Source organism: Trifolium pratense, linkage group LG3 (genome assembly GCF_020283565.1).
Source record: "Trifolium pratense cultivar HEN17-A07 linkage group LG3, ARS_RC_1.1, whole genome shotgun sequence".
NCBI classification, from domain to species: Eukaryota; Viridiplantae; Streptophyta; class Magnoliopsida; order Fabales; family Fabaceae; genus Trifolium; species Trifolium pratense.
The window spans coordinates 29,897,623-29,969,711 of NC_060061.1; the positions used below are offsets into that span (position 1 = coordinate 29,897,623).

Below are 72,089 nucleotides of genomic sequence, written 5' to 3' on the forward strand. Positions count from 1 at the left end.
CTATGTCAGGATTAAAGGTCAATTTTAACAAAAGTATGCTTGTTGGGGTGAATATTCCTGAATCCTGGTTATGCGAAGCTTCGTCTGCTTTATGTTGTAAAGTGGGAAAAATTCCTTTCATTTATCTGGGCCTTCCTATTGGGGGTGATTCGAGGCGTTTGGGCTTCTGGAAACCGGTGATGGATCGTTTAAAGAATAGATTATCTGGGTGGAAGAGTCGCTTTCTATCTTTTGGTGGTCGTCTGGTTTTGATAAAGTCTGTCTTGACATCTCTACCTGTCTATGCACTGTCCTTCTTCAAAGCTCCTTCAGGTATCATTTCCTCTATTGAATCTCTTTTAATTAAATTTTTTTGGGGGGGATGTGAGGACTTTAGGAAAACAGCTTGGGTTAATTGGAAAACTATTTGTTTACGGAGAGAGTATGGAGGTTTGGGGGTACGGCAATTGCGGGAGTTTAATTTGGCACTTTTAGGTAAATGGTGTTGGAGGATGTTAGTGGATCGAGAGGGGTTGTGGTTTCGTGTGTTGGCAGCTCGTTATGGGGTGGAGGGAGGGAGATTGCGAGATGGAGGGCGGCGAGGGTCATTGTGGTGGCGAGAGATAGTGAGCATTAGGGATGGTGTTGGTGAGCCAGGGGGTGGTTGATTCGGGGAGCATGTTGTTAGGAGGGTGGGGAACGGTCTAGATACCCTTTTTTGGACTGACCCCTGGGTGGATGAGACTCCTTTATGTGAGCGATTTGGCCGTCTGTTCGCTTTATCAGAGACCAAATTGCGTACGGTGGCTGAGATGTTCTCGTTAGGGTGGGGGTTGGATGGGGCAGCTTGGGTTTGGCGGAGGCAGTTGCGGGCGTGGGAGGAGGACATGTTGAGGGAGTGTCAGTCTTTACTTTCTAACATTTCTTTACAGGCACAGTACTCAGATAGGTGGCGGTGGCAGCCAGATCCTAACACAGGTTACACTGTTCGAGGAGCTTACCAGCTCTTGACTACTCTTGATTCGGTTACTTTGGATGATGCAGAACATCTTATTTGGCATCCTCAGGTTCCTTTGAAGGTATCCCATCTTTGCGTGGCGTCTACTTCGCGACAGGTTACCTACGAAGTCCAACCTGATTACTCGTGGCATCTTAAGTTCTTCAGCACAGTTGTGCGTAGCAGGTTGTGGGGAGGTGGAGTCGGCTCATCATTTATTCATCTCTTGCAGTTTCTTTGGTTCTCTTTGGGCTTTAGTGTGCACGTGGATTGACATTCCTTTGACGGACTTTAGTACTATCCGGGATCATTTCGTTCATTTTACATCATCAGCTAGTGGATCTCGAGCACGCCGGTCTTTTTTGCAGCTCGTTTGGCTTGTCAGCGTTTGGGTTATATGGACGGAAAGAAACCACAGATTGTTCAGAGGCTCAACTAGCACTTCACATCAGTTATTGGACAAGATCAAGTTATTTTCTTATAGGTGGTTAAAGTCGAAGAATATTACTTTGGCTTTAAACTACCATAGTTGGTGGTCTAGTCATTTGTTATGTTTGGGCCTTGTATGATTTTGATCTTTATATTTTTCTTTTATGTCTATCTTTGTAAACTCATTTTAGCTTCTTCAAAAAAAAAATCCAGAGACGCCCCTGGCTGAAATGACATCATTTTGCTGTGAAGATTTGTTAAATAATACCGGAAACAAATTGCGTAAAGATGTTGATTCTAACCATTTTTCTTTCCAAAAGCATATCTCCATCCCATTGTCGAGAACATTACAAATATTATTACGGAACCAGCCCCCTTCGTCGTCACTGCCTATACTCCATGAATACTTTAACCTTTTGATTTGTATTGCCTAAACCATTGAATTTTGTTGGAACAAATAGCACATTATGTGTGAATTGAAAATAAAAAGTTTGAGTCCCACATCTGGCAATAGAACATATATACTAATGTATATTTTGAGTATAAAAATATGTTGTTTTCGGATTTAAAAAACCTTTTAAAAAATAATTTTTAGCCACCGAAGAGATTACTGGGTTGAGTCGCGGACTAGGTCGCTCTCTTTAAGACGTTTCGTGGCACTGCCCAAATTGTGCAAGCAGACTATCAACTACGCCGTCCACAGGATAAAACAACCCAGTTACAACTGTATACCGATATGCTACTGCACGGTAGAAATCGGTCAAAGAATACACCTTCTTGAATTGTACTACAATACCACTCAAATTGATGCTACGACATCATTCTATGTTTCATCGGTGATTCAGTGGTACTACGATACCACTCAAATTGATGCTACAACATCAATCTATGAATCAACGGTACTATGATACCACATGTGGTACTACAATACCACATGTATTGATGATACTACAATATCTATCAATATAATGACACTGAGGTCATTCCAATATGGTACTAAGACCATTCTCAAATCAAAGGGATAATGGTAATAAAATCATTCTTTATTTGAAGGAACTAGTGATATTTTGATCACTCTCAAACCAATTAACACTAATAATAATAATATTAGTATCACGTATAATACATAGAATAAACATTGTTTTTCTATAAACAATTAGGAACAAAACATGATGCAAATCTTTCTAATTTTGTATAATCAAATAAAGAAAATAAAGAAACAATTGAGATGCCTAATTCTTTATTTCAATAATTACATAAAAACAGTTTTAATCACAAGAAAATAATTTACATTCGGTGATGCAACAACATTGTACCGAACCAAATATATATCCACATAAAAAGTTATACTAACAATTTGACATATAGTTAAACAAGCTATATATGCTGAAAATGCTATTCATAGATCAATATATATATGTATTAATCAACACACCCAACATATATAGAAAAGAGTCTACTAAATTGTCTTAGCAAGAGTAAACAAATTTATCAGTTTAGCTAAAACACCAAATCAACAAAGTTGAAACAATGAAGATATTAAAGAGTCACATACCAGAGGCAAGTCAAAAAACGTAAAGGCTTCCAATGGTTTTTCTCTTGTTAGCAATTAGCAACCTAATTCAAAACATAGATTAAATTATATCTCTATACTTGACGGCAACCAATAGACCATATATTCAAGGAATCTACTCCTTCTTCAATGATATATTGGTATCGACTAAAAAAGAACATAGAAAACTATGGTAGGTAGTGTTAGTGTAGCCATAAAATAGAGTTATTCTCCCATCAACTCAACCGTTACAAATTAATGGAAAATAAATCACAATAAATTAAATAAATAATTGTGAGACTTAATAAATTTATTTTCTCAAAATACACACTAATATGCTACAACACACTAGTATGTTCTAGTACCCGATATGAGACTCAATTTTATTTTCAATTCACACCCCAATGTGAACTTTGTTCCAACAATCCCCCACTTGAATTTAAAAGAAAATTTCAAAATATCGTAGGACGCTTCTAAAAGATTCTGCATAAGCAAAGATGTCTATGACTTGAACCCTTACATAGCAAGTAAGAGCCCGATTTAGTAAGAGTGACACTTGTCTTGAACTCTATCTCGGATTTTTCTCAAACCCGCCCACAACCTTTTCTTAAGGTGTATCTTTATAGCCCGTGCTTTAATGGCCCTGCACGTGTATCCCAGTTTCATGAACGCTCTAGGAATTCGCTCTAAATTCCATAGGAACCGGCCTTAGTTCCACATTCATATAGGTGAGTCTATCAAGAGTACTCCTGAAGCTTCGATACTCCACTCATACAGAGTATAGATCTCATTAAGAGTTTTATTATCTCATCCTTTCGCTTTCAGGAATCATGCTTCTCTTATTTTTACTTGCATGATCATCTTTAACTCCTCACAACTTGTTATTACCCATTGAACCTATTTCTTGGGATCTCCAGTCATTTAGGTTGGGTTTCCATCATGAGAAATTCATTTAGGCATTATTCCCATCTTTACAGATGTATTATGGACTTCCACTTTAGCTATTCCTTTCGTCAAAGGATATGCTAAATTTTTTCATCAGTGTGTTCATGACCCATTCTTACAACACCTTTAGAGACTATCTATCTCACTGTGTTGTGCTTTCTTTTTATTCGACGTCTTTTACCATTATAATAACGGTTCTCAATTTATGCAATAGCCGCGGTACTATCACAATGGATCAACACATCTGGCATAGATTATTCCATAAAGGAATCTCAAATAGCAAGCAACCAACTTGCTTCTTCACTAGTTGTGGCTAATGGTATCATTTCAGACTCCATATTGGATTAAGCCAATATATATAGTTTGTTTCTCTGATTTTCAAGATACAGTTTCTCTACTATATATTTCAAATATATAGTCACTAATTGTTTTGGAATCATATAATAATGTATTCCAATCTACATCACTGAATCTTTCAAGAACATCAGAAAATCTATAATAATGTAATATGAGATTCATGGTCATTTTTATCTCATGAATCTCTCAATAGCATACCAATGCTAGTTCTTCGGTTTACTAACAAACAGGCACAACAGTACCACGACATATGCAATGCTACGACATATAATGTCGGGTCAAGTACAATTAGTGACATACCGAATGCCAATAATGCTTTCATATTTTGATTGTATTACACTTTCAACAGTGCTCCTCCATAGTTTTTAAACTAGGATCATATAGTATGCAAACAAGTTTGCTTCCGTAAATATATTTCTTTAAAACTTTCTCATCATAGTGAGATTGATTTAAGGAAATTTGCATTCATGGATCAATAATCTCAATATCCAAGATTACATTTACTTCGAAATTCATTTGACAATCATCAAATAGTCAAACTTTTCATGTCATTTCATATGGCTTGTTTAAGACTCTACAAAGTCTTATCCAACTTATCGACTTTAGTTTTCATGCCCATGAGTTAAAAAAAATATTTAGGTTGTTCCATAAAAAATTCTTCTTCCAATTCACTATTTAAAAAAGTAGTTATAACATCCATTTGGCCTTATGGATATTATTCTTGTAATTGGAGAAAACATGTTGAAAAGATATATATTTGTTTTCCTTTCTAAAATTTATTTATAATCATTCAATTTGTACTCATGAGGCAAGTCTACTAAATGTCAAGTCTTATTAGACAATAGATAATTCATCTCATCATTTACGGCTACCACCATAAATCAACATAGAGAATCTATCTCATCATTTACGGCTACAACCATAAATCAGCATCCAAGAAAGACAGTTTCTTGGAGGTTCGTTGGATCATTTTCTAATTTATAAACCATGTAATCAGGTTCATACTTTTTAGCAACTTTTGCTATCTTACCTCTTCGAGGTTCTATTACATCTTGTTCGATGTTCTCATTATAGCTTCTGATCACTGGAATGTGACCAGGTACAATGCCCCCACTAGAACCCCCACTAGAGCCCCCACTATTTCTCAATTTTAAAGAGAAATTCATTTTCATAGAAATCATCTTTTGATTCTATGACCATTTTAGCATTTAGGCAATAACCTATAAGCTTTGATGTTAATTGTGTATCAACAAATACACATTCATAGGCTCTACGAGTGAGTTAAACTCTCTTGGAGTTGAGAATTTGAACCTACATCAAATTACTCCAAGTTCAAAAAATAAGACAAGTTAAATTGTCTTTTCTACAAAATTTCACAAGTGAATTTTGTTCTTGCACTTAGGCACTCTATTTAGCACAAAACAACCAGTTAATTGAATTCCCCCACTAATGAGATGCAATGCCGAAATTAAACATGACTGTAACAACTAGCTCGGTAAAAGGTTCTTTATTTTTATTTTATTTTTCTTTACCGTTTATCTCAAAAGAGTAAGTTGTAGTTGTTTCATGTATAATTTCATTCTCATTAAAAAATGTGGGAATCATATTTTGTGCCTTAACAAAATGAAGTTACTTGACTTTCTTATTGAACTAATTTTCAATTTCAATTCCAAAGAATTGAACATGTCAAGAACATCATTTATCACTTTTATTTTCCATAAGATTTATGAAAAATAATCTCAACATTCATCAACAAAAGTGATGAGTATCTTTTTCTGTTTCTAGTGTTGTTGTTCGAGACAACAAGCACTTCGTTATTTTTCTGATCTTGCTTTACAACTTTTTCTTTCAAAAGAAGACAAGTTATCAGACTTTCAAGTGCATCTTCTTTAGACTTTTTATCATTTTTAAACTTGTTCAATTATTTCAAATACAATTGAAATATAATCCTTCAACACGTTAGCAACTCTTTTATTGTTCTAAAAATATGATTTATTTTGTTGCTAATGTTTGAAGTGATTCCCTTTAAACCAAAATGGTTTGCCATAGTCAGCGACATAATAATATGAACCAGTAATTTCTTTGGTAGTCATGGCAGAACGAAACGTCTTAAAATTGTTGTTTTCGGATTTAAAAAACCTTTTAAAAAATAATTTTTAGCCACCGAAGAGATTACTGGGTTGAGTCGCGGACTAGGTCGCTCTCTTTAAGACGTTTCGTGGCACTGCCCAAATTGTGCAAGCAGACTATCAACTACGCTGTCCCCAGGATAAAACAGCTCAGTTACAACTGTATACCGATATGCTACTGCACGGTAGAAATCGGTCAAAGAATACACCTTCTTGAATGGTACTACAATACCACTCGAATTGATGCTACAACATCATTGTATGTTTCATCGGTGATTCAGTGGTACTACGATACCACTCAAATTGATGCTACAACATCAATCTATGAATCAACGGTACTACGATACCACATGTGGTACTACAATACCACATGTATTGATGATACTACAATATCTATCAATATAATGACACTGAGGTCATTCCAATATGGTACTAAGACCATTCTCAAATCAAAGGGACAATGATAATAAAACCATTCTTTATTTGAAGGAACTAGTGATATTTTGATCACTCTCAAACCAATTAACACTAATAATAATAATATTAGTATCACGTATAATACATAGAATAAACATTGTTTTTCTATAAACAATTAGGAACAAAACATGATGCAAATCTTTCTAATTTTGTATAATCAAATAAAGAAAATAAAGAAACAATTGACATGCCTAATTCTTTATTTCAATAATTACATAAAAACAGTTTTAATCACAAGAAAATAATTTACATTCGGTGATGCAACAACATTGTACCGAACCAAATATATATCCACATAAAAAGTTATACTAACAATTTGACATATAGTTAAACAAGCTATATGTGCTGAAAATGCTATTCATAGATCAATATATATATGTATTAATTAACACACCCAACATATATTGAAAAGAGTCTACTAAATTGTCTTAGCAAGAGTAAACAAATTTAACTAAAACACCAAATCAACAAAGTTGAAACAATGAAGATATTGATGACGGATCGTCACACTCATTAATCCGTGCCTATTTTAGCAACATTAGATACATTTTATCAGTTTTTAATCAATAAATGTAAGAGAAATCAATTCTTATGCATGATTACTTGTGTTGCAAGAAAACAGGATTTTGTGCAGGAATGTGCTGAATTGAACTACGCTGGGGGCGTGGAAAGGTCACGCGCCGCGTGATCATGCCCTGAGGAGAGCTGAGTTTTCATTGAAGCTACGCGCGGCGTGAAGCAAGGCCACGCACTGGGTAATTCACCTTCCAGAGAGGGGTTTTTCAGCATTTACACTACGCGCGGCGTAATGGGAACTTTTGTACCACGCTGGGGGCGTGGGATGCATCACGCGCGGCGTCGCGGATCCAGTGTTGAAGACCTGAAGCTTCAGATGCAGCCACACGCGGCGTAGGAAGTTACACGCGCGGCGTGGTTGCGATGTTATATAAGGAATTCTGTTTTTCTGAAAAAGGGTTGGAAAATTTGGGAATCTGATCTTGATTTTGGGAGTTCCAGGCACGATTTGAAGACTGATCCTGTGTTCCAGAGGCTGAGGGTGGCTAGATTGGAAGCATTCAACATCATGGGAGCTGATTCCTTGAAGTTGGAGCAAGATTTGAGCTACTTCACCATGAGAGGTTAGATCTCCATTAAGGTTGGATCATGATGAGGAACTAAACTAATGTATTCCATGTAATCAATTGTATCTGTATTGAATCTCTCTTATGAATGTTATTCAATGAAATTCTGTCCTTAATGCTTTACAATTTCTGATCAATCTTGCAATGAACTTAGATTTTAATTATGTATGAGAGTATGAGTTAAAATCAGAACTGAATTCATTGTGCATTTGAGTGTTTCCGGTCGAGAGATTGAAACATAGAATGTAGCATACGATCAACGCGTTTTCAAATACTCCCCTACCGGTAGCTTCCATCCAAGAGATTGGAGAAGTATCGGGAGAGGATAGGGTGGATTTTGACAAGAGATTGCGATTCACCATATTGTTGATCTAGTTGTAACATTCGAGTGATTCATTACGATACAATTAAATTGCATGTGAATACTATTGTTTAGGGAATTGTCGACGATCCAACCTCATTCTTAATCAATTGATTTCTCAACGTTTTCGTACAAACAACATCACTCAACATACCCCCAATTTATGTGTATTCTTTGCATCATGTTTATGAACACTATTAGACTTGTTTAATCACACAATCCCTGTGGATCGATATTTTTATTACTACGTGGTAATTCGTTCACTTGCGAAAATTATCCATCAAATTTTTGGAGCCGTTGCCGGGGATTGTGATTGATTCGACAAGGCAATAGTGTTCATATTTTCTGTGTTTTCTTTGATTTTTCTGTTTTTACATTTTTCTGTCGAGAGCATTCTACTTGTTTGTTTTCTTGTGCATGCGGAGAACAGGTCCAATTGAGCTGGAATTCGATTCTGAGATTGAGAAAACAGCACGAGCAAATCGTAAAGCGGAAGGAAGACATGTTTGAATCATACAATGAAGAGGCACTCTTAACTAGTTGCAAGTTCAATAATGTCTTTCTACAAATCATTACCAAACAGCTAGAAGCTCAATGTATGGTGCAAGCAACCTTTCAAAATAATCCTCATTTCAACACCTACAATCTTGGAGTGAAAAATCACATGAATTGTTGTTATGGAGCTAATCCAAATCAAGCATTTCCTCAAGATCAACATTTTGAAGGTCACCTTGAATCTTTTGAAGACACTCTTATCTTAGCCATGAAGATGACTCAAGACAATTTTGAGGAGATGAAGGCAAACCAAGAAGTGTCAAGCGAACGTCATCAAGCCTCCATCAAAAATCTCGAAAACCAAATGGGTCAACTAGCGAGGCAAGTGTCTTCTCTACAAACTCAAAGTGGTTTTTGTGGAAACACCACAGATCATCGTAATGAAAGTTGTAATTCCATTAATTTGAGGAGTAGAGAAGTTTCATCACAAAAAGTAGTGGAGAATCCTAAGAAGGATGAGAGTAAAAATGGTGTAGTTGAAAAGATGAGGGATGGTGTAGTTGAAAATAGAAGAGAAAATAAGAAAGAAGAAAAGAATAAGGAAGAAAAAGCTTATGAGGGTGAAGTTGAAAAGAGATTGGAGAATGAGTCTAGTGCCAAGAAAGGCAAGAAACCTCTTGTGAAGGACCCCAAGTTTCAAGTTCCTTCACCATATGCTAGAATGCCTTATCCTAGGTTGAAGAAGGTCAAGAACCAAGACCTTGAATTTTGTGGAGTGGTATCCGAATGTTTCAAAGTGGAAGTGCTAGAGGAAGTGGTAAAAGATGGGAAAGAAGAAGAGTGGGATCATGAGGTTGAAATTTTTCTTCAAAACTTGGATAACCCCCTAGAAGAGGAGAAAGAGCCAAAGGCGAAAAAAAAGCCACCGGAATTGAAAGAACTTCCTCCTAAATGGAAGTATGTGTTTTTGGGTGGCGACTCTAGGAAACCCGTGATCATAAGTGATTTGCTCACTCCACTAGAAGAGAATGACTTGTTAAAAGAAGCGGAGAAAGTGAATGACGACCTAAGATGGGTCTTGGATGGTGTGGTTCCTATCTATTGTTTGCACAAGGTGGCCAAAGAAGAAGAGCCCGATCCGGTTGTTAATCCTCAAAAGTCTTCCACTTCAACATGGAAAGCTTCGGTGAAGAAAAGTTCTAAGAAATCTCCATCACGGTCTAGTAAGAAGGAAAGAACCAATTTGAAGGCCAAATGGGAAGGTCTCAAGAGTGATTCAGGAAGCGTGAAATCATTACTATTTGATATTAATATGGCTCCTTTGAAGGAAGAGAACAAGAGGAGCCGGGTTGAATCAAAGTTGAAGTATCCTCCCTAACTTGTGATGATGAAGCGTCAAGCTAATGACGAGAAAGAAGCGCTTCATGGGAGGCAACCCATGAGTTTACGGTCCTTTCTTCCCTTTCACTCTTATGCTACTTTTTGAATAATAATTTGATGTTGCTTGGATTTGACTGGATTGTATTATTTTAACCTTTGAATTTGAACTTTGACTTGTTTGATTGTGGAATGGTTTTTACTTTTAGAGTTTGTTTCAATACGTTGGCATGTTCCTTCTAGTTACTTGAGTATCAATTGCATGATTTTCTCCGTGTGTAATGTGTGAAACCTGCAGTGCAATAGCTTGTTGCACTCATGTGATCAAGAGGCAAAGGAAGGGAACGCACACTTTTGACCGGTTCTTTGATTCGACCCAACCGAGAGGTATTGAGCCAAACACTCCTTTTTCTTCTATGTGTGATATCCACTCATGTATTGTCTCTCGATTTTGCTTGTCGTCTTTTTATTTGATTGGTACTTTTGTAGCACACACGAGGCATGTTTATTGGTACCTTGAGCCCTTTCTATCCACCCTTACATATAATTATCCTTTGCTTAACCAATTTGAGCTGAAAAAGAAAATGTTATTTTGCACAACCTTAAGAAAATTTTGATGAAAAAAAGGAATGACTTTCTTGGAGGTTAGGCACCTAATTAGTGGTTGATGCGCATTGCTCACCACTAAGTTGGGGTTGCTCTTTGGAATTAGCAAACAATAAAGTTTGGGGTGAGGGTACTAGAGAACTTACAAATGTTTGATTTGAAAAACTGAGAAAAAATTTCAAAAGTTACAAGGCTTTTTGTGGAAGAGAAAGAAAACAAAAAAAAAAAAAGAAATGAATGTTGAAAAAGGGAAAAAGAAATGCAAAAAGAAGTGATAGCCTTGAGTTAAGTTACAAAAAGAATTGCAAACTTGTGTGTTGAAATGAATATGTTCTCTAGTCCACTATGTTTCAAAAGGAATAAGGGTTGGTTTATGAAAATTTTCTTTGACTAATAGGGGGATCTAACTCCAAGTTTTTCTACTACTTATCCAAAATGTCACCATCCACCCTAGCCAAGCCACGTTATAACCCTAAAAGACCTCTAAAGTGTGTGCACAAAGTGAACCGAATGAATTCTTAGACTACTTGCAAAATTATTGTTGACTTGCATTGATGTGTTGATTTGAGTGAATTACCAAAACTGTAGAGTGTAGGTGAGTAGTGTGATGAAATCATAGAGCCTTGGTTGAAAAGTGTGAACTACTTGAGAATGTCTTGCGGGAACGATTGTGCAATTGAGCATTGTTTGCAGGTGGATCATTGATCATCAGGTGATTCTCACGTATGTATGATTCGAGTGAATTTAAGGAAAATGCCAAGGTCTTGACACAAAAGCTTGAGGTAAAAGTTGTTTCCTTGAGGACAAGGAAAGGTTTAAGTTTGGGGTTGTGATGACGGATCGTCACACTCATTAATCCGTGCCTATTTTAGTAACATTAGATACATTTTATCAGTTTTTAATCAATAAATGTAAGAGAAATCAATTCTTATGCATGATTACTTGTGTTGCAAGAAAACAGGATTTTGTGCAGGAATGTGCTGAATTGAACTACGCTGGGGGCGTGGAAAGGTCACGCGCCGCGTGATCATGCCCTGAGGAGAGCTGAGTTTTCATTGAAGCTACGCGCGGCATGAAGCAAGGCCACGCGCTGCGTAATTCACCTTCCAGAGAGGGGTTTTTCAGCATTTACACTATGCGCGGCGTGAAGGCAGGACCACGCGCGGCTTAATGGGAACTTTTGTACCACGCTGGGGGCGTGGGATGCATCACGCGCGGCGTCGCGGATCCAGTGTTGAAGACCTGAAGCTTCAGATGCAGCCACGTGCGGCGTAGGAAGTTACACGAGCGGCGTGGTTGCGATGTTATATAAGGAATTCTGTTTTTCTGAAAAAGGGTTGGAAAATTTGGGAATCTGATCTTGATTTTGGGAGTTCCAGGCACGATTTGAAGACTGATCCTGTGTTCCAGAGGCTGAGGGTGGCTAGATTGGAAGCATTCAACATCATGGGAGCTGATTCCTTGAAGTTGGAGCAAGATTTGAGCTACTTCACCATGAGAGGTTAGATCTCCATTGAGGTTGGATCATGATGAGGAACTAAACTAATGTATTCCATGTAATCAATTGTATCTGTATTGAATCTCTCTTATGAATGTTATTCAATGAAATTCTGTCCTTAATGCTTTACAATTTCTGATCAATCTTGCAATGAACTTAGATTTTAATTATGTATGAGAGTATGAGTTAAAATCAGAACTGAATTCATTGTGCATTTGAGTGTTTCCGGTCGAGAGATTGAAACATAGAATGTAGCATACGATCAACGCGTTTTCAAATACTCCCCTACCGGTAGCTTCCATCCAAGAGATTGGAGAAGTATCGGGAGAGGATAGGGTGGATTTTGACAAGAGATTGCGATTCACCATATTGTTGATCTAGTTGTAACATTCGAGTGATTCATTACGATACAATTAAATTGCATGTGAATACTATTGTTTAGGGAATTGTCGACGATCCAACCTCATTCTTAATCAATTGATTTCTCAACGTTTTCGTACAAACAACATCACTCAACATACCCCCAATTTATGTGTATTATTTGCATCATGTTTATGAACACTATTAGACTCGTTTAATCACACAATCCCTGTGGATCGATATTTTTATTACTACGTGGTAATTCGTTCACTTGCGAAAATTATCCATCAGATATTAAAGAGTCACATACCAGAGGCAAGTCAAAAAACGTAAAGGCTTCCAATGGTTTTTCTCTTGTTAGCAATTAGCAACCCAATTCAAAACATAGATTAAATTATATCTCTATACTTGACAGCAACCAATAGACCATATATTCCGTAGCCATGCTTGTATCTCATTTTCTATATATTCAAGGAATCTACTCATTCTTCAATGATATATTGGTATCGACTAAAAAAGAACATAGAAAACTATGGTAGGTAGTCTTAGTGTAGCCATAAAATAGAGTTATTCTCCCATCAACTCAACCGTTACAAATTAATGGAAAATAAATCACAATAAATTAAATAAATAATTGTGAGACTTAATAAATTTATTTTCTCAAAATACACACTAATATGCTACAACACATTAGTATGTTCTAGTACCCGATATGAGACTCAATTTTATTTTCAATTTACACACCAATGTGAATTTTGTTCCAACAAAATAATAATAGGAAGGGTAGTAAAAAAAAGTCAAAACATGTGTTCCTATTAAGAAGCATTTGTTATTTTCTTTTAATATATAAGTGTTAAGTGTGTTGAGAAAAAAAAAACCTAATTAACTATTAGGAAATTTGTGACGGCTGAAAAATTGGAACCTCACGTTCGTAAAATATTTAGAACAGCCGCAACCCTTTTTTGATAATTGTTAATCACATACTATATGCTAAGAATTGAGTGATGGAGATATGATCATTATTAGCATGCCATGGATTGGTGACAACATGGGTTATGGTTTCTTTCATGTGAGTGTACCATGCTCTTCTGTTGAATGTTTAATGTTGTACGTGATTGTCCGAAATCTTTCCTACAGGTATGCTACCTTTTATTTTGTTTTGAAACAAATGGTGGTCAAGTTTAGTGGCAAGATAGAGGCTAACAACCTCACACTAGTAGATTCATTTCTTGGTGTAATTAGTAATAATTAGTAATTACTAAGGAAACACAGATATGTTGTTAAATGTATATCCAATGTCATATGTTGAATGTTTGGTGAATCCTCTCATTATCCGTATTCAATTCAGTTGCGGACATAAGAATGATATTAGTGTTGAATTGTGCCGTATTAAAAATTAGAGTCAACAAGTTAGGCACATGAATTAGTCTCTTTATTCGGTTAAGCTAATCGAAAGATTTATATTATCACTAGTACATAAAACACTTTTTACATCTGGCCAAAACCCCCTTTTACATCTGGCCCAAGTCAGAGGTAGACGTACGAGAAGTAGTAAGTTTATGCTTTTTACATCTGACATTCGCCAGATGTAAAAGTATCCCCTTTTACCTCTGTTCTCGTGTTTCAGCTGACCAATTTTTTTTTTAATTAAATTGGACCTTTTACATCTGACCAAGTCACCAGATGTGAAATAGTAACTTTATTTAATTTTTTTTTTTTCAAAATCCTGCGTTTTTTTTTTTTTTTTTTTTTTTTATATTTTTAAATCCTATTTTGTAATTAAAAAAAACCAAAATAGCATTACAATTCAACATTCAACCAAAATACAATTACATTCAACCAAAGTGTTACAATTCAAATAAAATACCAAGTCTTACAAGTCAAGCAAAATACCAAAACAATCCAAAATGTTATAACATTCAAGCAAAATACAAGTCATTACAATTCAAAACATCCTAATTAATGTGAATCCATTGTAACTAGCTAGCTCCTAAACCTCATCATCGGAAACAACATAATCTACCTCGGGATTGTACAGGTCAAGAAAACAAGTAGCCCAGTTGTTTCGCAATTCATACATCTCCTCCTCGGTTAATGACGTGGGATCATCGAACACCTACAATACATATACATGATCAAGAATGAAGCATATGAGAAGTGAGAAGGCTAGGATTAAAATGATGCCATTATAATTCCAAATACAAAACACAGCTAGGAAACTACAACAGCTAATGCAGCTAGGAAACAGGACAGGAAACACTGCTAACTACAACAGGAAACACAGCTAGGAAACTACAAGAATTTCTAATTGTGGAAGGAAGTCCTACACAGCTAGGAAACTACACAGAATGCAGGAAACTGCATCCAATTTGCCAATCAAGAAGAAAAAAAAAATACCTCCATCCAATTCTTTGTAATACTAGCGGTGACAATGTCAAGCATGTTCTTCATTACATAATATCCACAGTCATTACCGTTAGGTTGTCGCCTTGTCTACATATAAACGACATATAGTTAATACATAAAAAAATATCAATCATGTGTTATCAATCATGCCTTTCTGGCGCTTTACTCCACCTTGACCGCTAAAATTTGCAATTCTTCCTATCCCCTTAGAAAGTGAGGTAAAAAAAGTTTTTCCATTTCCTGCCTTATCAATCATGCCTTGTTTTGTTAATGCTGTATGGGCCTGAACAGAGGGAAAAAGGAGATGCATTGTTAACGTGAAGTAGGAAAAGTTAATAACAAACATAATTGACTGATTAGTTTTGCAAGTGTAACTGTTTCATGATTGAGAATGTGTTTTGCATATGCAGTGCCTAAATATTGGAATTAGAAAACAATCTTCTCTATAAGACTATAACCAAAAGCAAATTTACCTTCAAATAAATGTCGACGGCTCTATAAAGGCCATCATCGATGACACGAGCATAATCAGGAAGTATCTCAATCAAAGCAATGAATTTCTGTAGACTTAAGCAAGGATCAGGTGCAATTTCTGCTAAAAAAGCATCAATAAGCTGTCCTACTTTTAGCAGGGAACCATGTCCATTAGAACCAATTCCGTCGGATTCATATCCGTAGTCTTCCGTCTCTTCCTCTTCAATTCGCTGCAAGAAATTCACCAGTAACCTATGAACTGTATCCACATCAAACAAGGAGTCTCCACTCTGAAGAGATGGTATAAGAAGATCATCTAGTGAAACCATTTCCAACCTTAATGATATCCTTCTTTCAAGCTCAAGCCTACATGGAATTGTGGCACCCAACATTATAGCCATCTTTAACATGCCAAACAAGAAAGTCAAGGGAATGAGGACAAACAGAACTTCATGGCAAGTTCAAATGTCTAGTGTCCTCCTGGAAAATTGAGGAGCTCCAAATTTGAAACATTTGAACCCTTGTTAGCTTCAGCAACCATCTTTCGGATCTTCCCACTTAGGGTAACCAAGGGAAAATATATGAACCACAACATCAAACCAGCTTTTAGTTGAAATCCAAAGCCATAATATATTACTAAGTTTACCATATAAAACTTACAATTCAATATGACTAATACAAAAAGCTTAGGAATGTTGAAATATTTACCTTATGCAGCAGAAATGACTCCCCATCAACCACAATTGTAATGTCACCAGCAACATTAGCAAAAATCCTGCCATGAAGAAGAAAAATCTGATTTCACAATAGACACAAAAGCCCTTCATGAAAACCACATAGTACATTCAAAAATCTCCTGTATCCTCTTAGTCCTTCTACCCAAACAAAAACACCTTAATTCGTTACACAAAGAAAGATGTGAAAGAATTTAACAGCATTCACAGAGTAAAACCTCAAGAACAAGAATTTTGATAATCTATATATACCTCAGAAGCTCCAAATATCTCAGAGTAAAACATGTGTTGGATAGATATTAAGTATTCACTTCAAGATTTATATGCATAGCTAACCAAGTTATCAAATGTAGTTACATGTTTAATCTACTGTCAAATGAATTAAACACAAATACACTCACACAAGACACATATATAGTAAAAAAGAACTAATAAGCAAAAAGAAAAATAAGGGTAATTGAGCCTTATTGCAGAAGTACCTGGTAGTGTAAGAGTTACAAAATTTAGGAGTAGTAGAAGAGTGCTTAGTAGAAGAAGAGAGGGAGTTTTCAGAAACCATTTTTTTCCTTTCTTTCTATTAGAGGGAGTTAACACATGGACATCGAAAATGTTCATTGCTTTTAGGAGGAAGATTTTTTTCATCATTATTTTCGGGAGATGGAAGATTGATTTCAGCAAATCGAATAAATTCAATCACTCCCCGTTCAAACTCGGCACTTAATCTACTAGCTTTCATCCAACTACGATCCATACCTATGTTGTGAAATTAAGTTAAAACATGGTAACACCAACTAAAGTATTGGTTTCGTACCCGATGGGAAACCAATCACTTAAATGAATCAATTGCAGATGAAAAAAACATAAATCAATTGCAGTAGAAACAATTCTAAGAGCTAAAACCAAGTAACAAACCACAAACCATGTAAAATCACGAAAGAAATCACAAAGAAATCAAGTAACAAACCAAGTAATAAACCACGAAAATCACAGAAAACATTGTTTACAATATGAACGCTTATAAGTCATGAAAATATATATTATACTGGTGTTAAGCTATCAATTTATATAGCTATCAATTTAGTTTCACTTTGCTAAAATTTCCTCAACACAAAAGAATCAATTCAATCACAAACTAATAGCATAAACTAATTATTAGTAAGTAATCACAATGCAATAAGCTAATTTTCCAGAAAGAGATTAACACCAGTATTAGCTTTAAATAACATCAAATCAGAGAGAGAGCGAGAGATTACGGATAAGCGACAAAAATCACGATAGAAATTTATAAGCACTTAGATTTAGCTTAACACCAGTATTAAAAAGGAAAATCACGACAGAAATCACGAAAAGGAAAATATTTAAAAAGGATTAAAATAGAAAGAAGAGTACCTGAATCGATTTGGAGTTAGGGTTCGTGAGAGAGAGGACGGCGCTGGTGGTGAGTTGAGAGAGAGGACGGCGCTGGTTCTTGCGAAGGTGAGGACGGCGCTGGGTTGATGCGTTTTGGGTGCGAATCGAAGGTGAGGACGGTTTTGCTTCTTCGTTCGTTCGTGAAGGTGAGAGGGGTTTGCTTCGTTCGTGAAGGTGAAGAGGGTGGGTGTTGCTGGGTTGCTACGAATTGAAGGTGAGGACGGCGCTGTGGGTTGCTGCGAATTGAAGGTGAGGACGGCGCTGTGGGTTTAAGGTGAAGAGTGTTGCTCGTACGCGAATTGAAGGTGAAGAAGGGTTTAGTTCTTTTGATAATTGGGAGAGAGACAGATACACTACCTTTACCTTTGTTCCAAAAATATATTTTTTTTTTTGTATTTAACCTGACATTTTACATCTGTGCCTAAATATGGCCAGATACATACATATTTTAGATAATTTTCACCATAATTACAAGATTGCCACCGCGTTTAGTTATGCTTCTGGTACATTGAAGTTAGATGTAAAAAGTCTTGTCTATTTATTTTTTACATCTGTGGATATTGAAGCCAGATGAAAAGGTTACTCCACATAGCCTTTTACATCTGACATATGCTCGTCAGATGTAAACATGATGTGTAAAAAGTCATATTTGTACTAGTGTATGTTTTGTTTCTGATTGTTCAGAGAACACTGAACAATATATGAATGGTCTCGCCGTCTCGGTACCATTTTAGAATGGACTTAAGATCATAGCGCACTGGTTTAAGTATCATAATTGATGGTGTGATTGTTGTCCGATATCTACAGTGCAGTATTTATCGGTATCAGTAGAGAACTGTGTTGTTTTATACTGGAGACTTCGTAGTTGATCGTCTGCCTTGCACAATTACAATTTTAGGCAGTACCGCGAAACGTAGAACTGTATTCACCCGCGACTCAATCCAGTAATCTCTTCGCTGAAAATTATTTTTAATGTGTTGTACCCTAATTTTGTCCTACCTTTTTTTTTAAAAAAATAATTTCTATTATTATTGTTGTTATTATTATAAAAAAAAAATCAAAAAAAAAAAGACAACACAAAATGTTTTCACGCACAACAACAACGCTTGCATCATGTGTACTCTCCACTCCCCTTACTTCAAGCTTACAATTTTTAACCTTTTCCCAAACAAAACCAATCATCCACCAAGAGCAAAAGATGATGTTTTTCCTTCCCTTCTTGGCCAATCAAACCCTAATTTTCTAGTATAAGTAGAAGTAACATTTCAGAGCAGAAAAAAGGATTTTTAGAGGCTGAAGTTAGAGAGAACAGAACAAAAATTCACCATTCTTGCAAAATTCGAAATCCACCAAAACACACACAAACCTTCACTTTTCTTCACCCAAAAGCATCCAAACACTTTCAGTAGATAATAACCATCGAAAAAACGAAAGAAAACCGTCCAGAAAAGCCTACCCAAAACTCCAAAATTGCCAAGAAAAAGGGGTTAACAAACCCACTGATACAAAGCTCAAAACAAGTAGGTTTCTAAACGTTTTTTACTCATGAACACCCACTGAAGCTTTTCCATTCGTTAATTTTGCTTAAGCTTGCTTAAATCATATTTTGTTTTTTTGAGTTCTCAAGTTGTTGTTCCGTTTTTTCAAAATATAAGCCTCCACTGTGAAATCTAAGCATAGATTCATGACCAGTGCGAAAAACCGAGCAAAACGGTATATAAACTTTTAAATTTCGGCAAAGTTTTGTTGATGTTGTTGTTCAAGGCCGAAGCTTGTTTGAAGCTTCCATGGCCGCTGTGTTGTTGTTCTTCATGGTGAGGAAGAAGCTTGAGGTTGAAGACGATGACGTGTCAACACGTCATTGGCTCCCTCTTTAGTTTAAAACATGTCTGTTGGATCTGGTGAAAGGCTGAGATCTGTTTGATTATTTTAAAATCCAAGCCGTCCGATGAATCAGAAGGCCTAGATCTGTGAAGCCTATCGTGCACCCTGATCCTGATGATACTCTGAATTATTTTTGTTCTGTTTGTTTTTTTTGACGAATTGGGCCTGGGCTTGGTGTTGCAGTGCTGTTGCCTCACCCCCTGTGCAGCCCAGATCTGCTATTTACACCCCCCGACCAAAAATATGTTTTTTTTTATCCTTTTTTAGTGTTTTATCTTTTGTATTTTTATTTCTTTTAGTATAAAAAGGTGAAAATATGTTAGATTGTTTTTTAGGGTTTAGTATGCTAGAATAGTTTATCCTTTTTAGTTAAGTTATTTGTGTGAAATATGTTAGAATAGTTTATCTCTTTTGTTAAGTTATTTGTGTGATAAAAACGAAACTTGTCTTTTTTTTTAATAAAAATAGAATGAAAAAAGGATCGGTTTGTCATGTGGCTCTCCGGTTCTCTGGTTATTCGTATTCTTGGTGATTACCTCGAAATGCGGATAACCGGCGTTCTTTTAATTATTTCTTTTTCAAAAAAGTAATAAAAACCATAAAATGAACGCAACGCACTAAACTGAGTCTTTTTTGTGAGAAATGTTTAACTGAGTCTTATGTGTTTAAGAAATGTTTTTGAGAGTCTCATGTGTTTAAGAAATATTTTGAGTAAGTGAAAAGGAGTCTTATGTGTTTAAGAGGTTTTTTTTTCATGTGTTTAAAAAGAGTCCCATGTGTTTAGAAAAGTATTTTGTGTAGTTAAGAGTATATTATGTGTTTAAAAAGAGTGTTTGTGTAAAAGAGTCCTTTTTGTGAATTAAAATCAACCAACAAACACATATTTTCTACACAAGAACTGCGTGTAGCTTTGAATTTCTCATCGCACCAGGGAATACGTAGGAGCGAGATGGTGTATCTCGTCAAGCACATTAATAAAAAAAACCTTTTTGTGTCAAAAAATGTTAAGAGTCTTTAGTGTCTTTTAATGTCTTTTCTTTGATTAAATAGTGTAGAACAGATAATAAAGCATCATTATACAAGCGCGAGAACTAATTTTAATCCTAGATCTGAAGAGAAGGTTCCCGTTGAGTACAACGGATGCGAGGGGTGCTAATACCTTCCCTTCGCATAACCGACTCCCGAACCCGGAATTTTGGTTGCGATGACCACCCTTTCCACTTAAAGGTTTTATCGATATTTTCCTTTTCCGCGTGGCCGCGTGGGATAAATAAAATTCGGTGGCGACTTTACTGTTTTAGCGAGCGTTTATCGCTTCGCGCAGTTTTTGTATTAGCTAGTTGAGTAGATTAGCAGTTCATCCTTAGAATTAGCCTTAATTTTTAGGGAGGGCGCTACAGCTGGCGACTTCACTGGGGACTGGTTAATTAAGAGAGTCGAGCCCACTCTCTTTAGATTTAGGTTTTTGGGTTTTTGCGCTTGTTTGTGTTTATTGTGTATTATTTTTTATGCTTTATTTGCCGTAATATTTGCATGTGTTGTACTTGTTTATTACTTGTATAAATATATCTGTTATATATATATGTGGGGTTGTGATGTTGGGTTACATGTGGATAAAGCTCTACACCCGAGCTTCGAGAGAAACTAAGTTAAGTTAGGGGTTTAGTATTGGCCTGCTTGGCGCGTGCCTCGAGAGGACCAATACGAAAACTCCGCCTAGAGTAGATTCCTTCGAAGGATGTGTTACCTTGCGAAATTTCGTAATGGGAACAAGTATCTTTCTAGGGATCCGTGACTCTAGGGACCTTTTAAAGTAGAACCTAAACGCGTTAGAAGGCCTCTACTAGTACATAATGAGGGGTACGCAATGTTGACTTTCTTGGCGTTTGTCTTGTAAAGTCAACGCGTAAACCTCACCTAAAGGAGACCTTATTTGGAAATATTATTGTCTTGCAAGTTTTTGCAATGTTAATATTTTCAAATAAGGGTTTACGATCTTAGGAACCTTGAGAAACTCTAGAACCACATGTGAGATGGGATGGGACATATACAAACACATGATTTACTATCTCTACCCTAAACATCACTTCCACATACCATGATATTCAAAAACTGATTTTCTTGCATATTCATTGTTGCTTATAGGAAAGAAAAGACATTGATTTGAGAAAATGGCACCTGACAAAAGATTACCTATTCTCAAATCTATGTCATAAAAGGCCTATAAACAAAAATGATAATAAAAATGTTTTTGTTTTGTATGCATCGCATTCCCACATTCATGCATTACCTTTTTTTTTCAATAATAATAAAACGAAAAAAACACACTCATACCTTCTCGAAACTTCAGGAGACTTGCCCTTCACCATAGCGAGGAAATCCAAGAAGAAATCGGCTCAAGAGCCCCTTCCCCCACATTCATACCCTACGCGTGCAAACATCCACAGACTCATGGATCAAGAAGGACAGGATCAAGCGGCCTTAAGAGAGGACGTTGACGCAATGAAAGTCAAGATGGACAAGATGCTCGAGCTTGTCCAAGCTTTGGTAAACAACCATCAGCCTGCTGCGATCGCTACGAATGTGGACTGGCCTGAATACGGTCTTCCCTCTGGCTACACTCCACCCGAAGAGGATGGTGGCGTACCTCCCCCTCAAGAGCCTGTTGTCATCCCTGTTCCGAATGAAGTACCATCCGCTCAGGGAGCTCGCGCCAACACCGAGCCAAATACCTCGGAGATCGCTCAGCCTACTCAGACCCCACCAACGCTTGAGGCTGATCAAGGGGATAAGTATAAGGCCTTAGAAGAAAGGTTGAAGGCTATTGAAGGTGTTAGTGCCTTCGGGTTTGATGCTTCAAACATGTGCTTAGTTCCAGATGTGGTGGTCCTGTTGGAACAAAATTGTTTTAAAAATGTTTGCCCCTAAATCTATAAAGGTTTTGATGATAACAAAGTATTAATTAACAATTGGAAGGACTAAAAATTTATTTTAAGTGCGCAGATATAAGCATCATATAAGCTCTGAGTGAAGTTCAGAGGATGTGAATTCAGAAGTTCACAAGCGCTCAGAAGATGTTGGACTTCAGAAGTTACAACCTTCAGAGGATGAAGTCTTCAGAACTTCTTGAGTGACTAAAGCGTCATCAACCTCTGAAGATCATTTTGATATCTGTGAAGATTCCCTTTGCAAGTCAACTCTTCTACCAATGAAGAAAAGGACCTTTCAAGCCTGATCAGTTCAGCTACCCTCTGTTTGTCTGTTCTAACTTGAGAACGTGGGTCTTCAGTTTTGTTAGCTGAATAAGGAAAGTCTTCTCTGCTGTAGTCAAAGTACCTGAAACTCTTTCTTAGTTTTGAATACAACCAAACTGCATCAAGACAGACTGCTTGAAGACAAAAGATTATCAACTCCAACGGTTCTTTTTGCAACGACTCTTTTCTGGTGATATATATACTAGAAGGATAAGCTGCAATAGATATACAATTATCAAGGATTGAACGTGCGCTGAACAAACTCTGAACTCTGTGTATACAAGCTCTGAACCTCTCATCAAGTGTTTTTGCACTTTAGTCAAATACTCTGTACTAATTGTATTTGCTCTCTTTAGGTTCATTTAAAAGCACTTGTATATTTTTATATACTTTACTATTACTTGAGGAAACTTAAGCTTGTGTGCTTAAGTGTGAAGTCTTAAGCTTGTGTGCTTGAGCATTGTTGAGAAGTCTCTTGCTTGTGTGCTTGAGCAGGTGTAATCTTGTGTGATTATAGTGAAATCCCTTGGAAGTGCAAGGGGACTGGACTACTCTCGTTTTGTGAGAGGAACCAGTATAAATTGCTTGTGTGATCTCTCTCTCTCTCTATCTTGCTTTTGTTTGTGTTATTTATCCGCTGCTAACGTAGTTGAGTTAAGAACTTGAAAAAGTTTTAACTTGGCTAAAACACAATTCAACCCCCCCCCTTCTTGTGTTTTCACACCTTCAATTGGCATCAGAGCGCCTGGTCTGTTACTTTCACTTAACAGTGAGACAGTAAAGATCTTGTGAGAACACTATGTCTGGAGGAGACGATAGTAGTACTAGAACAACCGGTGAAGCCGGTGAGGCCAGTGGTGCTGGTGGTGGTCCTAGAAATGCCTTTGGTTATGACTACTTAAGTAATGAATCACATGAACATAGTGGCAATAGAAAAGCCCCTATATTCAATGGTGATGCATCATTATTTGAGTGGTGGAAGGAAAGACTGTATAGCAATATTACTGCTATTGATCATGAGTTGTGGGATTTGGTTGAGCTGCGAGTAACTTTTGAAAACTTAAATGAACATGGAAGGTTGTCCATTGAGCATAGAAAGTTACTCACACCAGCTAACTTAAAAACCTACACTAAGCATCATAGAGTAAAGGACATTGTTGTTGGTGCTATTAGACATGAAGATTATGTCAGAATAGAGGACAAGTCTACTGCTAAATCTATCTTTGATTCTATGTGTGCTACCTATGATGGTAATGAAAAGGTTCAAGAGGCTAAAGCTAGTCTTTTGATAAGGCAATATGAACTATTCACTATGCAACAAGATGAAAACATTGAGACTATGTTTACAAGGTTTCAAATCCTTGTATCTGGTCTTAAAGCTCTTAAGAGAAGTTATTCCACCTATGATCATGTTCAGAAGATTCTGAGAAGTCTTCCTATTGCTTGGAGACCTAAGGTCACTGCAATAGAGGAAGCTCAAAATCTCAAGACTCTGAGTCTTGAAGCTCTGATAAGCAATCTCAGAAGCCATGAGATGGTTCTGGATGCTGACTCAGAAACTAAGAAGAAGTCCAAGTCAGTGGCTTTACAGTCAACTAGGACTACTTCTAAGGCTCTTAAGACTCAGCTTCTTGATATTGAAGAAGAATCTTCTGCTGATGGTCAAGAGGATGAAATGAATGAGGATGAGTTTGCTTTATTCACCAAGTTTCAGCAATGGAACAGATTTAACAAAAGAAATTTCAGAGGTAACAGCTCCAGAAATTTTGTCAGCAAAAAGGATGATCAGAAGAACTGCTTCAACTGTAAGAAGCCAGGACACTTTATTGCTGATTGTCCAGAAATGTCTGCTAAAGACAAAAGCAAAAGATACAGCTCAAAGAAGCAACAATTCAAGAGTAAATTGAGAAAGAGTCTGATGGCTACCTTTGAAGAGCTATCATCTGAGGAAGAAGTTGAGGAAGAAGAAGAGGCAAATCTAGCCCTGATGGCTTCAACTGACTCAGATATAGACTCAGACGATGAATCAGAATCAGATTCAGAAGTAACTGATGAGGTATTTTCTGACTGCTCTAAATCTCAACTTATAACTGCACTTAACAAGGTCATTGAGAAACATCTCAGAGTGTTAAGTAAACAAAAAGTTTTACAAGAAAAGCTTAACACTCTGACTGAACAAGCAGAACACTTTCAAGGTCTGTATCAAGAAACTCTGAATAGAGTAAATGACTTTGAAAAGGGTTGTGCTGTTTGTCACAAACCTATTGATGAGCAGGAAATAGCTCTTCAACAGTTTGTGCATCTCAACCTTGGTAAGAGCAAAGCTGCTAATCTTGTTTATAATGTCATGAGACATAGAGGAGAGGGACTTGGCTATGAATATGGTAGAACATATTCAAAGCTGAAGACCTTTGCCAAAAAGGTTGGAAAATCTTGGGTTTATTATGTTGTTCCACCAAGTGCAGAGGGAAAGAATCCTGGTATTGTTGAAAATGACAATGATGATCTGAGTGATTTAGAAGCTGACAGCTCAGAGGAACCTAGTCCCTCAGGATCTGGAAAGAAGAGTTCAGAAGATAGAGGTTGTTCAGAACCTGAGAACATTAGTTCAGAAGTTCTGAAAGCTTCAACATCTGAGACTTCAAATTCTGGATTCAAAGGAACTTCAGTACCTGAAGCTAGTCATTCTAAAACATCAGAAGTTTTTAAAAGAAAAAATTCAAACTCCAAATCTCAGATGAAGTACAAGACTCAGATTATTTATGATTCTAGAGTCAGTAGATACAATCAATCAGAACATGGGATTGATGATAAATACAAACCCTGGAATCATAAACAATCCAAATCTTGGAACAATAACAGATTTCAAACAAAGAAAAGGTGTCAAAAAGGTTATTATTCCAAACCAAGATCTTTCTCTAACACTAGACAATATAATAAGCATTTGTGGACTAACAAGCGTGGACCCAGAAGATGGGTACCAAAAGCTGAAATTATGTACCATTCAGATTTACCAACTAGGAAAGGATATGTCTTACCTAAAGTATGGAAACAAGTCCTATGCAAAGGAAGAAGGGCTTATGTCCTAGACACATGGTTGACAAGTTCTCAAGTTAACAATCAAAACTTGGACAATGAAGAGGAAGAATATTGGGATGACTTTATCATTAACCTTGATGAAGAGTTCTATCGCAATGATTAAAGTTGTTTCTCATACAGCCTGCCACTCAAAGAAGTATCATGAATCATTCATGGTATTTGGATAGTGGATGTTCAAGGCATATGACTGGTGACAAACAACTATTTTCCAAGCTAACTATGAAAGAAGGAGGATCTGTTGGCTTTGGAGGTAATCAAAAAGGAAAGATAATAGGTACAGGTACAGTAGGTAATTCTTCCCTATCTATTAATGATGTTTGGTTAGTTGATGGACTTAAGCATAATCTATTGAGCATAAGTCAATTTTGCGACAATGGTTATGTAGTCATTTTTAATAAGGAATCATGTACTGTAACCAAACAATCTGATAATTCCATTATATTCAAAGGTCTTAGAAAGAACAATGTTTATAAAATTAATCTTTCTGATTTGAATGAACAAAAAGTGATGTGTCTTTTGACTTTGAGTGAAGAAAAATGGGTCTGGCATAAGAGGTTAGGCCATGCTAACTGGAGATTGATCTCTAAGCTTAGCAAGCTTGACCTTGTCAGAGGTTTACCTAAAATCAAATATCACTCAAACACACTTTGTGGTTCTTGTCAAAAAGGAAAGATTACAAAATCATCTTTTAAACCTAAAAACATTGTTTCTACCTCAAGACCATTGGAACTTCTTCACATTGATCTTTTTGGGCCAGTTCACACTGCCTCTATCAATGGAAAGAAGTATGGATTAGTAATTGTTGATGATTACAGTAGATGGACTTGGGTAAAATTCCTAAGAACAAAAGATGAAGCTTATGATGAGTTTAGCATCTTCTGCAAACAAATTCAAAATGAAAAAGGCTACACCATTTTAAAAGTTAGAAGTGATCATGGTGGAGAATTTGAAAATGAACCTTTTGAAAACTTTTGTGAAAAATATGGCATTCTGCATGAATTCTCTTCTCCTAGAACTCCTCAACAAAATGGGGTTGTTGAAAGGAAGAATAGAACTCTGCAAGAAATGGCCAGAACCATGATGCATGAAACTAATGTAGCAAAATTTTTATGGGCAGAAGCTGTAAACACAGCATGTTATGTTCAAAATAGAATCTATATCAGATCTAAATTGAACAAAACTGCTTATGAATTGTTCAAAGGAAGAAAACCTGACATTTCTTATTTTCATCAGTTTGGATGTACATGTTATATCTTAAACAACAAAGTCCATCTAAAGAAATTTGATGCTAGAGGTTATAAGGGTATCTTTATAGGATACTCTGAACGCTCAAAAGCATACAGACTGTATATTTCTGAAACACATACTGTGGAAGAAACTATGCATGTCAAATTTGATGACAAAGAGCCTGACCAAGTGTCAGAGCTTGTGGAAGGTTTGTCTAGATTTCAGGTATCAGAGGATCAATATTCGGATATTCCAAACTATTCAGAACATCCATTCTCTGAAGAACCTCTGAATATAACAGTTCCTACAGACTCTGAACAACAAAGAGCTGAAGCAACTGCTGAACCTGATGTTGATGAGTCTGAAGATGATGAGTCCCCAAGAAATACTTTCAAATACAAATCATCACATCCAGAGGAACTGATATTAGGCAACAAGGATAGTCCAAGGAAGACAAGATCTCAACTGAGAAATGAGGAATCATTAGTTGGTCTTATCTCAATGATGGAACCTTCAAAGATTGATGAAGCTCTGAAAGATGATGCTTGGATTGTAGCAATGCAAGAAGAGCTGAATCAATTTCAAAGGAATGATGTATGGACTCTAGTGCCTAAACCTTCACACAAGAACATTATTGGAACAAAATGGGTATTCAGAAACAAGCTGAATGAACAAGGTGAAGTGGTAAGAAACAAGGCTAGATTGGTTGCACAAGGTTATAGTCAACAAGAGGGGATTGATTATACTGAAACCTTTGCACCAGTTGCTAGACTTGAAGCAATCAGGTTACTTCTATCTTATGCTGTTAATCATGGAATAACATTGTATCAGATGGATGTTAAAAGTGCCTTCTTAAATGGTTTTATTTCTGAAGAAGTGTATGTTAAGCAACCTCCTGGTTTTGAAGATGTCTCAAACCCAGAACATGTTTTTAAATTGAAGAAATCACTGTATGGTCTGAAACAAGCTCCAAGAGCTTGGTATGATAGACTCAGTAATTTCCTTCTTGAAAAAGGTTTTGAAAAAGGAAAGGTTGACTGCACACTCTTTAGAAAAACAACCAAAGAAGACATTTTAATCATTCAAATTTATGTTGATGATATTATTTTTGGTTCAACTAATGCTTCCTTGTGCAAGAATTTTTCTAAGATAATGCAGGATGAATTTGAAATGAGCATGATGGGAGAATTGAAATTCTTTCTTGGAATTCAAATCAATCAGAAGAAGGAAGGAACTTATGTTCATCAATCAAAATATACCAAGGAACTTCTGAAGAAGTTCAATCTAGATGACTGCAAGATAATGAACACTCCTATGCACTCAACTACCAACATGAGCAAGTCAGATGATGAAGGAAAAGTAGATCAAAAGGTCTACAGAGGTATGATTGGTTCCTTACTCTATCTGACAGCCTCTAGACCAGATATTTTATTCAGTGTATGCTTATGTGCAAGATTCCAGTCAGATCCTAGAGAGTCTCATCTTACTGCTGTAAAGAGAATATTTAGGTATCTGAAAGGAACAACTAATCTTGGACTTCTCTATAAGAAATCCAATGATTATGTGCTAAATGGATTCTGTGATGCTGACTATGCTGGAGATAAAATTGAAAGAAAATCCACAAGTGGCAATTGTCAATTTGTTGGTGAAAATCTTATCTCCTGGGCTAGTAAGAGACAAACTACTATAGCTTTGTCTACAGCAGAAGCAGAATACATTTCAGCAGCTAAGTGTTGTACACAACTACTCTGGTTAAAATATCAGTTAGAAGATTATCAGGTAAGCAGTAACAATATTCCTTTATATTGTGATAATACTGCAGCCATTCATTTATCTAAAAATCCTATTCTACACTCTAGAGCCAAACATATTGAAATTAAACACCATTTTATCAGAGATTATGTTCAGAGAGGCATTATAGATATTAAGTTTGTTGATACTGAAAATCAATGGGCTGACATATTTACTAAAGCCTTACCTGTTGAAAGATTTGATTTTATAAAGAAACATCTGAACATGTTTTCAATCTCTGAATGAAAATTTTTTTTGGCTTTTAAAGTGTAAGAGGTTATGTATATCAGAACTTATGATTCAAAACATCTGAAACACAAGCTCTGAAGTACTTGACTCTGATAGAGAATTTTAAATAACTCAGAGGCTCTGAACTATTTAAGTGGGAAACGTTTAGTATTCACTGCTGAACAGTTGTCCATTAAAATAGCAGTTACCGAGTAAATTTCTGCACGTGGTCTACGTGTGTCAGGTAGTGGGTGGTTAATGATGATTTTTGGTATTCAACTTTCTGTCAATTAGCGTAACTTCCCAAATTTGCTATTTTCATGTTAACTGTACTCATTTAAATAAACTTACACAATACACTTGCACACTATTCACTTTCACAACCTACACTTTCATATTCTCTCTGAACCTCCAACACACTTTCTTTCTCTCTCGTTAGTTTTCCAAACCCTACCCTAATCTCCAACAATGGCCGGACCTTCGTCATCTTCTTCAACAAAGATTCCACCGTTTATGTTCAAGAACCTTCAGATTGTTGGGAACGAGATGGAATTTCCAGAATCTGAGCTCATATTTCTTTCTGAAAAGATGATCGACTTTGACAGTATTAAGGCAAATGGGTTTGATGTGAAACATTACTTCTCCGCTCAAGGTTGGGATAAGTACTTCAGCATGTTAAATGGTCCTATTTACCCAGATCTCTTGAAGAAATTCTGGATGAAAGCTAAGGTCTTTGACAAGCATGAAGCTAAGGAAGAAGAACATGCTGCTATTGAGAGAAATCCTAGTTTAAAAGGTAAATCTAGGAAAGAAATGGGTTTATTGGAATTCACTGGAAAGCAAATTAGGTTTCTATCAGTCCAAGAGTTGGTGGTACTGATACCATTTCCTGGACTCATCGTCATCTGATCTACTTTCTTCTGAAAGAAATGAAGGTGAATCTGGGAGAATATTTCTTTGAGAGGATCTGTGAGGCAATCTTCTTAAGCAAATCTCAGAGGAAGACAGCTATAGCCTATCCAAGATTACTCTCAGACCTTCTATATCAAGGTCATGTTGTTGAGAATCTGAAGAAGTTTCATCCGGAACTTGTTGAAAAGAAATTTACTCCTGAAATTCTGAATGCCAGCTTCCTCACCAAGATGCGTCTCATCTCATCCAAAGTGGTTCCACCTCCACAAGAGTTTACAGCCAATCTTGAAGATCGTCTGTATGTGGATGGATATCCAGTTATCTCAGAAGCTGATGCTGAGCACATCATTCAGGACTATTTGGAAGTGCTCAGACAAGAAGGATTTGTTGTTGATAGAAGTATGGTTCCTCCAGCTCCTGTAAACATGTATAATCCTAAGAGGAAACCAAAGAGGAAAGCTGAACAAGAAAAACCAGATCTTCTGGCTCAGAAGAAGGTTAAGGTAGAAGAAGCTACTGCTGAGCAAAGAACAAAGAGGAAACATGAAGCTTTGACTGGAAAAGCTGCTGCACCATCATCAAAGGAGCCTATCATTGTTGATGATAAAGAGGAAAGTGAAGAAAGTGAATCCTCTGAATCAGAAACTGAATCTGATGAAGAGTCTCTGGCTGCTCGTTTGAGGAAAAGACCTGCTCCTACTCCTAAAGGTAAAGGTAAGTCTACTAAGTACATCTTTAATGAAGCTGAAATTGGAATAGGTTATACTAAACCACTTAGGACTATACTTCCTGAACCCACAATTATTCCAACCTCTGATAACCCTCTTTCTGAACTCGAAAAACATATGAGCCCTGACCCTCTCAATAATCAACCTCTTTCTCATGAAACCCACAAATCTAGCTCATCTCCTAAACCAAAATCATCTCTACCTCAACCACAACAACTATCACCTGACATTCCACCATCTGAACCTCAACCAGATATTCCAAATGCTGAACCAACCTCTCCTATCAAACAACCCTCTCCTAACCCAACCCCTGAACAAATTGCTCCTGAACCAACCCCTGAACATAAATCTCCTGAACCATCTCCTGAACATATTTACCCTGAATCAACTTCTGACATCTCATCATCTGAACCAACCCCTGAACCCCATCCTAACCCAAGTGCTGAACATGCTTCCCCTGAGCGTATTCACACTTGTGCTCCCAAGCCTTCAGATGCAGAAGTTGTGATTATTGACAACCCTGCTACTGAAACACCTAATCTCTCTACCATTCCCAATCCTTCACCCTCATCATCTAACCCTTTTTGTAATCTATCCACTCAGTTTCATGATGACTTACGTAGATTATCTAAGATAAAGGACAGGTTCTTAGTTTGTCCTTCTGATGTGGACCTAGAAGTGTCAAGCATTAAGGCAAGGATTTGCAATGCTTTGGATGATGCTGCTGAAGAAATTAAGGCTGTTGTTGGTAAGAGGGATCTGGATGTGATAAGCTTCATGAGGGACAGTTTGGCTAGGGCTGAGTTAAAGAGGTTAATGCCGTTCAATCATGAAGAACATGAGCGTGCTAAGCTTGCCGCTATATCTGCTGCTGTGAGGCGTCTGTCTGCATTCAAGGATTGCTGGGTTGATTCTACTATTTTGCAACGTCTTGAGGATCAACGGATTGAGAATGAACGTCTGGAAGAAGCTGCTGCTAGAGTTGCCGAGTTGGCAAATGAGCTACATAATGAGGATGCCACAGAAGAGGATGTACTGAATGTGCTGAACCAGGATGATGTCCTGATGATTGATTACCCAGAGGAAGGTGAACCCTCTGATAAAGGCAAGGCACCTTTGGTTGAAGAACAAGCGCCTTTGGTTCAAGATCAAGCTCCTGTTGTGGCTGATCAGTTGCAGATCTTTCAAGAAGCTCTGAGGGAGCAGCAAGAAGGTTTGGAAAGGCAAAGGACAGCTCACCTCAACTTGGAATCCAAAGTGGATGGTCTGGTTTCCAACGTGGGATCTCTGAATGACAAATTCGACCAGCTCTTAGCCTTTCTTAAGAAACCCTAGGATTCTATGCACTTGTTTTAAGCTTTCTTTTTATTTTCTTGTTTATCTTCTGAACACTTTTTCTGGTTTATCTATTTCAAGTTGTTTTGTTTATGTTTTGCTTGATTACTTCTTTCATGTTCACTTGATATTTATATTTTCTTTGATAAATAAGAACATAAGAACACCAGATGCTTTTTAACGAAAATTTTTATTAATGCTCTAACAATGTTGAGTACATTGGTAAAAAGAAAAAGAAAAAGACAACCTAATCCTAATCAGATGGATAAAACTCAGAAGAAATCTCTGATTTCTCCTCAGCATCATCTGATGATATTTCTATGGGATCTGGGTTTTGTTCTTCTTCTTCTTCTTCTTCTTGTTCCTCTTCTGGAACATAGCTAGCCAAGAACTCAACATAGTCAGCATCATCTTCATTCTCTTCAGCTTCAGAATCTGATGAGATGATTATTATCTCAGCATCTTGTGGTTTCTTGTTGTCTTCTTTATTCTTCTCATCTTCTTCGCGTTTTTCGTCTTCTTTCTTTCTCTTAAACTCTGCGATGCGTAAACTAAATCTTTTCATTATTCCCAATCTCTCTTGCTTCACTTGTTTATTCTTGTTTTTACGTGAAGCAGGCATGTTAACTCGTTCACCTTTTTATAAACCTTTGAGCGCGTTGGTTTTCGTTTTTGAAATTAATTCACCTTTGTAACAACCACTCTTTTTCTTTGACTGTCTTGGTTATATAACTTTGTTTTACTTTTTGATAATGACAAAAGGGAGAGTAGTTACGCATTAATTGATAAGTGATAAGTTCAAAACTGAAACCACACTTTTATCTCGCTTTTATCCGTTAAGTTAAAAGTTGTTACTTTTAAGTTGTTTTACGTATTTCAAGGTGGAGACTAAGTTAGTTGAAACTGAAATAAATTTCATAAGTAAGGATAAGTTAAGAGTGCAATTTTAACTTAGCCTTATGAGACTTAGGGGGAGAGCTTGCAAACCTCTCACTCTGAAGAAAGATATGAAATTTGTTTTATTTTAAACCATCTTAATCTTATACTAAATTAAAATATCATGGATAAAACATAAAGTTCAGACTTTATGAAGTATCAATCTTAGGGGGAGCTTGCAAACCTCATAAACCTAAGAGAAACATGATAAGTTAATTTAACAACAATTGTCAATTAATACTGATGTTTGTCATCATCAAAAAGGGGGAGATTGTTGGAACAAAATTGATTTAAAAATGTTTGCCCCTAAATCTATAAAGGTTTTGATGATAACAAAGTATTAATTAACAATTGGAAGGACTAAAAATTTATTTTAAGTGCGCAGATATAAGCATCATATAAGCTCTGAGTGAAGTTCAGAGGATGTGAATTCAGAAGTTCACAAGCGCTCAGAAGATGTTGGACTTCAGAAGTTACAACCTTCAGAGGATGAAGTCTTCAGAACTTCTTGAGTGACTAAAGCGTCATCAACCTCTGAAGATCATTTTGATATCTGTGAAGATTCCCTTTGCAAGTCAACTCTTCTACCAATGAAGAAAAGGACCTTTCAAGCCTGATCAGTTCAGCTACCCTCTGTTTGTCTGTTCTAACTTGAGAACGTGGGTCTTCAGTTTTGTTAGCTGAATAAGGAAAGTCTTCTCTGCTGTAGTCAAAGTACCTGAAACTCTTTCTTAGTTTTGAATACAACCAAACTGCATCAAGACAGACTGCTTGAAGACAAAAGATTATCAACTCCAACGGTTCTTTTTGCAACGACTCTTTTCTGGTGATATATATACTAGAAGGATAAGCTGCAATAGATATACAATTATCAAGGATTGAACGTGCGCTGAACAAACTCTGAACTCTGTGTATACAAGCTCTGAACCTCTCATCAAGTGTTTTTGCACTTTAGTCAAATACTCTGTACTAATTGTATTTGCTCTCTTTAGGTTCATTTAAGAGCACTTGTATATTTTTATATACTTTACTATTACTTGAGGAAACTTAAGCTTGTGTGCTTAAGTGTGAAGTCTTAAGCTTGTGTGCTTGAGCATTGTTGAGAAGTCTCTTGCTTGTGTGCTTGAGCAGGTGTAATCTTGTGTGATTATAGTGAAATCCCTTGGAAGTGCAAGGGGACTGGACTACTCTCGTTTTGTGAGAGGAACCAGTATAAATTGCTTGTGTGATCTCTCTCTCTCTCTATCTTGCTTTTGTTTGTGTTATTTATCCGCTGCTAACGTAGTTGAGTTAAGAACTTGAAAAAGTTTTAACTTGGCTAAAACACAATTCAACCCCCCCCTTCTTGTGTTTTCACACCTTCAGGTCCCACCAAAGTTCAAAGCCCCAGATTTTGATAAGTACAAGGGCACTGGCTGTCCAAAAATCCACATCAAGAGGTTCTATACCAAGATGGCTGCTCATGCTTCGAATGAAAAACTGCTCATTCACATCTTCCAAGACAGTTTAAGTGGAGCTTCATTTGATTGGTACATGCAATTGGAAAGAGCTCAGATCAAAACTTGGAAAGATCTTGTGGATGCTTTCCTTACTCAATACAGTTACAATCTGAATATTGCTCCCAACCGCATGCAACTACAAAACCTGTCTCAAAGGAGTAATGAAGCATTCAAGGAATATGCCCAGCGTTGGAGGGAGTTGGCCGCTCAAGTCCAACCTCCCTTGATGGATCGCGAATTGGTAGACACTTTCATGAGCACTCTGCAAGGACCCTACTATGAAAAAATGATAGGGAGTATTTCATCCAATTTCGCAGATTTGGTCATCATAGGAGAGCGTGTGGAAGCAGGAATTAAGAATGGAAAGATTCAGAAGTTCACTAAGGATCAGACTGGTGGAAGGAGGTCCTTCAATGCGAATCCAAGGAAGAAGGAGGAGGAAACTAATGCCATCACCACAAGTGCACCAGCTCAAATATCATACTCGGCAATGGTTCCTCCACAACCACAACAAAGGAACCAATCTAATGGCCGAAACAACTTTGAAAAGAGGGTTGTGCAATTAGACCGTGTGCCTGTGCCATACGGTCAAATCCTCCCTTATATGCTACAAAAAGGGATGATAGAGCTAAAGCAGCTTCCACCGGTAGTACCTCCTTACCCAGCTCATTTTAAGAGTGATGTCAAGTGCGATTACCACTCTGGGGCACTTGGGCATACTATTGAAAATTGCAAAGCCTTTAAGTACAAGGTACAAGAGTTGATTGATCAGAAGCTGTTAACCTTTAAGGAGGAGGGACCCAATGTGAAGACCAATCCGCTGCCTGGCCATGCTGGCCCATCTGTGAATACTGTGGAGGATGATGGAGGAATTCAATTGATAAATGAAGTTTCTAAGATCCGAACTCCATTAGCCGTAGTTAGAGAAAAGCTAATTGGTTATGAAGAATTCGAGATGATGCACTCTGACTGTGAAGAGTGTGCAAGGAAACCTGAGAATTGTAAGAAGATGAGGATGTGTTTACAACAGTTGATGGATCAAGGCTTGGTCCAGATTGGCTACTCAGTAGTAAACCCTGTCATTGCGGCATTAGAAGACTTCACGCCAATTGAGATCCCATTCAAAAGGGCCCCTATACCAAATAAGGAGGTCCACCCACTAGTCTTCAGGGTGCCTAAGTCTTTTCCATTCGAGAGCACTCAAAAAGTACCATGGAATTATCAACCTACTGTTTCCATGGGCCAAGAGCAAGTAACACTTGAAAATCCCTCCGTTGACAGCATTGCGGGGATAGGAGGGATGACAAGAAGTGGGAGGATCTTTTCTCATGATCAGTCAAGCAAGGTTATTGAGAAGCCCCTGTTGGATCTAGCTAAAGGGAAGCATGTAGAAGAGATGGGTAAAGAGCAGCCCCATAAGGTGGCACCTAAAGGGGATGCCGAAGAATTTTTAAAGATCATTCGCAAGAGTGATTATCAAGTGGTTGATCAGTTAGGGCAAACTCCGTGTAAAATCTCTATGCTATCATTATTGCTATCCTCAGAAATCCATAGGAATGCCTTAATGAAAGTGTTGGGAGAAGCCCATGTTGAGAAAGACGTCACCGTGAATCAATTTGACGGGATAATAGCCAACATCGCTTCAAGCAGATATCTCGGGTTTAATGATGAAGAATTACCAGCCAAAGGTTGTGACCACAACAAGGCATTGTATATATCTGTCAAGTGTTTGGGCAACATCTTGTCCAAAGTATTGATAGATAATGGTTCGTCCCTGAATGTCATGCCCAAGAGGACCTTCGATAAGTTAAACAGCGAAGGGGCAGTAATGAGGCCTAGCACACTTGTTGTCAAAGCCTTCGATGGCTCGGAAAGGACGGTCATGGGAGAGATAGACCTTCCAGTTTTGGTTGGTCCCCAGCTCTTCACAATCACTTTCCAAGTCATGGATATTAATCCTGCTTATAGTTGCCTCCTTGGAAGACCATGGATTCATTCGGCTGGCGTTGTCACATCCACCCTACATCAAAAGCTCAAGTTCATGTCCAACGGCAAGATCATCATAGTATCCAGTCAAGAGGATATTATAGTGAGTCATCTGTCCGCCTTTCAGTACATTGAGGAAGATGAGCAAGCAGTGGAAATTCCGTTTCAGGCTCTGGAGGTCGCAACTGTCACCATGAAGCGAAAGAAGAAAGCTAAACCTGCCTTCACTTCATGGCAAGCAATGAAGGAAGCATTGGACGAAGCAAGTCTAGAGGGTTGGGGGAAGGTGCCTGTGGTTCAAGAAAAGAAGGATCGCTTTGGGCTAGGATATCGACCATCAACAAAGGGATCGACCAGTTCTAACTACAAGGGTGGTCGTTCCCTCCAAGAAATGTTTCGCAGTGCGAAGTTCAACAACAAAGAGCAAGTGAACATGATTGGGGATAATGAGGAAGATGCACCTAACCTAGTGCGCAGCTGTGCTAATGAAGAGCCCCTCAACAATTGGAAGGCCGAGGAGATTTCTGAAGTTTCTTTTAAGTAATATGCCTGTTCTTCTTAAGAAAATGAAAATACATTTGCTCTGCCCAAGGCAAATGAATATCTTTTAAAGGGCCCCTCTTGTTTTAAAAGTTTATCATGAATAAAAGTGCATTTTATGTTGAATAAGAACTTTTTGTTTTTCGCTCCATGTTTTTCAAAATGGCAACTCTTTTCTAAAAAAAAAGAGAGACTTTTACAGTTTAAGCTTTTGTTCAGTTTGCATTGTTTCCTAAAAAATGAAAACATCCTCATGCAGATCCATAGAAATACCCGTTGAAACCTACCCCGCTAGTTTCCCTTTTGACTTCGAACATCCGGTAAACCAAGCCGAAGGAGTTGACGAGGATGATTGTGAACTTCCTGAAGGACTAGCTCGCCTGTTGAAACAAGAAGAAAAGGCCATTCAGCCGCATCAAGAGCAAGTTAAGACAATCAACTTGGGGAGCGAGTCAGATGTAAAAGAGGTCAAAGTAGGGGCATCATTGCAAGAAGATGTGAAGAAGGATTTGGTCAGTTTGTTGCAAGAATACGTCGATGTGTTTGCTTGGTCTTATCAAGATATGCCAGGATTGGATACCGACATAGTTGTGCACAAGCTCCCACTCAAGCCTGAATGTGCACCTGTAAAACAGGAGATGAGAAGAACAAGACCTGATATGGCTCTCAAGATCAAAGAAGAAGTGAAGAAGCAATTTGATGCAGGATTTCTAACTGTGGCCAAGTACCCGCAATGGGTTGCCAACATTGTACCTGTCCCAAAGAAAGATGGCAAGGTACGAATGTGTGTGGATTACCGAGACTTGAACCGAGCAAGTCCAAAGGATGACTTCCCGTTGCCCCACATAGATGTGTTGGTGGATAATACCGCTCAGTCCTCAGTGTTTTCTTTCATGGATGGTTTCTCCGGATATAATCAGATCAAGATGAATCCTGAAGATATGGAAAAAACTACTTTCATTACTCCGTGGGGGACTTTCTGCTACAAAGTCATGCCTTTTGGTTTGAAGAATGCTGGAGCAACATATCAAAGAGCGATGGTGACCCTCTTTCATGATATGATTCACAAGGAGATAGAGGTGTACGTGGATGATATGATTGCCAAGTCTCAAGGAGAAGAAGAGCACCTGGTCCACCTGCGTAAGTTGTTCGCACGTTTAAGGAAGTTCAAATTGCGACTGAATCCTAACAAATGTACATTCGGGGTCAGATCAGGAAAACTGTTAGGGTTCATAGTCAGCCAAAGAGGAATTGAGGTAGACCCAGATAAGGTTAAGGCTATACAAGAAATGCCTGCGCCCAAATCTGAAAAGGAGGTGCGTGGTTTCTTGGGAAGACTGAATTATATCGCCCGCTTCATCTCGCATCTCACGTCTACCTGTGAACCAATCTTCAAGTTATTAAGGAAGGATCAAGCTGTTGAATGGAATGACGACTGTCAAAAGGCATTTGATAAGATCAAGGAATATCTGCAAGAGCCGCCCGTTCTGATTCCACCTGTGCCCGGTAGGCCGCTCTTAATGTACATGACCGTGCTTGAAGATTCAATGGGTTGTGTGTTGGGTCAACAAGATGAAACCGGTAAAAAGGAGCATGCCATCTATTTCCTAAGCAAGAAATTCACAGATTGTGAGTCAAGGTACACTGCCCTCGAGAAGACCTGTTGCGCGCTAGCATGGGCTGCCCGACGTCTAAGGCAGTACATGCTAACTCACACTACGCATTTGATTTCCAAGATGGATCCTATCAAGTACATCTTTGAAAAACCTGCCGTTACCGGAAAGATTGCGCGCTGGCAGATGTTGCTGTCTGAGTACGATATCCAGTATGTCGCTCAAAAGGCAATCAAAGGAAGTGTGTTGGCGGAGTATCTTGCTCACCAACCTCTAGAAGAGCATCAGCCGGTTCCATCCGATTTTCCTGATGAAGATGTCATGATCTTAGAGAAAGTTATAGGAGATGAAGAAGGGCCCGAACCAGGCGCTCGTTGGAAACTAGTCTTCGATGGAGCTTCCAATGCCATGGGGCACGGAGTCGGGGCAGTTTTGATATCACCAAGAGGTGGGTATAGACCTCTTGCAGCCAGATTGTGTTTTGAGTGTACAAACAACATAGCAGAATATGAAGCCTGCATCATGGGTCTCGAGGCAGCCATCGATCTAAGGATCAAAATCTTAGAAGTATATGGAGACTCAGCGTTAGTCATCTGTCAAGTAAAAGGAGAATGGGAAGCACGACACCCAAAGATAATCCCATATTGCACTCAAGTCAAGAAGCTAGCAGGGTACTTTGATGAGATCACTTTCCATCACATTCCAAGGGAAGAGAATCAGGTGGCCGACGCTTTAGCTACATTATCTTCAATGTACAAAGTAAGGTTCCACAACGAAGCGCCTCTCATAGTATTGGAACGTAAGGATGAACCAGCTGTGTGCACAGTGGCTTCAAAGGAATATGATGACAAACCATGGTTCCATGATATCAAACGATATTTGGAAAAACAAGAATATCCCGAAGGCGCGTCAATCAATGACAGAAAGACATTGAGAAGGTTGGCCACACAGTTCTTCTTAGATGGGGAAGTACTCTACAAAAGAAACTATGACATGGTGTTGCTTAGATGTGTAGACCGACAAGAAGCGGATCATCTTCTGGCAGAAATCCATGCAGGAACTTTCGGGACTCACGCCAATGGGCATGCAATGGCAAGGAAGATCTTGAGGGCAGGGTATTATTGGCTGACCATGGAAGCAGACTGCTACCGTTATGTCAAAACATGTCATAAGTGCCAAATATATGCCGACAAGGTGCATGTGCCACCAAACCCGTTGAATGTATTAACGGCACCTTGGCCGTTCTCTATGTGGGGCATTGATGTAATTGGAATGATTGAGCCGAAAGCTTCTAACGGACACAGGTTCATCTTGGTCGCTATTGATTACTTCACCAAATGGGTTGAAGCAGCTTCATATGCGAATGTGACACAACAAGTAGTAGCCCGATTCATCAAGAAAGAAATAATTTATCGTTACGGGATTCCTAACAAAATTATCACAGATAATGGGTCAAACCTAAACAACAAGTTAGTGAAAGAATTATGCGATGGTTTCAAGATTGAACACCATAACTCTTCGCCATACCGACCGCAGATGAACGGCGCCGTGGAAGCAGCCAACAAGAATATCAAGAGGATTATTCAGAAGATGGTCAAGACGTATAAAGATTGGCATGAGATGCTCCCGTATGCATTGCATGGATATAGGACGACCATCCGTACCTCAACCGGGGCAACCCCTTTTTCTCTAGTATATGGCATGGAGGCAGTACTCCCCGTCGAGGTGGAAATCCCTTCATTGAGAGTGTTGATGGAGACCAAACTAGAAGAGGCGGAGTGGGCCCAAACAAGGTTTGACCAGTTGAATCTCATAGAGGAAAAGCGCTTAACGGCACTCTGCCATGGTCAGCTGTATCAACAACGACGCAACAAGGCCTTTGACAAGAAAGTGCGCCCCCGTGAGTTTCGAGAAGGCGAGCTAGTATTGAAGAAGATCTTGCCCATCCACAAAGATTCCCGAGGCAAATGGACCCCTAACTATGAGGGACCATACGTGGTGAAGAAAGCATTTTCAGGAGGAGCCTTAATCCTCGCCACTATGGATGAAGAAGAATTTCCACTCCCAGTGAATGCTGACGTGGTCAAGAAGTATTATGCCTAAGAAAAAAAAAAGAGAAATAAAAAATAAAGGCTCGCTAGATTGAAAACCCGAAAGGGCAATCTAGGCAATAGAGAGCGTCCCGGTAGACTGAAAACCTGAAAGGGCAGTCTAGGCAAAAATTAGGGACACCAAAAAAGGAAATGTGATCCCGGTGGATTGAAAACCCGAAAGGGCGATCCAGGCAAAAGTTAGGGATATGTAAAAAAAAAAAAAAAAAAAAAAAAAAAAAAAAAAAAGAGAAAAATAGAAGGCAGAAGACCCGAGGCGTAAGCATTATAGTAGAAGGCTCAAGTGGAAGTGATCAGTCTAATTGTCAGCTTCGAGGTTAAAGTTTGTGTATGTTGGAAGTCACGAGGGAAACGGTGGATGAGGTGTTGTTGACCTTTTGTTTTTGTTGCCATTCCCAAAATTAGTAATCTCCTCTTATAGGAATTGCTTTCCTATGTATTGACACCCATTCGAGGGTCAATATTTCATCAATAAAATCCCTTTTGTCTATTTGTTTTATGTCTTGTTTCTCATAAAATGCATTCTTTTCTTCTTGATAGTGCATAAAAAATGTGAGGGCTCATAAAAGGATATAGTTAAGACTTTTCCGAGAAAAAACGGCATTTGTTTATAAGAAAAGATGATCCTCGGTTTTTAACCTTGCACCCGCAGTGCAAACTCGTAGCAAGCAAAGAGATCGTGTTCCTTGAAAGAAAAAAATAAGTATTGTGTGAGAGGAGATAATAGGGGCATTACCTGTAGAGAGACGAGAAGGATGACGTGCATTAATGTTTTAATTCATACACCTCAAAAGAAATCATGCATTTGGCTTAAAAAGTTTTTCTGCATAAATAAACATGCTCGCATATAGAATTCATGGTATGTGGAAACCCGATGGCTTAGAAGTTGTTTAACCCTCTCCCCCAGTTAGCTTGAGGTAACGAGATGATATTTCTCGAATGTGTGTTTGCCTGCCTCGCAGGACGTCGATAGTGGTTTACCCAGATGGCTAGTGTGTATGTATGAGTGCATTTCGAGTCCTACGTGAAGTGAATGTTATTTCGAGTCCTACGTGAAGTGAATGTTATTTCGAGTCCTATGTGAAGTGAATGTTATTGAGCCCTATGTATAATTATGGATCGAGTCTTATGTGAAACGAATGTTTTGAGTCCTATGTGAAGTAAGTGAGTCTTATCTGTATGAGTGGAAATTTAGTCTTATGTGAAGTGTAGAATGAGTCTTATGTGAAGTAAACCTTGAGTCTTATGTGAATTGAGCCCCATCTATATGAACGTAATAGAGTCTTACCTGTGTGGATGTTGAGTTTGTGATGAGTCTTACTGGTGTAAATTGAGTCCTACCTTGTGGATGTTGAAGTTTTTAATGAGTCTTATCTGTGTGGATGTTGAGTTTGTGATGAGTCTTACTTGTGTAAATTGAGTCCTACCTTGTGGATGTTGAGGTTTTTAATGAGTCTTACCTGTGTGGATGTCGAGTTTGTGATGAGTCTTACTTGTGTAAATTGAGTCCTACCTTGTGGATGTTGAGGTTTTTAATGAGTCTTACCTGTGTGGATGTCGAGTTTGTGATGAGTCTTACTTGTGTAAATTGAGTCCTACCTTGTGGATGTTGAGGTTTTTAATGAGTCTTACCTGTGTGGATGTAATTTGAGTCTTACCTTGAGTTGTTGTTGAGTTTTATCTGTATACATGAAGTTGAGTCTTACTGGCGAAGATGATAAGGGTGGTATTATCTGAGTCTTGCTGGATTGTTGGGGTCTTGCCCGTGCGAGTATAGAGTTTCAAACGAGTCTCATCAGGGTCATAGTGCAAACAGAGTCTCATGTAATTGAAGTCATCGTAGAGGTCCGTTCTTGCTGTCTGGTCAAAATTCGAGTCCTTTAGTATTTAATTATCTTCCGTCATGAGCATGTAAAGACTGTCGTCAACATGGCCTCAGATGAAAGCCAATTAAATAGGGGCAGCTGTTGTACCCTAATTTTGTCCTACCCTTTTTTTTAAAAAAAATAATTTCTATTATTATTGTTGTTATTATTATAAAAAAAAAATCAAAAAAAAAAAGACAACACAAAATGTTTTCACGCACAACAACAACGCTTGCATCATGTGTACTCTCCACTCCCCTTACTTCAAGCTTACAATTTTTAACCTTTTCCCAAACAAAACCAATCATCCACCAAGAGCAAAAGATGATGTTTTTCCTTCCCTTCTTGGCCAATCAAACCCTAATTTTCTAGTATAAGTAGAAGTAACATTTCAGAGCAGAAAAAAGGATTTTTAGAGGCTGAAGTTAGAGAGAACAGAACAAAAATTCACCATTCTTGCAAAATTCGAAATCCACCAAAACACACACAAACCTTCACTTTTCTTCACCCAAAAGCATCCAAACACTTTCAGTAGATAATAACCATCGAAAAAACGAAAGAAAACCGTCCAGAAAAGCCTACCCAAAACTCCAAAATTGCCAAGAAAAAGGGGTTAACAAACCCACTGATACAAAGCTCAAAACAAGTAGGTTTCTAAACGTTTTTTACTCATGAACACCCACTGAAGCTTTTCCATTCGTTAATTTTGCTTAAGCTTGCTTAAATCATATTTTGTTTTTTTGAGTTCTCAAGTTGTTGTTCCGTTTTTTCAAAATATAAGCCTCCACTGTGAAATCTAAGCATAGATTCATAACCAGTGCGAAAAACCGAGCAAAACGGTATATAAACTTTTAAATTTCGGCAAAGTTTTGTTGATGTTGTTGTTCAAGGCCGAAGCTTGTTTGAAGCTTCCATGGCCGCTGTGTTGTTGTTCTTCATGGTGAGGAAGAAGCTTGAGGTTGAAGACGATGACGTGTCAACACGTCATTGGCTCCCTCTTTAGTTTAAAACATGTCTGTTGGATCTGGTGAAAGGCTGAGATCTGTTTGATTATTTTAAAATCCAAGCCGTCCGATGAATCAGAAGGCCTAGATCTGTGAAGCCTATCGTGCACCCTGATCCTGATGATACTCTGAATTATTTTTGTTCTGTTTGTTTTTTTTGACGAATTGGGCCTGGGCTTGGTGTTGCAGTGCTGTTGCCTCACCCCTTGTGCAGCCCAGATCTGCTATTTACACCCCCCGACCAAAAATATGTTTTTTTTATCCTTTTTTAGTGTTTTATCTTTTGTATTTTTATTTCTTTTAGTATAAAAAGGTGGAAATATGTTAGATTGTTTTTTAGGGTTTAGTATGCTAGAATAGTTTATCCTTTTTAGTTAAGTTATTTGTGTGAAATATGTTAGAATAGTTTATCTCTTTTGTTAAGTTATTTGTGTGATAAAAACGAAACTTGTCTTTTTTTTTAATAAAAATAGAATGAAAAAAGGATCGGTTTGTCATGTGGCTCTCCGGTTCTCTGGTTATTCGTATTCTTGGTGATTACCTCGAAATGCGGATAACCGGCGTTCTTTTAATTATTTCTTTTTCAAAAAAGTAATAAAAACCATAAAATGAACGCAACGCACTAAACTGAGTCTTTTTTGTGAGAAATGTTTAACTGAGTCTTATGTGTTTAAGAAATGTTTTTGAGAGTCTCATGTGTTTAAGAAATATTTTGAGTAAGTGAAAAGGAGTCTTATGTGTTTAAGAGGTTTTTTTTTCATGTGTTTAAAAAGAGTCCCATGTGTTTAGAAAAGTATTTTGTATAGTTAAGAGTATATTATGTGTTTAAAAAGAGTGTTTGTGTAAAAGAGTCCTTTTTGTGTATTAAAATCAACCAACAAACACATATTTTCTACACTAGAACTGCGTGTAGCTTTGAATTTCCCATCGCACCAGGGAATACGTAGGAGCGAGATGGTGTATCTCGTCAAGCACATTAATAAAAAAAACCTTTTTGTGTCAAAAAATGTTAAGAGTCTTTAGTGTCTTTTAATGTCTTTTCTTTGATTAAATAGTGTAGAACAGATAATAAAGCATCATTATACAAGCGCGAGAACTAATTTTAATCCTAGATCTGAAGAGAAGGTTCCCGTTGAGTACAACGGATGCGAGGGGTGCTAATACCTTCCCTTCGCATAACCGACTCCCGAACCCGGAATTTTGGTTGCGATGACCACCCTTTCCACTTAAAGGTTTTATCGATATTTTCCTTTTCCGCGTGGCCGCGTGGGATAAATAAAATTCGGTGGCGACTTTACTGTTTTAGCGAGCGTTTATCGCTTCGCGCAGTTTTTGTATTAGCTAGTTGAGTAGATTAGCAGTTCATCCTTAGAATTAGCCTTAATTTTTAGGGAGGGCGCTACATAATGATTTTAACTTTAGAAACAACAAATTTTCATTAGAGGCTTTGAATGAGATTAATTATATTATGCAACTGTTGCCACTTTTATTTGTTTCTCAAAGATACCATACCAAGACAAAAATGACACAACATAATTATAATGATCCAATGCAATAAATAAAATTACAAGATAGAGACCTACAACTAGAAGAGAAGAAGAAAAATATGAATAAATTAAGTTGCTTTTTTAGATAAAAAAAGGTTTTAATTAAGTTTTACTTCAATTGTAATTATAATAATGTTTTTTTTTTTGGTGAATAATTATAATAATGTTAGTTTGAATAATAAGTTTTATTTTAGTGGTGAGTAGGGTTGGGAACAGGCCAGGCCAGGCCTTGACAGGCCTGAGCCTGGCCTACGATTTTTTTTCAGGCCTGAGCCTGGTTTGTGGCCTATCAAATGTTATTTTTTTTGCCTGGCCTGAGCCTTTTAAAAGCCTGGCCTGGCCTTGTAGCCTTTTAAAAAGCCTGTGTTACATTAAAGCTTCTCTATATAGTTTTTTTAAATAGGCTAAACAGGCCTTAAAAAGTTCACATTTAAATTTTTATAATTTCTACAACATTAAGAAAAAGCTAATAATATGATTAACACAATAATTAAAAACTAATAAAATAACAAATACGATTACGAAAAGTCGCAACAATTAAAAGCTAATAATATATATTAATAATATTTTTTTATAAGATATAAATAATAATATTATATAAATAATAATTATTATAAACAGGCCCGCCTATCAGGCCCGCCTATCAGGCTTCGTAGGCCTTTTTAGAAGCCTAAGCCTGGCCTATTTATGTAAACAGGCCGTTTTCAAAGCCTAAGCCTGACATTTTTAATAACCATGTCAGGCTTATACAGGCCGAAGGCCCCTGTAGGCCGCCTGGCCTATTCCCAACCCTAGTGGTGAGAGATTTGATAGTATGTTAGAGGTCCTCAATTCAATTATTAGCTTCATTGTGAATAAAAATAAATGAATAATAAGTTTTATCTCATTATGACATGTGTTATGAATATTATTAGTGGATGTCCACATAGATCATTGACACATGTAATTGGCTCATTATGTTTATCTATATATAGATATTTGTATCAGTATAATGTAACTCTAATCCTAGTTGAGTAACATACACTATTTTTTTCTCTCTTTTATCTCTTTTTCATCTATAATACTGCTCTTATTTACATTAGTTTATAAGACGTTATTAGCACGAGCTTACCATCTGAGGCACGCAACTCTTAATCTATTTTTATGAAATCACAAGTAACTTTGTAATAATAACAATAATAATTAAGGGGATGTATCGGATTGAGATTTTGAAAGACAATTTTGGCAAAAAAAGTCTTGAAGATTTTAAAGGATTTGGTGGGATTGTATTGATTTTATGGGATTTTAAAAGATGACTTTTTATAATCAAGATTCTTAACACATGATTTTGATGGATTTCTAACGTAGATTTTTAAGATTTCAAAATACTTTGTGAATTTTTAAGATTTTGAATGTTTGAACTGCAATTAAAAATACCAAATATCCTCTCAATGACATTCCTTAAAAATACATATTGAAGATTAAATAATTTCTTTTTTTTTTTGGTAGAAAATAATTCCTTTTTTATTTTCAGGTCATTATTAATAATTAAAATTATAATAATAACAATAGAAAGTAAAGATAATAATAATAATAACCACCTTGTAAAAAAATAAATAATAATAATGAATGCAAATTGACGAAACCGAAAAGAAAAAAAAAAAACTATGAAAATCTTTCTTTTGATTTACGTATACAGTACCATAAAAATAATAATATGAATTTTTTTTATTTGTGTTTGCTTTTGGTCTTTTCCCGGAAGATTGATGAACATATTATTTGCGTTACAGTACGATTGCACATCAATAGTTTTTCTTTTGATTTGCATTTTTCTTTTGAGTTTTTATGAAGAAGATCGGTGAACATGATAATGATAGATGATAAAGGATGACACAAAAAGAAAAGCAAAAAGGTCTCATGAAATTTCATGAATTATGGTGAGATTGTTGGATATGTTCTTTGTATTTTGGACAATATAGCAAGTTGTAAGAGAAGAATATATTTTGAACTGATGAGTTCCGACCAACGACAATAGGAAAAAAAAGTCTGTGGGAGAGCATGAACAATCTCAGGGTTTGGAGTGAGATTGTTTGATGAGTGTAGTATTTATATTTTTAACTAAAAAGTCTCACGAAATCCATTCCATAACAAAATCCATAAAAAACGGTAGACTTTTTAATATCAATGGACATTTTATAAATGACAAGGAATCTTAATTGAATACCAACAGATTTTATTGCCCTGAAAAAAAAATCATGATTGTCTTAATTGAATACTACAAAATTTACTTAATTTTTATAAAAGTCTTGATTGAATACCACAAGACTTTTTTATAAGGACAAAACTTACATGCATTTCCATACATGCATTTCTTACTTTTCCACTCACAAAGAGGTGGTTATTTGTGTTTTTTCATTTTGAAAAAATAAAAGAAAATTATTTTTTAATAAAAAAAACTACCTCTTTGTGAGAGGAAAAGTAAGAAATGCATGTAAGTTTTGTCCTTTTTATAATAAAAAAGTCTTTTAAAATCCATTGAAATCTCAATCCAATACAACCCCCTAAAATTATATATATATATATATATATATATATATATATATATATATATATATATATATATATATATATATATATATATATATATATATATATATATATATATATATATATATATATATATATATATATATATATATATATATATATATGGGGTTTTCTAACTTAGACCCTAGTTAGGTCTAAGTTAGCAAAGTGCACCTTTTCAATTGGACCAAAATACCCATTCTTTTAATTTTTGAAAGAATAGAGCAACAGGGGCATTTCTGTAATTTTACATAAAAAAAAATAACAACACGCGCCCCACCTTCTTAAACAATTAATAGACGTGGATCCAGTGTCGCGCGCGTACGGAAGGACCATGGTTAGCGACCGTTGATTTCCATCAGACAGCCAAGATGTGATCTCATTAAGACTGTCTGATCAATCAGACAGCCCAGATCATCCTGATCTATCAGATCATCCTGTCTGCGCCACACTAGATTATAAGCTGGAGAGAGAAAATTTTGCTTTTGAAAAAGGCAGCCACGTGTTAGCATATGAATGGGTCTGCGTGATTTTTTTCATTTTATACTTTAAACTCGATTATTTCGTCGTAAATTAATTTTTTATTTTTTATTTTTTATACCAAAATTCATAATTTTTTTTTCTCTACAAATAGAGACTTGGTTCGTTTGATTTGGACACCGAAAAAAAACGCAATTTTTCACTACTTTAAACTCGATTATTTCGTCGTAAATTAATTTTTTATTTTTTATTTTTTATACCAAAATTCATAATTTTTTTTTCCTACAAATAGAGACTTGGTTCGTTTGATTTGGACACCGAAATCCTTCTGAAACCATTTATATGGTAGAATGGTTTCAGAGAGTTGTAATCTGAAACCATTTTGCTGGTAGAATGGTTTCAGTAAGTTGATTATTAGTTATTTGCTTCTGAAACCATTTAGCTTGTAGAATGGTTGCACATAGTTGTATTCTGAAACCATTTTACTGGTAGAATGGTTTCAGTGAGTAATTTATTAATTGTGTTTGCTTCTGAAACCATTTATCTGGTAGAATGGTTTCAGAGAGTTGTAATCTGAAACCATTTTGCTGGTAGAATGGTTTCAGTAAGTTGATTATTAGTTATTTGCTTCTGAAACCATTTAGCTTGTAGAATGGTTGCACATAGTTGTATTCTGAAACCATTTTACTGGTAGAATGGTTTCAGTGAGTAATTTATTAATTGTGTTTGCTTCTGAAACCATTTATCTGGTACAATGGTTTCAGAGAGTTGTAATCTGAAACCATTTTGCTGGTAGAATGGTTTCAATAAGTTGATTATTAGTTATTTGCTTCTGAAACCATTTAGCTTGTAGAATGGTTGCACATAGTTGTATTCTGAAACCATTTTACTGGTAGAATGGTTTCAGTGAGTAATTTATTAATTGTGTTTGCGTCTGAAACCATTTATCTGGTAGAATGGTTTCAGAGAGTTGTAATCTGAAACCATTTTGCTGGTAAAATGGTTTCAATAAGTTGATTATTAGTTATTTGCTTCTGAAACCATTTAGCTTGTAGAATGGTTTCAGAGATTTGTACTCCGAAACCATTTTTTCTGGTAGAATGGTTTCAGTGAGTTGATGTAAGGTAGTGAAAAATGAGATTAAGGTAGTGAAAAATTGGGTTTTTTTTTCTGTGTCCAAATCAAACGAACCAAGTCTCTATTTGTAGAGAAAAAAAAATTATGAATTTTGGTATAAAAAATAAAAAATAAAAAATTAATTTACGACGAAATAATCGAGTTTAAAGTAGTGAAAAATTGCGTTTTTTTTTCGGTGTCCAAATCAAACGAACCAAGTCTCTATTTGTAGAGAAAAAAAAATTATGAATTTTGGTATAAAAATTAAAAAATAAAAAATTAATTTACGATGAAATAATCGAGTTTAAAGTATTAAATGGAAAAAAATTAACGCAGCCAATCATATGCTGACACGTGGCCTGCCTTTTAAAATGGCTTTCTCTCTCCGCGTCATCCTTTCCACCACGCGCGCCTGTCGGCGTGTGTGATGCACGCGCTCGATTTTTGTCAAATGAGAAGCTGCCACGTGTCTGGGGGGAAAAAGAAGTGGGGGGCGCGTGTAAAATTGCAGAAAATTACAGAAATGCCCCTGTTGCTCAATTCTTTCAAAAATTAAAAACATGGGTATTTTTGTTCAACTCAAAAGGTGCACCTTGCTAACTTAGACCCAACTGAGTCTAAGTTAGCAGCCCCCTATATATATATATATATATATATATATATAGAGAGAGAGAGAGAGAGAGAGAGAGAGTCGGGATCCGTTGACACCAAGTGTCAAAGTTTATTTTGACACCAAATATTATTTGTTGATTTTATTTGATCCAAAGACTAATATTTTGTTCGCTTACAATATTTATTGCATCATATCTCTTCTTGATTTATTTGTTTTCTTTCCATTTCCTAATTTGTTTTATTGGTTTCTCTCTCTTCTCCGATGACTATTTTGTTCTAAGTGTGACAGACATAGATGATTTTTTCGGAACAAAATTATTCATTGTTCCTTTTTGTTCTAATGTAGCGGTTTGTAGCAAAGTGAAAACCTTTTCTCTTTTGTAGATTGTCATAACAAAGATCTCGTTTTTCATAAAAAAAATTAATAATCATTCGTTCTCATTTGTTAATATTATGCTTACATGCTTCCATGCATTTCTTTTATGCCCAAAAATTTTTGAAAAAAATAGTCTGGCAGGGAACATATGCTAAGCAACTATATATTGAGGACATGAAAATGGCTGTATCACCGTCATTTTTACCAGATGGAGAAACATGTAGAACTAATTAGGAAATGGAATCGAAATAAATCACAAAGAGATATGGTGCGATAAATATTTTAAGTGAATAAATATTAGCCTTTGGATTTGTTGAAGTTAGTAGATGTTTATTTAATTTTTCAATTATGTTATAATAAGTCCTGTTAATTGGGAAGCAAGGTTGTTTTATTTTCCCTATTAACTGGGAGTAGTGGCTGTGTAGGCAGACTAAGTCTTTTGAATTATTCCTTATTTGTAGGCATGTTTAGTTAGTGTTGCAGTTTAGATTACTATGTGGCAGAACTGATGTAAGGCTTTATAAAGCCAATTCCTTTTCATTCAATAATATCAGAAACATTTTTCCTTCAAATTATTTTGATTTTCTTAATAATTAACATCTGGTATCAGAGCTTCGAAAGGGGCTTGGTTAATTGAAGCGGCAGTCTTCAAAGAACATTAGCAATAACATCTGAAGGGAGCAGTAATGGATTTGTGCAACCAGCAATTCCAAAGCTTGATGGTCACTATGATCATTGGAGCATGTTGATGGAGAATTTTTTGAGATCAAAGGAATATTGGGGATTGATTGAAAAAGGAATTCCTGAAGTAAAAGATGAAGCAGCCTTGAATGAGGCACAGTTAAAGGCAAGAAACGACATGAAGCTAAAGGATCTAAAGGCGAAGAATTACTTGTATCAAGCAATTGATCGAGTTGTTCTAGAGACTATTCTCAAGAAAGACACCGCCAAAGACATATGGGACTCCTTAAAGAAGAAGTATCAAGGCACGATTCGAGTCAAGCGGGCTCAATTACAAGCTCTTCGTAAAGAGTTTGAAATTCTGAACACGAAAACCGGAGAATCTGTGAATGAGTATTTTGCAAGGACGCTGACAATTGCAAACCGAATGAGAACTCATGGAGAGAAGATGGAAGATGTTACGATCATAGAGAAGATTCTACGCTCTATGACCTCTAAATTTGACTATGTCGTATGTTCAATAGAAGAGTCTAATGACATTGATACTATGTCAGTAGATGAGTTGCAAAGTTCACTGTTAGTGCATGAGCAACGCATGTCAAATCACATTGAGGAAGAGCAAGTTCTCAAAGTGACTCATGCTGGAAATTCCTGTGGAAGAAGCAGAGGCCGAGGAAGCTTTAGAGGAAGAGGAAGGGGTCGTGGTCGTGGCATAAGAGAAGGAAATTTTGACAAGTCATCCTTTGAATGTTATAATTGTCACAAAACTGGCCACTTTCAATGGGAATGTCCTTATAAAGCAGAACGAACAGCAAACTTTGTTGAAGCAGACGAGGAAGAAATATTATTGATGGCTTACATGGAGAATAAGCAAGCTGAAAATGGGGAGATATGGTATCTTGATTCTGGATGCAGCAATCACATGACAGGTAATAAAAATTTGTTTTGTGATTTAAATGAAAGTTTTCGACAAAACGTCAAGCTTGGCAATGACTCTAGCATGAGTGTTATAGGAAAAGGAAGTGTTAAAGTGCAAATGAATAAGAAAATGCAAACTGTGGATGATGTATATTATGTGCCAGAACTCAAAAGCAATTTGATCAGTCTAGGACAATTGCAAGAAACAGGTTGTGCTATTATAATCCAGAAGGGATCTTGTCAAATCCATGATCCAAAAGAGGGACTAATTGTTGCTGTCAAAATGTCTGGAAATCGGATGTTTCAACTAAAAAACGAAACATTTGAAGACCAGACTTGTCTCAAAGTATCTGTTTCCGATCCTTCATGGTTGTGGCACTACAGGTTTGGACATTTAAACTTCAATGGACTCAGAGCTTTGCAGCAAAAAGAAATGGTGAAAGGGCTTCCACAAATTGAAACTCCATCTCATGTATGTGAAGAATGTGTGATTGCAAAGCAACATAGAAAATCATTTCCTCGAGAAAGTAATTGGAGAGCTAGTCATGTCCTTCAACTAGTGCATTCAGACATATGTGGTCCAATGAATCCAACTTCCAACAGCGACAAAAGGTACTTCATAACTTTTACCGATGACTTTAGTAGAAAAACATGGGTATACTTTCTAAAAGAAAAATCTGAAGCAATTGAAATGTTTAGGAAATTTAAAGCACGAGTTGAGAAGGAGACAAAACAGCATATTCAATGTCTTCGAACAGATCGTGGGGGAGAATACACATCTAGTGAGTTTGTGAATGTGTGTGAATGTAATGGAATCAAGAGGCAGCTGACTGCAGCATACACACCACATCAAAATGGTGTGTCAGAGAGGAAAAACAGAACCATTATGAATATGGTGAGAAGTTTACTAGCAAATAAAAATGTGCCGAAGATGTTTTGGCCGGAGGCGGTTAATTGGAGTGTTCATGTTCTCAATCGATGTCCAACATTTTCTGTGAAGAATATGACACCGGAAGAAGCTTGGTCCGGTCACAAACCAGCTGTGATCATTTCAGAATATTTGGTTGTGTTGCTTATGTGCATGTTCCTGATCCAAAGAGAAAGAAACTTGATGATAAGGGAGAGAAATGTGTACTGCTTGGTGTTAGTGAAGAATCTAAGGCTTACCGTCTTTACAATCCTCTAACTAAGAAAGTTTGTATTTCTAAAGATGTGGTGTTTGATGAAATCAGTAGCTGGAATTGGGAAAACAATGACAAAGGAAAATCATTGCCTCTTGAACTTGAGGATAATATAAATGTAGAAGTAGAAAAGGATGCAGACAATGATTGTGAAGAATTAAATGAATTTGGATCTGATCATGGAAGTGAGGGCGCTGAAACTTTACAACAAAATATGCAACGTCCAAGGAGAAGGCCAGGTTGGATGGATGATTACACAAGCGGTGAAGAGCTCTCAGATGAAGACACATTGGCTCACTTTGCCTTATTTGCTGGATGTGACCCCATTTCATTTGATGAGGCAATTAAAAGTTCAAGATGGAGAAAGGCTATGGATGCAGAGATTGAAGCAATTGAAAGAAATAACACATGGGAATTAGTGGAACTGCCAGAAGGAGAAAAAACTGTGGGAGTAAAATGGATTTACAAAACAAAGGTGAATGAAAAAGGAGAAATTGACAAGTTCAAGGCTCGTTTAGTAGCAAAAGGGTACACTCAAAAGTACGGAGTTGATTATTCTGAAGTATTTGCACCAGTGGCAAGGCATGACACGATAAGAATGGTTATCTCACTAGCTTCTCTAAATAAGTGGACTATTTATCAACTTGATGTCAAGTCTGCATTTTTACATGGAGAACTTGTGGAGCAGGTTTTCGTGGAACAACCTCCAGGGTATTTAAAGAAGGGAAGCAAACACATGGTTTATAAGTTGAAAAGAGCTCTTTATGGATTGAAACAAGCTCCGCGAGCTTGGTATAGTCGAATAGACACGTATTTCACCCAGGCTGGTTTTCACAAATGTCCTTATGAGCATACACTCTACATCAAAACTGGAGAGAAAGGTAATATTTTAATTGTGTGCTTATATGTGGATGATTTGATATTCACTGGAAATGATGAACGCTTATTTAGCGAGTTTAAACAATCCATGATGAATGAGTTTGAGATGACTGATTTGGGAGAGATGAAGTACTTTCTTGGCATAGAGGTGACTCAATCTGCACGTGGCATCTTTATTTGTCAAAAGAAATATGCTCAAGAGGTATTAGAAAGATTTAAAATGGATGATTGCAATTGATGGATAATTTTCGCAAGTGAACGAAATACCACGTAGTAATAAAAATATCGATCCACAGGGTTTGTGTGATTAAACGAGTCTAATAGTGTTCATAAACATGATGCAAAGAATACACATAAATTGGGGGTTTGGTTGAGTAATTTGACGGTAAGAAAATCGTGCTAATTCAATAAGTGGAAAAGCGAGGTAGAATCATCGGAATCACCTAGTCTATAGCTTAATCACATGCAATCTACCATACAATATGAATTCACTCAAGTATTCGCAACTGGATCAACATGGTGGTGAATCGCAATCTCTTGTCAAAATCCACCCTATTCGTTGTCGATACTCCTCCGATCTCTCGGATGAAAGCTACCTACAACGAAGTATTTGAAAACGCGTTGATCGTTCGCTACACTCTATGTTTCAATCTCTCGACCGGAAACACTCAAGTGCTTAATGCAATTCAGTTCAGAAATTAAACCAATATTCTCATACGTGACTTAAATCTAGATCCATTACAACGCTAATGAAGAATCGTAAGGCATTAAGTATAGATTTGCATTAAACGAACAGTATTACAAGAGTGAAATCATACAATATAGCAGAATTACATTAGATTACTCTACATCCTAAGCTATCCTAGATCCTACCTCCACGAGAAGTCTAGCTCCTCATGTTGCTTCGTTCGCCTCCTAGCTTCAACTTCATGGCTTGAGAATCCATGCCGCTGATGTGCTCGAAGCTATCCAATGAAATCCAGGATCCAATAGATGAAATGCTCAGAAAATCAGAATATCAGTGTACTGTAGCAGAAAATTCGAACCCCGATCCAGAAAACTGACTTTTCCATATATACTGACTGCAACCACGCTGCGCGTCAGATCTACCACGCTGCGCGTGGTTGCTGAAATTAACACTACGCTGCGCGTGAGATCTACCACGCTGCGCGTGGTTGCTGAAATTAACACTACGCTGCGCGTGATAGATATCACGCCGCGCGTGATCACTAGTCAGTGGCCAATCTTCTCAGGTCAGAGTTTCACGCCGCGCGTGAACAGTCCCCACGCCGCGCGTGATCAAAGCAGGTTTTTGGTCTCTCTGTGATAAGCATCACGCTGCGCGAGTCGTCGTTGTAAGTCTGGACTTTCCACGTCGGGTCATTTAATACCCGACGTGGTATCCTGATTTTTGTAGTAACTTTTATTAAAAATCATGGGGATTCCACGTCGATGTTTCCAATTACCCGTAGTGGTATGTATGGTTTTCACGTCGGTTATATTGAATACCAGTTGTTGTATGTATGGTTTAAAAATTTTTAATTTAAATCATGAGGATTCCACGTCGGGTTTACTGAATACCAGTAGTGGTATGTATGGTTTCACGACTGTTAAACTGAATATCAGTAGTGGTATGTTTGATTTTTTTTTCTTCGTTTTTTTGCTTCCTGTACCATTTTTAGGCATCAGAAACAGACCATATGTATTGGTACCTCTTCTTATGCTTCTTGTAATAACTAGACTTTGGCACTCAAAGTAACCAAATTGAGAAGATCTATTAACACTAAAAACATTATACACTAACATGATTCAAGACAATGTGAGTCTACATAGAAAGGAGTACTTTGTTCATATGGCTAAAATTGCAACAGTCTTATACAAAAATCTACCATCGGAAGGGCTATCATTAACACTGTATATTGCCCCCGGAACAAAAGAAAAAACAATTAATGCCTCAATTAGTGGTAAAAGTAATGCGATTTCTTGCTCGCTGATCATACAGATTTTAGCCCAATTTGATGGCAAAGCACGCCAACTATCAGCTAGAAGCATGGCATGATTGCGTGAAGCAGCAGAAAGCCGGTGAACAATTACATTCTTAACATGAGGAGCACCCTTTTCACCAGCACGGCTAGCAAGTTCCAAGTAAACCAAAGCCTTGATCATGTCTCCCTCCTGTGCAGATATAATTTAATACCTTAATTAGAAAGACATTATAATCTAACATTAAATAGTGAAGTCTCAATTATTGTCCACCAGATCAAACTTGTTATTAGAACCTTTTAGTTATTAATAATCATTGTCAGTTTACCATAACTTTTAGTTATTGCTGACAACTATTCCATTAGTATAAACGAATTCCAGATATGATAGTCAGAATATATTCAACCCAACAGCAAATGTGAGGCAACTGATCGCAAAACTTTGAAGGACAAATGTCAGAATGCTGAATTGAAATACAACCTCAAATAAATATGCAATACAGGTGAAAATTGCATTATGCACGCGTTGGCGTGTATGCCTATAGCAATTGAAAACTACCTTAACAGACGTCTGGAACATAGAGATCAATGTAACCAAGAAACATTGAGTAGAACCAGAGCAGATGAGATGCAAAAGTCATACAAAAAATGACTAGAATAAGACCTCAGTTTTGACTTAACAAGCTTCAAAACAACAAGTGTGGCAAGAATATTGATTAAAAAGAAGTGCAATGATGACCAGTTTTCATAAAGGGATAAACACTTACAGAATAAAGAGCAAGTCCATGCTCAAATTGAGCTTTACTATGACCACGATCTGCAGCCCGCTTCATCCACTTTCTTGCTACTTGATGATTGCGTGACAGTCCTTCCCCAAATGAGTAGCATAAGGATATATTGTACATAGCACGCACATACCCGCCTTCTGCTGCTTTCATATACCACTTAACCTATTCCATGGAAAACTTGTTAAAAGCAAAAATAGGAATATATTGTTGTGATAATAAAATAACCCAAAATACCCGATGTTATATTTCAATTCTCAAACAAAGAACTATGCAGATCTCCCAACCCCTCCCTGTTTATTTGTAATTTAAAATTGTAGTAGAGGAAATGAATAGAGATAGAGCACTAACAGCTTCTCTTATATTACTTTTGCTCCCACCTTTGGAAGCTTTGTACAACCATTTTAAAGCTTGCTCAGTGTTTGGGGGTTCAACTGCATAACATCGGTATAACTTTGTCAAGCATAAATTATCATCATAACTTTCTTTGTCAATCTAAAGAAATACTAACACTCATCAAAATTCACAAATAATATACATACGCCAATATAAAAAGTATCAGCTTGCCCTATATCATTTCATAATAGCACGCAGAAGAACTTATGTGGAACTGGAAGTTTGTTGCAACAGCTTTACTATTCTCAGTTTATATAAAATCTCCAAAGAGGGCTTCGTACCAAGTAGCAAGTATAACCCAGACACAATTATCTTATCTAAAACAATGGATTTGACTCCTCTAAAGTGAGTAAAAAATCATGAAGAATTACCGTTATGAAATCATGAAGAAACAATGAGAAAAAGTTGTTCCAAAACAAGTAAATAAGCTTTAATTTAGAATGCAAACCTTTGTGTAAAGTTAGAGATTTGATCTATGTCAAACAGCACGATTCTTTCCTCCAAAATATAATTCTTCATATTAGCTCTGTCTCAACTTTTGCGGTCGTCGGAAAGTTTTAAATACCTAATTCATACTCAATCAAAACATACAATAAACCAAATAAATAAATTTTAAAACCTAATTCTTCATACTCAATCAAAACATATAACAAATGAATAAATAAATTTCATATACCTAATTACGAATTTATTAATCTACCATATGATGACAAAATTGGAATAATATATAACAAATTCAACATTAACGAAGTGAGAAACTGGACCTAAAGGTGATTTTGAAGGTTAATTGAAGAATTTGAGTTGAATTTGAAGCTTACCTTGAACAAACGAGGTTGACTCTGAATCTTAGATTGAAAGAACGAGTTGTGAAGAAGATTGAATCTGAATGAAGAAGGAACCAAGAATCTGGAACTCGTGAGTTTGAATCTGAGTGTGATTGAACGAACAGTTGTGAAGAAGTTTGAATCTGGAACGAGATGAGTGAAAACGAGTTTGAATCTGGAACGAGCTGGGTGAAAACGAGTTTGAATCCGGATTTAGGGATTTGAGATTTAGGGATTTCAAAGAGTTTTATGCCATGATTTGGGATTTCGAAGTCACACGATTTGGGATTTGTGGGACGAAGACGAAGAAGACGAAGTCACTGCGTTTCGAAGTCACTGCGTTTGGGAATGAAACGAGAAGGCATGCGTATGAATGAGTTGAATGAAAAGAACACATCATAATTCTAAGTTAAGAGATTTAACTACCGTGGAAAACCACATCAGTAGTGAAATCCAATTAAAACAAATTTCAACGTAATTACAACATTGCCACCGTGTCTACTTTTCACTACTGATTTAAGAAAACCAGTAGTGAAATCCCTTGTCTATGAACTTTTCACTACTGGTATTCAAATATCAGTAGTGGAATTCTTTGGTCAAATGTGTTTCACTACTGGTATTCACATACCATTAGTGGAATCCCTTATCCAAAAGTCATTTTTCTACTAGTGTTGTTTTCCCTGTTATGTTTTGGTATTGTGTTCTCTGGTTGTTGGCTTGTTGCTTTTCAAATTTTCTTAGGAGGTACTGATATTTGTTGGAGAACAAGCACACACTTTGTGTTATTGAAGAAGAGGAAGGAGATTTAGGAGAAAGAAAAGAGATTCTTATTGATTAGTGAATATTGTGAAATGGTTTACAAGGAGTGATTCTACACTTTATTCTAACTCCTACTTATAGCAAACAAAGATAGGTGGTTAACTTGATAGACAAGTAACCAACTAACCAACTACTAACTAACAAGTTAGTTACAACTAGAGGTGGGAACAGGCCAGGCCGGCCTACATGGCCTTAAGGCCTAGCCTACATAGGCTCAGGCCAGGCCAGCCTATTTCTTTAAATAGAGCAGGCCAATGCTTTTTTATAAGCCTATTTAGCTAAAAAGGCCAGGCCGCAGACCATTAAAAAAGCCTTTGAGGCCTACTAGGCCGGCCTATTTAAGTTAACATGAATAATATTTTTATTACGATTATTATTTATATATTAAAATTTATACTTTGATTAAATTATAAATCTATTAACTTTTTAAGTAATTTAAGTTTATTAATCTACATTAGTTTTTAACATATATAAATGTATTATTATAAACTAGAATTGAAATATGATGACATATATAGTCAAATTCTCTAAAATATCAAATGGAACATTATTTTATTAGTTCATAAGTATATTTCAAAATAAATATAATTATTTATTTAAATATGTTCATATGAAATAGGCTTTTAAACAGGCTAACAGGCCACATCAGACTTTCAAAAGGTCAGGCTCAGGCCTAGAATTTAAGCCTATGATAGGCCACAGGCCAGGCTCAGACATTCGATTTTTTGACAGGCCAGGCTCAGGCTTGGCAAAGCCTAGCTCGGCCTAGCCTATTCCCACCTCTAGTTACAACCAACTAACTTGAAATGAAACTAACTTCTAAACTAGGTTTGAACAATTACAAAACAACATGCTCCCTTAATTTTCAAACCTATACAACAAATTCAACCTCATGATCTAAGTTAGAACACACCAAGTGAATTCCTTAAGTTCAAAAATCTGTCAACCTTCAAACTCTTAGTCATAATGTCTGCAACCTGTGAACCAGTAGCACAATGAATTACTTCTAAGCTACCTTGATTCACCTGCTCCCTCAAGAAATGAATTCTGGCTTCTATATGTTTGCTTCTTCCATGCAGCACTGGATTTTTAGCTAAGTTTATTGCAGATTGATTGTCAATTTACAGTGTAATTGGCTTCTTCACATCGATCTTCAATTCCTTAAGCACTGAGTTAATCCATATGGCTTGACATGCTGCATAAGAACCAACAATATATTCTGCTTCACACGAGGAAAGTGCAACTACTGGTTGCTTCCTTGAACACCAAGCAACCGAAGCATTCAAATACTTGAAGAAGTAGCCAGTGGTACTCCTTCTATCCACTTTATCACCACACCAATCAGGATATGAATAGCAAATTATTTCTGATTTTGCATTCACTGCTGACTTTGGAAAGAGAATTCCAAAATCTAGTGTGCCAGCTATGTACCTCAATATTCTCATAGCAGCTTTCATATGAGATTGTCTAGGATCCTCCATAAATCTGCTAATCAAGCCAACTGCAAAGCATATGTCTGGCCTGCTATTGCACAGATATCTCAATGACCCAACAATCTGTTTGAACATTGTAGGATCCACTGCATCTTCACTTTCATTCTTTTCCAGCTTAAGATTTGTCTCCATTGGAGTTATAGCATAGGTACAATCAGACATATTGAATCTCTTCAAAATCTCACCAGCATACTTTCTTTGATGTAGCATTAATCCTTTTGAAGTTTTCAAAAATTCAATACCTAAGAAGTAAGAAATTTCTCCCAAATCTGTCATTTCAAATTCAGTCATCATGACAGTTTTGAACTTCTTAATCTTAGCTTTGTCACTCCCAGTTACCAAGAGATCATCAACATACAAACATATAAGAATGATGCTTGAAGTTTGTTGGAACAAAATTGATTTAAAAATGTTTGCCCCTAAATCTATAAAGGTTTTGATGATAACAAAGTATTAATAAACAATTGGAAGGACTAAAAATTTATTTTAAGTGCGCAGATATAAGCATCAGGTAAGCTCTGAGTGAACCTCAGAGGATGTGAATTCAGAAGTTCACAAGCGCTCAGAAGATGTTGGTCTTCAGAAGCTACAAACTTCAGATGATGAAGTCATCAGAAGTTCTTGTCTGATTAGAGCATCATCAACCCCTGAAGATCTCTTTGAAAGCTGTGAAGATTCCCTTTGCTAGTCAACTCTTCTACCAATGAAGAAAAGGACCTTTCAAACCTGATCAGTTCAGCTACTCTCGTTTTGTCTGTCCTAACTTGAGAACGTGGGTCTTCAGTTTTGTTAGCTGAATAAGGAAAGTCCACTCTGCAGTAGTCAAAGTAGCTGAAACTCTTTCTTAGTTTTGGATACAACCAAACTGCATCAAGACAGACTGCTTGAAGACAAAAGATTATCAACTCCAACGGTTCTTTTTGCAACGACTCTTTTCTGGTGGTATATATACTAGAAGAATCAGCTACAACAAATAGAAAATATTTATCAAGAATTGAACGTGCGCTGAACAAACTCTGAATTCTGTGTATACAAGCTCTGAACCTCTTATCAAGTGTTTTTGCACTTTAGTCAAATACTTTGTACTCTCTGTATTTGTTCTCTTTAGGTTCTTCTAAGAGCATCTGTATATTTTTATATACTTTACTATTACTTGAGGAAACTTAAGCTTGTGTGCTTAAGTGTGAAGTCTTAAGCTTGTGTGCTTGAGCATTGTTGAGAAGTCTCTTGCTTGTGTGCTTGAGCAGGTGTAATCTTGTGTGATTATAGTGAAATCCCTTGGAAGTGCAAGGGGACTGGACTACTCTCGTTTTGTGAGAGGAACCAGTATAAATTGCTTGTGTGATCTTTCTCTCTCTTTCGTGTTGTTATTTGTGTTATTTATCCGCTGCTAACTTAGTTGAGTTAAGAACTTGAAAAAGTTTTAACTTTGCTAAAACACAATTCAACCCCCCCTTCTTGTGTTTTCACACCTTCAATTGGCATCAGAGCACCTGGTCTGTTACTTTCACTTAACAGTGAGACAGTAAAGATCTTGTGAGAACACTATGTCTGGAGGAGATGATAGTAGTACTAGAACAACCGGTGAAGCCGGTGAGGCCAGTGGTGCTGGTGGTGGTCCTAGAAATGCTTTTGGTTTTGACTACTTAAGTAATGAATCACATGAACATAGTGGCAACAGAAAAGCCCCTATATTCAATGGTGATGCTTCATTATTTGAGTGGTGGAAAGAGAGACTGTATAGCAATATTACTGCTATTGATCATGAGTTGTGGGATTTGGTTGAGTTGGGAGTAACTTTTGAAAACTTAAATGAACATGGAAGGTTGTCCATTGAGCATAGAAAGTTACTCACACCAGCTAACTTAAAAACCTACACTAAGCATCATAGAGTAAAGGACATTGTTGTTGGTGCTATTAGACATGAGGATTATGTCAGAATAGAGAACAAGTCTACTGCTAAATCTATCTTTGATTCTATGTGTGCTACCTATGATGGTAATGAAAAGGTTCAAGAGGCTAAAGCTAGTCTTTTGATAAGGCAATATGAACTATTCACTATGCAACAAGATGAAAACATTGAGACTATGTTTACAAGGTTTCAAATCCTTGTATCTGGTCTTAAAGCTCTTAAGAGAAGTTATTCCACCTATGACCATGTTCAGAAGATTCTGAGAAGTCTTCCTATTGCTTGGAGACCCAAGGTCACTGCAATAGAGGAAGCTCAAAATCTCAAGACTCTGAGTCTTGAAGCTCTGATAAGCAATCTCAGAAGCCATGAGATGGTTCTGGATGCTGACTCAGAAACTAAGAAGAAGTCCAAGTCAGTGGCTTTACAGTCAACTAGGACTACTTCTAAGGCTCTTAAGACTCAGCTTCTTGATATTGAAGAAGAATCTTCTGCTGATGGTCAAGAGGATGAGATGAATGAGGATGAGTTTGCTTTATTCACCAAGTTTCAGCAATGGAACAGATTTAACAAAAGAAATTTCAGAGGTAACAGCTCCAGAAATTTTGTCAGCAAAAAGGATGATCAGAAGAACTGCTTCAACTGTAAGAAGCCAGGACACTTTATTGTTGATTGTCCAGAAATGTCTGCTAAAGACAAAAGCAAAAGATACAGCTCAAAGAAGCAACAACTCAAGAGCAAATTGAAAAAGAGTCTGATGGCTACTTTTGAAGAGCTATCATCTGAGGAAGAAGTTGATGAAGAAGAAGAGGCAAATCTAGCCCTGATGGCTTCAACTGACTCAGATGCAGACTCAGAGGATGAATCAGAATCAGAATCAGATTCTGAAGTAACTGATGAGGTATTTTCTGACTGCTCTAAATCTCAACTTATAACTGCACTTAACAAGGTCATTGAGAAACATCTCAGAGTGTTAAGTAAACAAAAAGTTTTACAAGAAAAGCTTAACACTCTGACTGAACAAGCAGAACATTTTCAAGGTCTATATCAAGAAACTCTGAATAGAGTAAATGACTTTGAAAAGGGTTGTGCTGTTTGTCACAAACCTATTGATGAGCAGGAAATAGCTCTTCAACAGTTTGTGCATCTCAACCTTGGGAAGAGCAAAGCTGCTAATAGAATTTATAATGTTTTGAGACATAGAGGAGAAGGACTTGGCTATGAATATGGTAGAACATATTCAAAGCTAAAGACCTTTGCCAAAAAGGTTGGAAAATCTTGGGTTTATTATGTTGTTCCACCAAGTGAAGAGGGAAAGAATCCTGGTAGTGTTGAAAATGACAATGATGATCTGAGTGATTTAGAAGCTGACAGCTCAGAGGAACCAAGTGCCTCAGGATCTAGAAAGAAAAGTTCAGAAGATAGAAGTTGTTCAGAACCTGAGAACATTAGTTCAGATGTTCTGAAAGCTTCAACATCTGAGACTTCAAATTCTGGATCCAAAGGAACTTCAGTACCTGAAGCTAGTCAATCTAAAAGATCAGAAGTTTTTAAAAGAAAAAATTCAAACTCCAAATCTCAGATGAAGTACAGGACTCAGATTATTTATGATTCTAGAGTCAGTAGATATAATCAATCAGAACATGGGATTGGTGATAAATACAAACCCTGGAATCATAAACAATCCAAATCCTGGAATAATAACAGATTTCAAAACAAAAGAATTCAAAAAGGTCATTATTCCAAACCAAGATCTTTTTCTAACACTAGACAACATAATAAGCATGTATGGACTAACAAGCGTGGACCCAGAAGATGGGTACCAAAAGCTGAAATAATGTATCATTCAGATTTACCAACTAGGAAAGGATATATCCTACCTAGAGTGTGGAAACAAGTCCTATGCAAAGGAAGAAGGGCTTATGTCCTAGACCAATGGCTGACAAGTTCTCAAGTTAACAATCAGAACTTGATAAATGAAGAGGAAGAATATTGGGATGACTTTATCATTAACCTTGATGAAGAGTTCTATCGCAATGATTAAAGTTGTTTCTCATACAGCCTGCCACTCAAAGAAATATCATGAAACACTCATGGTATCTGGATAGTGGATGTTCAAGGCATATGACTGGTGACAAACAACTATTTTCTAAGCTGATTATGAAAGAAGGAGGATCTGTTGGCTTTGGAGGCAATCAAAAAGGAAAGATAATAGGTACAGGTACAGTAGGTAATTCTTCCCTTTCTATTAATGATGTTTGGTTAGTAGATGGACTCAAACATAACCTATTGAGCATAAGTCAATTTTGTGACAATGGTTATGTAGTTGTCTTTAATAAGGAATCATGTACTGTATCTAAACAATCTGATAACTCCATTATATTCAAAGGTCTGAGAAAGAACAATGTTTATAAAATTAATCTTTCTGATTTGAATGAACAAAAAGTGATGTGTCTTTTGACCTTGAGTGAGGAAAAATGGATCTGGCATAAGAGGTTAGGCCATGCTAACTGGAGGTTAATCTCCAAGCTTAGCAAGCTTGACCTTGTCAGAGGTTTACCTAAAATCAAATATCACTCAAACACACTTTGTGGTTCTTGTCAAAAAGGAAAAATTACAAAATCATCTTTTAAACCTAAGAACATTGTCTCTACCTCAAGACCATTGGAACTTCTTCACATTGATCTTTTTGGGCCAGTTCACACTGCCTCTATCAATGGAAAGAAGTATGGATTAGTAATTGTTGATGATTACAGTAGATGGACTTGGGTAAAATTCCTAAGAACAAAAGATGAAGCTTATGATGAGTTTAGCATCTTCTGCAAACAAATCCAAAATGAAAAAGGCTACACTATTTTAAAAAGTTAGAAGTGATCATGGTGGAGAATTTGAAAACGAACCTTTTGAAAACTTTTGTGAAAAATATGGCATTCTGCATGAATTCTCTTCTCCTAGAACTCCTCAACAAAATGGGGTTGTAGAAAGGAAGAATAGAACTCTGCAAGAAATGGCCAGAACCATGATGCATGAAACAAATGTAGCAAAGTTTTTATGGGCAGAAGCTGTAAACACAACATGTTATGTTCAGAATAGAATCTATATCAAATCTAAGCTGAACAAAACTGCTTATGAATTGTTCAAAGGAAGAAAGCCTGATATTTCTTATTTTCATCAGTTTGGATGTACTTGTTACATCTTAAACAACAAAGTCCATCTAAAGAAATTTGATGCTAGAGGTTATAAGGGTATCTTTATAGGATATTCTGAACGCTCAAAAGCATACAGACTGTATATTTCTGAAACACACACTGTGGAAGAAAGTATGCATGTCAAATTTGATGACAAAGAGCCTGACCAAGTGTCAGAGCTTGTGGAAGGTTTGTCTAGATTTCAGGTATCAGAGGATCAATATTCAGATATTCCAAACTACTCAGAACATCCATTCTCTGAAGAACCTCTGAACACAATAGTTCCTACAGACTCTGAACAACAAAGAACTGAAGCAACTGCTGAACCTGATGTTGATGAGTCTGAAGATGATGAGCCCCCAAGAAATACTTTCAAATACAAATCATCACATCCAGAGGAACTGATATTAGGCAACAAGGATAGTCCAAGGAAGACAAGATCTCAACTGAGAAATGAGGAATCATTAGTTGGTCTTATCTCAATGATGGAACCTTCAAAGATTGATGAAGCTCTGAAGGATGATGCTTGGATTGTAGCAATGCAAGAAGAGCTGAATCAATTTCAAAGAAATGATGTATGGACTCTAGTGCCTAAACCTTCACACAAGAACATTATTGGAACAAAATGGGTATTCAGAAACAAGCTGAATGAACAAGGTGAAGTGGTAAGAAACAAGGCTAGATTGGTTGCACAAGGTTATAGTCAACAAGAGGGGATTGACTATACTGAAACCTTTGCACCAGTTGCTAGACTTGAAGCAATCAGGTTACTTCTATCTTATGCTGTTAATCATGGAATAACCTTGTATCAGATGGATGTTAAAAGTGCCTTCTTAAATGGTTTTATTTCTGAAGAAGTGTATGTTAAGCAACCTCCTGGTTTTGAAGACGTCTCAAATCCAGAACATGTTTTTAAATTGAAGAAATCACTGTACGGTCTGAAACAAGCTCCAAGAGCTTGGTATGATAGACTCAGTAATTTTCTTCTTGAAAAGGGTTTTGAGAAAGGAAAGGTTGACTGCACACTCTTTAGAAAAACAACCAAAGAAGACATTTTAATCATTCAAATTTATGTTGATGATATTATTTTTGGTTCAACTAATGCTTCCTTGTGCAAGAATTTTTCTAAGATAATGCAGGATGAATTTGAAATGAGCATGATGGGAGAATTGAAATTCTTTCTTGGAATTCAAATCAATCAGAAGAAGGAAGGAACTTATGTTCATCAATCAAAGTACACCAAGGAACTTCTGAAGAAATTCAATCTAGATGACTGCAAGATAATGAACACTCCTATGCATTCAACTACCAACATGAGCAAGTCAGATGATGAAGGAAAAGTAGATCAAAAGGTCTACAGAGGTATGATTGGTTCCTTACTCTATCTGACAGCCTCTAGACCAGATATTTTATTCAGTGTATGCTTATGTGCAAGATTCCAGTCAGATCCTAGAGAATCTCATCTTACAGCTGTAAAGAGAATCTTTAGGTATCTGAAAGGAACAACTAATCTTGGACTTCTCTACAAGAAATCCAATGATTATGTGCTAAATGGATTCTGTGATGCTGACTATGCTGGAGATAAAATTGAAAGAAAATCCACAAGTGGCAATTGTCAATTTGTTGGTGAAAACCTTATCTCCTGGGCTAGTAAGAGACAAACTACTATAGCTTTGTCTACAGCAGAAGCAGAATACATTTCAGCAGCTAAGTGTTGTACACAACTACTCTGGTTAAAATATCAGTTAGAAGATTATCAGGTAAGCAGTAACAATATTCCTTTATATTGTGACAATACTGCAGCCATTCATTTATCTAAAAATCCTATCCTACACTCTAGAGCCAAACACATTGAAATTAAACACCATTTTATCAGAGATTATGTTCAGAGAGGCATTATAGATATTAAGTTTGTTGATACTGAAAATCAATGGGCTGACATATTTACTAAAGCCTTACCTGTTGAAAGATTTGATTTTATAAAGAAACATCTGAACATGTTTTCAATCTCTGAATGAAAATTTTTTTTTGGCTTTTAAAGTGTAAGAGGTTATGTATATCAGAACTTATGATTCAGATCATCTGAAACACAAGCTCTGAAGTACCTAACTCTGATAGAGAATTTTTAAATATCTCAGAGGCTCTGAACTATTTAAGTGGGAAACGTTTAGTATTCACTGCTGAACAGTTGTCCATTAAAATAGCAGTTACCGAGTAAATTTCTGCACGTGGTCTACGTGTGTCAGGTAGTGGGTGGTTAATGATGATCTTTGGTATTCAACTTTCTGTCAATTAGCGTAACTTCCCAAATTTGCTATTTTCGTGTTAACTGTGTGCATTTAAATAAAACTTACACAATACACTTGCACACTTCTCACTTTCACAACCTACACTTTCATATTCTCTCTAAAACTCCAACAAACTTTCTTTCTCTCTCGTTAGTTTTCAAACCCTACCCTAATCTCCAACAATGGCCGGACCTTCGTCATCTTCTTCAACAAATATTCCACCGTTCATGTTCAAAAATCTTCAAATCGTTGGGAACGAGATGGAGTTTCCAGAATCTGAGCTCATTTTTCTTTCTGAAAAGATGATCGACTTTGACAGTATTAAGGCAAATGGGTTTGATGTGAAACATTACTTCTCCGCTCAAGGTTGGGATAAGTATTTCAGCATGCTAAATGGTCCTATTTACCCAGATCTCTTGAAGAAATTCTGGATGAAAGCTAAGGTCTTTGACAAGCATGAAGCTAAGGAAGAAGAACTTGCTGCTATTGAGAGAAATCCTAGTTTAAAAGGTAAATCTAGGAAAGAAATGGGTTTATTGGAATTCACTGGAAAACAAATTAGGTCTAACATCTGTGGTATGAACCTAGCTTTCTCACCTATTCATTTTAATGCGTTGCTTGGTCTAGATAACTCTGGGATAGAGTTGGATGTTTTTGAGAAGGACACAAGGTACAGAGATGATCTTCTGGCTCTGATGTGTACAGATCTGAAACTGAAGGGTAAAGTCAAGGGTTTGACTGACGTCTGCAGAGTGCTATTCAAGATTATACTAGCTGCTATCAGTCCAAGAGTTGGTGGTACTGATACAATTTCCTGGACTCATCGTCATCTGATCTACTTTCTTCTAAAAGAAATGAAGGTGAATCTGGGAGAATACTTCTTTGAGAGGATTTGTGAGGCAATCTTCTTAAGCAAATCTCAGAGGAAGACAGCTATAGCCTATCCAAGATTACTCTCAGACCTTCTATATCAAGGTCATGTTGTTGAGAATCTGAAGAAGTTCCATCCAGAACTTGTTGAAAAGAAATTCACTCCTGAGATTCTGAATGCCAGCTTTCTCACCAAGATGCGTCTCATCTCATCCAAAGTGGTTCCACCTCCACAAGAGTTTACAGCTAGTCTTGAAGATCGTCTGTATGTGGATGGATATCCAGTAATTTCTGAAATGGATGCTGAGCACATCATCCAAGACTATCTGGAAGTACTGAGAAAAGAAGGATATACTGTTGATAGGAGTATGGTTCCTCCAGCTCCTGTAAATATGTATAATCCAAAAAGGAAACCTAAGAGGAAAGCTGAACAAGATAAACCAGATCTTCTGGCTCAGAAGAAGGTTAAGGTAGAAGAAGCTGTTGCTGAGCAAAGAACAAAGAGGAAACATGAAGCTTTGACTGGAAAAGCTGCTGCAACATCATCAAAGGAGCCTATCATTGTTGATGATGAAGAAGAAAGTGAAGATAGTGAATCCTCTGAATCCGAAACTGAGTCTGATGAAGAAACTCTCAATACTAGGCTGCGTCAGAAACGTGTCCCTGATCCTAAAGGTAAATCTACTAAGTTCATCTTTAATGAAGCTGAAATTGGAATAGGTTATACAAAACCACTTAGGACCATACTTCCTGAATCCACAATCATCTCACCTTCTGATAACCCACTTTCTGAACTAGAAAAACACCTCAGCCCTGACCCTCTCAATAATCAACCTCTTTCTCATGAAACCCACAAATCACCTCAACCTCAATCACAAAAACAGCCATCTGACATTCCACCATCTGAACCTCAATCAGATATTCCAACCCCTGAACAAATTGCTCCTGAACCAACCCCTGAACAAATTGCTCCTAAACCAACCCCTGAACAAATTGCTCCTGAACCATCCCCTGAACACATTTATCCTAAATCAACCTCTGACATCTCATCATCTGAATCAACCCCTGAACCAAATCCTAACCCAAATGCTGAACACTCTTCTCCTGAGCGTATTCATACTTGTGCCCCCAAGCCTTCAGAGGCAGAAGTTGTTATTATTGACAACCCTGCTACTGAAACACCTAACCTCTCTACCATTCCCAATCCTTCACCCTCATCATCTAACCCTTTTAGTAATCTATCCACTCAGTTTCATGATGACTTGGTTAGATTATCTCTGCTAAAGGACAGGTTTTTAGTATGTCCTTCTGATGTGGACCTAGAAGTGTCAAGCATTAAGGCAAGAATTTGCAATGCTTTGGATGGTGCTGCTGAGGAAATTAAGGCTGTGATTGGAAGAAGAGACTTGGATGTAATAAGCTTCATGAGGAAAAGTCTGGCTAGAGCTGAGTTGAAGAGGATTACAACTTTCAATCATGCTGAGTCTGAACGTGCTAAGCTGGATGCACTTGCTGCTGCTGAACAACGTCTGAACGCTTTCAAAGTCATCTGGATTGACTCCAAGCTGTTTCAGAGTCTTGAAGCTCAGAGGTCTGAGTCTGAAAGGTTAGAAGAAGCTGCTGCACGAGTTGCCCAGTTGGCAAATGAGTTGCAACCAGAGGACATTTCAGAGGATGATGTGCTTGCTTTTCAGAATCAAGAGGATGTGCTGATGATTGACTATCCAGAGGAAGGTGAATCCTCTGATAAAGGCAAGGCACCTTTGGTTGAAGAACAAGCGCCCTTGATTCAAGATCAAGCTCCTGTGTTGGTTAATCAGTTGCAGATCTTTCAAGAAGCCCTGAGGGAACAGCAGGAAGGTTTGGAAAGGCAAAGAGCTGCTCACCAAACATTGGAAACCAAGGTGGATGGTTTAGTTTCCAATGTGGGATCGCTGAATAACAAATTTGATCAACTCTTAGCTTTCCTTAAGAAACCCTAGGATTCTATGCACTTGTTTTAAGTTTTTTTTTTTTGTCTTCTTTTTATCCTCTGAACAATTTTCTTTTAAGCTATGTTTGTTTTTCTTTATTATGTGGTTTGTTATATTTTTTGTTATATTTCTTGTTTGTTTGTGATAATTTTCTTTGATAAAAAGGAACATAAGAACACAAGATGTTTTTAAAACGAAAATTTTTTATTATTGAACTAACCATGTTGAGTACATTGGTAAAAAGAAAAAGAAAAAGACAACCTAATCCTAATCAGATGGATAATACTCAGAAGAAATCTCAGATTTCTCCTCAGCATCCTCTGATGAAATCTCTATGGGATCTGGGTTTTGCTCTTCTTCTTCTTCTTCTTGTTCTTCTTCTGGAACATAGCTAGCCAAGAACTCAACATAGTCAGCATCATCTTCATTCTCTTCAGCTTCAGAATCTGATGAGATGATTATTATCTCAGCATCTTGTGGTTTCTTGTTGTCTTCTTTATCTTTCTCATCTTCTTCGCGTTTTTCGTCTTCTTTCTTTCTCCTAAACTCTGCAATGCGTGTACTAAATCTTCTCATTATTCCTAATCTTTCTTGTTTTACCTGTTTATTCTTGTTTTTCCGTGAAGCAGGCATGTTCACTCGTTCACCTTTTATAAACCCTTAAGCGCGTTGCTTTCTGTTTTTGAAATTAATTCACCTTTGTAACAACCACTCTTCTTCTTTGACTGTCTTGGTTATATAAATTTTTTTTACTTTTTGATAATGACAAAAGGGGGAGTAGTTACGCATTAATTGATAAGTGATAAGTTTCAAAACTGAAACCACGCCTTTTATCTCGCTTTTATCCGTTAAATTAAAAGTTGTTACTTTTAAGTTGTTTTACGTATTTTAATGCGGAGACTAAGTTAGTTGAAACTAAAATAAATTTCATAAGTAAGGATAAGTTAAGAGTGCAATTTTAACTTAGCCTTATGAGACTTAGGGGGAGAGCTTGCAAACCTCTCACTCTGAAGAAAGATATGAAACTTGTTTTATTTCAAATTATCTTAATCTTATACTAAATTAAAATATCATGGATATAACCTAAAGTTATGGCTTTAAGGAGTATCAATCTTAGGGGGAGCTTGCAAACCTCATAAACCTAAGAGAAACATGATAAGTTAATTTAACAACAATTGTCAATTAATACTTATGTTTGTCATCATCAAAAAGGGGGAGATTGTTGGAACAAAATTGATTTAAAAATGTTTGCCCCTAAATCTATAAAGGTTTTGATGATAACAAAGTATTAATAAACAATTGGAAGGACTAAAAATTTATTTTAAGTGCGCAGATATAAGCATCAGGTAAGCTCTGAGTGAACCTCAGAGGATGTGAATTCAGAAGTTCACAAGCGCTCAGAAGATGTTGGTCTTCAGAAGCTACAAACTTCAGATGATGAAGTCATCAGAAGTTCTTGTCTGATTA

General features: G+C 36.8%; 2 protein-coding genes across 2 annotated transcripts; one reads left to right on the plus strand and one right to left on the minus strand.

The window, feature by feature from the left end:
* Positions 1-14,694: 14,694 nt before the first annotated feature.
* Positions 14,695-18,230, minus strand: LOC123914932 (BTB/POZ domain-containing protein At3g08570-like). Its single transcript, XM_045966095.1, has 6 exons — positions 17,708-18,230; positions 16,293-16,359; positions 15,584-16,141; positions 15,277-15,393; positions 15,102-15,197; positions 14,695-14,820 (listed from the first exon to the last, which is right to left on the minus strand). Exons 3-6 carry the CDS (start codon positions 15,992-15,994, stop codon positions 14,695-14,697), a joined length of 750 nt encoding a protein of 249 aa, XP_045822051.1. The 5' UTR covers positions 15,995-16,141; positions 16,293-16,359; positions 17,708-18,230.
* Positions 18,231-22,215: 3,985 nt separating this feature from the next.
* Positions 22,216-42,163, plus strand: LOC123914933. The gene is made up of 3 exons (XM_045966096.1): positions 22,216-22,498; positions 34,488-37,148; positions 37,384-42,163. The coding sequence occupies exons 1-3, from the start codon at positions 22,475-22,477 to the stop codon at positions 40,861-40,863; spliced, it is 6,165 nt and encodes a 2,054-aa protein (XP_045822052.1). The 5' UTR covers positions 22,216-22,474; the 3' UTR covers positions 40,864-42,163.
* The last annotated feature ends 29,926 nt before the right edge of the window (positions 42,164-72,089 follow it).

What these genes read in the sequence shown, in the direction of transcription:
- LOC123914932 (XM_045966095.1), bottom strand. Translation starts at nt 15,994, where the DNA reads ATGTTAAAGATGGCTATAATGTTGGGTGCCACAATTCCATGTAGGCTT. An exon ending in CCGTCGACATTTATTTGAAG is followed by an intron (nt 15,394 to 15,583) that starts GTAAATTTGCTT and finishes CCCTCTGTTCAG; the next exon opens with GCCCATACAGCATTAACAAA. An exon ending in ATTTTAGCGGTCAAGGTGGA is followed by an intron (nt 15,198 to 15,276) that starts GTAAAGCGCCAG and finishes GTTTATATGTAG; the next exon opens with ACAAGGCGACAACCTAACGG.
- LOC123914933 (XM_045966096.1), top strand. Translation starts at nt 22,475, where the DNA reads ATGTGCTTAGTTCCAGATGTGGTG. An exon ending in GCTTAGTTCCAGATGTGGTG is followed by an intron (nt 22,499 to 34,487) that starts GTCCTGTTGGAA and finishes TCACACCTTCAG; the next exon opens with GTCCCACCAAAGTTCAAAGC. An exon ending in TTTCTGAAGTTTCTTTTAAG is followed by an intron (nt 37,149 to 37,383) that starts TAATATGCCTGT and finishes ATTGTTTCCTAA; the next exon opens with AAAATGAAAACATCCTCATG.